Raw genomic sequence first — 71,181 nt, 5'->3', positions numbered from 1 at the left:
AAGTACTTACCAAAGTGCCTGGCACCCAGGGAGCGCTCAATAAATGCAGTGCTATAAATAAATCAATAATGAACAAATATTTATAAATAAATGTGCAGTGCTAAATAAATGCAATAAATAAATAAACTGTTGTGAGGGCCCCTCTGGGGCTTCCATCCACTGATTCCAGCTCTGCCTACAAAGGTAATTTTTGGTAAGGGTGGTTGGGATATATTCCAAGGTTTGGGGACTTTGTTTTTTATTAATAGAAGTGCAGTTCACATTTGCCCCGTAGGTGCCAGAACATACAGCGTTTTCCTTAGTCGAGGGCCGAGACAAAACTCAGCTGAGAGAGGAAGTCTGCAGGATCCCTCTTTGGGGTGGGGGGTGATGAACAGATATGGACAGAGATATGTCGTGTGTGTGTGTGTGTGTGCACGCGCGTGTGTAAAGAGGGGTCCAGAGGAGAGGGCATTCCAGGTGGAAAGAACCCCGGGAACAGAGGCCAGAGAGGCTGGCGAGCTCATGGAGCCTGGCCCGAGAGAAAGGGAAATACAGCCAGCAATGAGGTGGGCCCATGTTGGCAGGAGGAGCCTCTGGTCTGTTCCTCCGGGAGATGAAGAGCCATCGGAGAGCCGTGGGCAGAGCAGGTCTGCGGAGGCAGGGACAGGATAACTGAGAAATATCACAATATGCCAGTTGCTGAATGTGCTAACATGCTTCCGCAGGCCTCGTCTCAAATCACAGTTATGTCTTTGCGTCTCCTCTCTCCAAGTCTGGGAGCCTCCAGGGAGGAGGGGAATAGAATATTTTTTCATCTTGCTGCCCTAAAGGCACACCCAGTATTTTCAGAGGACTTGAAAGAGGTGAAGGGACTGAGCTGGGCCACCTGGCTGTAGGGAGAGGTGAGAGTGTGAGCTCCAGGTTCATGTGGTCACTATGTACTCTGGGCTAGTTGGCCCATCTGTAAGGGGGATGAGAATAGTACCTTCATAAGGTGATTGGAAGGATTGACGTGCTTAGTTCATTATAAGTACTCCATAAATGTCCTTTCTGGGACTTCCCACTCCCCTGTGGCCTTTCCCTTGGTCTCCTTATCCTAGGCTACCACCTAGTACCTGTGGGTTATCTGTCTCCCTCCCCAACCCATGTGCTCTCTCTCTCCATCCCCTGATCCCGCTTTCCTGCTTCCAGGATGTGCCTTGAATTTCTTTACTTCTGATGCTCCTTGGGAAAAGCTGATATATCACACATAGCTGATAAATGGCAGAGTTAGGTCGTGAATCCAGGTCTGACTGACTCTCAAGTTTGCAAACTTTGATATGACACTGTGCTCCTTGGGCCCAATACTTGCTCGCTGTGAGAAATCGAGTGTCTTGCCCAAGGCTCCACAGCTGTCAGTGGCAGAGCTGAGATCCAAACCCAGATCTGCTTGGCCTCAAACCTGGGGATTCTCGCTTACCCTGCACTCCCCAATCCCCATATGGAATCTTTAGTTGCCCTTTAGAATAATTGCTGTGCTTCTCCCATATGGCCATTAAGTAAAGCATTTCACTATAGCATTTTATTATCAATTGGTCTCACAGGAATTCTGTGAGGTCTTTCAGTATGAGTCACACCCAATTTGTGGATGAAGAAACTGAGACTTAGAGAGGGGTAACAACTTGTCCAAGGCCATGCAGATTTGGTATATCCAAGACTCCCCATGCTTCCAGAGTCCTAGCCCAGTGCAAACTCCATGTCTTAGCCATCTTCAGGTGTCTTGTTGCTCCTAAAGCGATGCCCTGCCCACATGATTTCAGTAAGTGTTTCCTGATGAGTTGTCCTGCCCTGTGTCAGATGCTAGCTTTTTGCAGAGCCTGAGTCTGGTTGTGCCCAGGGCACCAGAGATGGCCTTGCTGCTCAGAGGAGGGAAAGAAAAGTGACCATGTCCTGATGGAGCTTCATGACCCTCCAGGTGGTGACCACCTCAGGAACTGTAATCACCAGGGCCAGAATGGTGGGGGTGCTAATAATGTCCTTCTTTAAGACCACAACAGCTAATTAGTTTGCTTATTTTTTAAGACTTCATTTTTTTAGAGCAGTTTTAGGTTCACAGCAAAGTTGAGGGGAAGGTACAGAGATTTCCCATATACCCTCTGTCCCCACACATCCATAGCCTCCCCCGTTATCAACATCACCCACCGGAGTGGTACATTTGTTACAAATGATGAACCTGCATTGACACATCATTATCACCTAAAGTTTGTAGTTTACAGTAGGGTTCTCTCTTGTACATTCTATAGGTTTGGACATTGTATAATGACATATATCCACCATGATAGTATCATACAGGGTATTTTCACTGCCCTAAAAATCCTCTGCTCTACCTATTCATTCTTCCCTCCCCCCCAACCTTTGGCAACCACTGATCTTTATACTGTCTCCATAGTTTTGCCTTTTCCAGGATGTCACATAGTTGGAATCATGCAGTACGTAGCCTTTTCGGATTGGCTTCTTTCACTTAGTAATATGTATTTAAGTTTCCTCCATGTCTTTTCATAACTTGATAGCTCATTTCTTTTCAGTGCTGAGTAATATTCCGTTGTCTGGATGTACCACAGGTTATTTATCCATTCATCTACCAAAGAACATCTTGGTTGCTTCCAAGTTTTGGCAATTATGAATAAAGCTGCTATGAACATGTGCAGCTTTTTGTATGGACATAAGTTTTCAGCTCCTTTGGGTAAATACCAAGAAGCACGATTGCTGGATCATATGGTAAGAGTATGTTTGCTTTTGTAAGAGACTGCCAAACTGTCTTCCTAAGAGGCTGCACCATTTTGCATTCCCACCAGCAATGAGTGAGAGTTCCTGTTGCTTCACATGCTCACCAGCATTTGTTGTTGTCAGTGTTCTGGATTTTGGTCATTCTAATAGGTGTAGTGGCAGCTACTTCATTTTCACAGTAAACATAATTCCTGCTTACTATATAAAATTTGGAAAATATGAAAAGTTGTCAAGAAGAAAATAAGAATCAACTATAATCCCAATACCCAAAGGTAAATATTTGATATATATCCTTCTAGCTTTTTCTATGCCTACACACACGTACACTGTACACACACATACACACTTCTTTTTAAACTAAATGTGTGGCCCGGCCCCATGGCTTAGCGGGTTAAATGTGCGTGCTCCACTGCTGGCGGCCCGGGTTCGGATCCCGGGCGCGCACCGACGCACTGCTTCTCTGGCCGTGCTGAGGCCACGTCCCACATACAGCAACTAGGAGGATGTGTAGCTATGACATACAACTATCTACTGGGGCTTTGGGGGGAAAAATAAATAAATAAATAAATAAAATTATAAACTAAATGTGTGATCATACAGTAAGTAGAGTAGCATACCTGTAGCAGCTACTGTTGGTCGTGTACTCAATACACACACCTCCTTCTTCCCTGTTCACAGAACTTCCTTTTTGTCTTTAGGTAGTGATGGAGTTGCCTTAATCTCAGAGAAGGTTCAGCCTGTCCCGGGAGATGAATCATGACTGGTCTGGCCCACTGATGCTAATCTTATTCCTCTTCTAGATTGCATCGCTGCATTGTCCAGTTCAGTTACCATTACCCACATGTGGATTTTAAAATCTAAATTAATTAAATGAAATAAAATCTAAAATGTAGCTCCTCAGCTGCACTGGCCACACTTTAACTGCTCAAAAGCCACACATGACTGTGGCTACAGTATTGGGCAGCATAGACATAGAAGGTTTCCGTCACTGCAGGAAGTTTTATTGGGCAGCACCAGAGACGTGCATGTGGCCCACTGCTGGCCATGAAACCTGAGTGGTAGGTTTGCTGCCCCACCCTACCTGGATGGAAAGACAGCCTCATTAGGTACAAAGCCTCTGCCCCTGCCTCTTCCTGTCTGAGATGCAGTGTGAGTGTGCGTTGCCTGGAGCAGCCATCTTGCAGCAAGGTGACAAGTGCGAGGACAGGAAGACAACTTGCTGAGGATGGCGGGTGGAGTAGGATGAAAAGAGCTAAGGGCCTCTTTCTTTTTAAAAAAATCGTGGTAAAATACACATAACATAAAATTCACTATCTTAACCCTTTTAAAATATACAGTTCAGCAGTGTTAAGTACGTTCATATTGTTGTGCAGCCAATCTCCAGAGCTCTTCATCTTGTAAAACTGAAACTTTGTACCCATTAAACAACAGCTCCTCCACTCCCCCATCCCCAGTCCCTGACAACCACCATTCTACTTCATATCTCTGTGATTTTGACTACTCTAGGTACCTCATATAAGTGGATCATACAGTTCTTACCTTTTTGTGACTGGCTTACTTCACTTAGCATAATGTCCTCAAGACTCATCCATGTGGTAGCATGTGTCAGAATTTCCTCTTTTTTTTTAAGGCTGAATAATATTCCATTGTATGTTTATACTACATTTTGTTTATCCATTCATCCAATGATGGGCACCTGGGTTGCTTCCACCTTTTGGCTATTGTGAATATGCTGCTATGAACATGGGTGTGCAAATCTCTCATGGGTGTGCAAGGCAGAGTCTCTTTGGGACCCTGCTTTCAGTTCTTTTGGGTACACATCCGGAAGTGGAATTGCTGGGTCACATGTTAATTCCATTTTTAACTTTTTGAGACACCCCATACTGTTTTCCCCAGAGGCTGCACCATTTTACATTCCCACCAACAATGTACAAGGGTTCCAATTTCTTCACATCCTCACCAACACTGTTATTTTCTTTTTTGTGTGTGGTTTTGATTTGCATTTCCATAATGTTGACATTGATGTTGCATTTCTCTAGTGATGTCGAGCGTCTTTTCATATGTTTGTTGGCCATTTGTATATCTTCTTTGGAGAAATGTCTATTCAGGTCCTTTGCCCATTTTTTTTTTGTGTGTGAGGAAGATTAGCCCTGAGCTAACATCTGTCGCCAATCCTCCTCTTTTTGCTGAGGAAGATTGGCCCTGGGCTAACATTCGTGCCCATCTTCCTCTATTTTATATGTGGGACGCCTGCCACAGCATGGCTTGATAATAGGTGTGTAAGTAAGTTCACGCCCTGGATCCGAACCCGCGAACTCAGGGCTGCCAAAGTGGAGCGTGGGAACTTAATTACTATGCCACGGGGCCAGCCCCATCTTTGCCCATGTTTTAATCAGATTGTTTGTTGTTGTTGTTGAGTTGTAGGAGTTCTTTATATATTCTGGATATTAACCTCTTATTGGATATATGATTTGCAAATATTTTCTGTAGGTTGCTCTTTTCATTCTATTGATTGTGTAAGAGACTGTTTCTTGATGGTCACCACACAGTTAAAAGTCTTCCTAATGGACATAGATATTCTACTTTCCTCCTTATTATATTTTCATGAGCATTTCTCCATATCATTAGATGCTCTTCAAAAACTTAATTTTCAATGACAACATAATATTCCCTCTTACTGACATATCGTAGTGTATCTATCCTTCCCCCTAATGTTGGACATAATATTTCCCTGTTGTAAGTGAAGCTGGGATGAGCACACTTGTGTCTAAATCTTTAGGATCATCTCTCATTATTTCCTCAGAATTGATTCCTGTAAGTGGAATGGGCTGACTCAAATGGTTCTTGGTCATCATGTTAATTTTCCTTACAGTTTGTGCCAATTTCATCCCATCAGCAGTCGGATGAAAGTGCTCCTCTCTCCACTCTTGCCAACCTTGAGTATCGTGCTTTAAAAAATCTGCAGATGGGGGCTGGCCCGGTGGCACAAGTGGTTAAGTGCACATGCTCCGCTGCGGCGGCCCAGGGTTCGCCGGTTCAGATCCCGGGCATGCACAGACGCACCGCTTGTCAAGCCATGCTGTGGCGGCGTCCCATATAAAGTGGAGGAAGATGGGCACGGATGTTAGTCCAGGGCCAGTTTTCCTCAGCAAAAAGAGGAGGATTGGCAGATGTTAGCCCAGGGCCCATCTTCCTCAAAAAAAAAAAAAAAAAAAAAGTCTGCTGATGTGAAAAGTGACTGATGATGATATATGTTTTTAAATACATGTATTGTGCACTGCTGTGTGCCAGCCACTGTGCTAAGCACAGAGGATACAAATAAGTAAGACAAAACCCAGTCCTGGGACTGTCACCAGGCTTCTGTGACCTCCTCTGGCTCTGAGATTTTAATTATCATTGTTTTTTCTTCATTCTCCACCATTTGTGGTGCCTTAGGGCTGGGAAAGCATTCTCTGGGTAAATTCTCACAGCAACTCTGCAGGAGGCAAGGAGGGAAATGAGGTCCAGAAAGGTGAACTAACTTGCCCAAGGTCATGCAGTAGGTTAAGTGCCTGAGGAGGAAGCAATTAGCAGCCAACTCCTGTCTGGCTTTCTTCAGAAAACATCAAAGATGTGAACTTGGAAGGCATTAGCTTGATTCCCAGCCCTTAGAGACTCCCTCGGGTCCCAGAGTCTCATCCATACCAAACCTGGGCACTCAGCCAAGCGAGAACCATCAAGTATATCTCAGGTGCTTGGCCTCCGTCCAAGCCAGCATCTTGTTTCTTCCTGAAAGGGGCTCTGGGATGCCACCTCCTTGCATTTTAATAAATCATTCCCTTTGCAGTCTTCTTCTTCTTCTTCTTTTTTTTTTTTTTGAGGTATAGTTGACATAACATTATATTAGTTTCAGGTATACAACGTCATGATTTGATATTTGCATATATTGCAAAAGGATCATCACAATAAGTCCAGTTAACATCCATCACCATGCACAGTTACAAAAAAATTTTTTTCTTGTGATGAAAACTTTCAAGATCCACTCTCCTAGCTACTTTCAAATATGTAATACAGTATTATTAACTATAGTCACCATGCTGTACATTACTTCCCCATGACTTATTCATTTTATAACTGGAAATTTGTACCTTTTGACCCCCTTCACCCATTTCGCCCACCTCCACCCTCCACCTCAGGCAACCACCAATGTGTTCTCTACATCCGTGAGCTCGGGGGTTTTTTGTTTTGTTGTTTGTTTTTTAGATTCTACATATAAGTGAGATGATACGGTATTTATGTTTTTCTGTCTGACTTATTTCACTTACCTTTGCAGTCTTTATATATGACCCCTTTTCAGCCCCCTTCCCCAAATGGTATTAAATTTCCAAGAAGACCCAACTCTCTTAACCAGCAAGACTCCTTACATTTGCAACTATTGTTTCCCTGGAGGACACCATGGCCCTGACCCAATAAAGGAAGGAAAGAGATGCATCATTTATGGAGCACCTAGTAAGTGCCAGGCACTGTCCCACATCGTATCTCAGTTAATCCTCACAGTAAACCTGAGCAGTAGCCTGACTAGCCCCATTTTGCAGATGAGGAAACCAAGTCCCAGAGAGATAATGTGACTTGCACTGAGTCACTCAGCTATCTGGTGAGGAGTGGAGCTGGGATTCAAACCTAAGACCACCTAGATCCCACAGTCCATGCTTGTCATTTTTCATAGCCCTGAGCTGCACTGTCTAATACAGCAGCCACTAGCCACATGTGGCCATTTAAACTTAAATTAATTCAAATTGAATAAATAAAATTTAATTCCTCAGTAGCACTATCCACATTTCAAGTGCTCAGTAGCCACGTGTGGCTGGTGGCTACCATCTTGGACACCATAGATACAGAACATTTCTATCACTGTGGAAAGATCTGTTGGACAGCATGGCTCTAGAATGTCAGAAAAGAAGTGAAATTTGGAGATTTTACCCTGGCACAGGGAGCCAGGCCATCTGCCATTGGTCAACCCCGTGGGGAGTCCATCAGAAGTTATTTTCCCTGGGTGAGATCATAATAAAACCATCCACGGGTTTCAGGGCTGTGTTTTACCTTTCTCCTGGTTTGGGAAGAGACTGAAAGCTGGCCTCACTTAGTCCTGCCCACAATAGGTACCAGCAGATCCCTTTCCTCACTCCCCTCTTGCCCCCAAAACCCTGGGAATCCAGTGCCCTCCTCTGTCACAGGAGATTCAGGATGTCCCTAGCCATTAAAATGGGATGTCCTCACGGGATAAGTCAGATGGGGACTGAGGAAAATTTCATGACAGTGGGCTTCCTTCTGGCTGGGTGGTCACTGGGTGACATGCTTGCTGCTTGGGAGAGGTGTCCTTACTGAGTGACAATGAGGGCGAGGACAGATGGAGCAGCTTGGCAAAGGGGATATCTGGTTATAATGGGATATTTTTTTCCTGCCTAGCAACAGAATCCCTTTCCTATGTTTGGGGAATTCTCATTCTGTAAATGAAGGCAGAGTCTTCCTCCCACCAAAGAAGCCAAAAGGTCAGATGTTTGCATTGACAGCTTCCACTGCAGGCAGGAGATGGGCATGTGTTCAAGGCTCAACCAATCAGAGCTTGGGTTACAAAGAAGCTGGGACTGTGGGAGACCCTCATGGGGAGGATAGTGAGGTGGTGTTGAGACAGTGCCCACGGCCAGATGTCTGTGGTGAAAGCTGGGCATCCAGTGTCCTCACCAGACTGGCCCAGTGGTATATGGTCCCACATGACCTGGCCTCCCTCATTCTTGGCCCCTTCTAGAAACTTCCTGGACATTTTTAATTTCCCATTACCCTTTGAATAAATTCCGTCTCTGCTACCATCAGTCAGAGTTAGTTTCTTTTCTTTTTTTTTTTTTTGTGAGGAAGATCAGCCCTGAGCTAACATCCATGCCAATCCTCCTCTTTTTGCTGAGGAAGACCGGCCCTGAGCTAACATCCATCGCCAATCCTCCTCCTTTTTTTTCCCCAAAGCGCCAGTAGATAGTTGTATGTCATAGCTGCACATCCTTCTAGTTGCTGTATGTGGGACGCGGCCTCAGCATGGCCGGAGAAGCGTGCGTCAGTGCGCGCCCGGGATCCGAACCTGGGCTGCCAGTAGCGGAGCTCGGGCACTTAACTGCTAAGCCACAGGGCCGGCCCCAGAGTTAGTTTCTATTGCCTATGATGAACTGATACGACGGTGTTAGACCTGATGGAATGGAATTAGACGAGATCATTCTAGACTGGAGTTTGCTCTGGTAGAAGCTGGAGAGGAAGGGTCTCTGCTGTGATCCACACGATCTCTCCATATCAGGATCCCTTGTCCCAGCCCCACTGGCCTCTTTCCCCTGGTTGCATTCTCACCATCTCTCCTCTCCCAGCAAAGCTCCACAGTCAGGGGGTTGAAGCCTGCTCTGACTTGTCAGACTTCTTCCACTCCCTGAGTCTCCTCTCCAGGATTTGGGGACTCAGAAAGTCCTTTCCCTATTTTTCCACTGAAACAACTCTTTCCTGAGTGATAAATGCCTCACAGTCCAAGTTGGATAGAAAAGGGGTCACAGTGTGAAAAGGAATGGAAACATGCTGGTAATATATCAAAAAAGTATCCCACCATGCTAGGGTGACCAACCATCCCAGTTTCTCCAGACTGAGGGATTTCTTGGGACATGGGACTTTTGGTGCTAAAACTGGGAAAGTCCTGTGCAAACAAGGAGGAGTTGGTCACCCTACACTTTAGTACCACTACTACTAATCCTTTTTCTCCACACAGCTTTATACAGCTTGCTGAGGACAAAATCAAGACCAGACCCTCAGCGACAGTGCCTTATTAGAGATTTTTTTTTCTTTCTGATAGTGAAAAAATCTTAATGTTGTCCTAATTTTCATTTCATTTAATATGAGTGAGCAGAAGCATCTTTTCATATATTTAAAAGCCACATTTTCTATTCTTTTATCTGAACTATCTGTTCATATCCTTTTATCTACCTGTTTTGTTTTTGTTTTTTTAGATTATAAAGATATCCAATTAAACATGGTGGATTGATGATATGTATTTATTTTTTTCCCCTCGAACCTCACTTATATGACAATAAAGAATAAAAAATATATCAGCCCACAATGCTAATAGGACAGGAGGGAGACATTAGTGGCCAAGAGATTTTGGCAAGCTTTTCCTGACAGAGACAGAAGGGGAGGTAGTAACTGACTTAGCAGGGAGAGGAAGTTATGACCTACGTCTGCAGAGGGGAATATCGATGACTGAAAGGTAAGCCCAGAACCCTTCCATAGAAGAGATAGATGCTAAATTTGAGGAAATCTCTCAGAGAGTAGAACAAAAAGCAGAAAAGAGGGAAAATAAGAGAAAAACAACGAGAAAAGTAGGAGCTCAGTCCATGAGGTACAACTTCTGATTAAGAGAAGTTCCAGAAAGAGAGAACAGAAGGGAAAAAAAATAGAGAGGAGAAAATTTTCAAAGAAATAATACAAGAAAATTCTCCAGAATGGAGGGATACAAATCTCCAGATTGAAAGGGCCCAGCTAACACAAGTGAGGAAAAATGCTCGCTGAGGGGACTCATCATCAAATATCACAACATTCTGGATAAAGAGAACAGCCTAAAAGTGTCCAAAGATTAAAAAAGAAGAAGGAGGAGGAGGAGGAGGGGGAGGGGGAGGGGGAGGGGGGAGGAGGAGGAGGAGGGGGAGGAGAACTAGCCATATACAAAGGAACAGGATTCAGCACAGCATTAGATGTCTTAAATCTAGATACTAGAAGATGGTGATACAGTGCCTTGAAAATTCCGAGACAATAAATTTCAACCTAGATTTCTATACCTCGCTAAACTATTAGTCAAGTATGAGAACAGTATAAAGAGATATTTAGACATACAAGGACTAAACATATTTGCTTCCATGCACCGTTTCTCAGGAATCTACTGAAAGATGTGCTGCTGAGGGAGTGAATCCATAAACCAGATGACATGGAATCCAGAGAACAGGGATCCCAACGCAGGAGAAAGACATAGGCAAGTCCAAGTGTGATGGTTGTGAATTGTGCCTGGAGAGCACTGGTCCAGATTACAGCTGAGGTTTTCAGGAAGAAAAAAAAAAGTTCATGGACTATTTGTTATGGTTAAGCATCTGGAAAAATCACTGCTAAGTATTTGCCTGATTTATTGAATATAAAGAAAAAAATTAACGATAGCTACACAGAAAACTAATGAAAATGGAAAAAATTCAAGGCAATTATTAACTTCAGAAAATACCAAAAGATGTGGAAGAAATGAAACATAAACACAGTGAAACATAAACACATATTATTTGGCTCAGTAGAAAACAATATTTGTAGTCATTATAGGGTAAACACAATTCACTGACTTAACTAGACTGAATAATGGTGGATAGAGAAGTAGGGTGGGTTAACAGGGGAAGGGAAGTGAACTGAAAGCCAAAGAACGATGTAGAGTTACATATCCTATTTGGGACCAGCTAACCGCTGTCACAAAAACCCTCCCCATCTCAATCACTGAATCCAATACAAATTCATTTTCTTGTCCAACTTAGATGATTGAAGTTGGCTGGCTTCCTGGCCAGCTGTCCTCTAAGGGGTGTCTCACCCATCCAGGTTCCTCCCATTTTGCAGCTCAGCCATTGCCTACAGACTTGGAGTCCTTCACTTTAAAGTGAAGCTCTTTGGCCAGCCCTGTGGCTTAGCGGTTAAGTGCATGTGCTCTGCTGCTAGCTGCCCGGGATTCGGATCCGGATCCCAGGCGCGCACCAACGCACTGCTTCTCCGGCCATGCTGAGGCCGCATCCCACATAGAGCAACTAGAAGGATGTGCAGCTATGACATACAACTATCTACTGGGGCTTTGGGGGAATAAATAAATAAATAAATAAATAAAATTATAAAAAAATAAAAATAAAGTGAAGCTCTTTAACATCCTTCTCTGTAAAGTAAAAAAAAGTATGAACAATTGTGTGGGAGGCTTTTATGGGCCAGATCTGAGAATGGCATATATCATATTCAATTGGCCAGAACTTGGTCTGAACTGCAAGCAAGGCTGGGAAATGTAGTCTAGTTGTTCATCCAAGGACAAAAAAGTAAGTTTTGGGGAGCAAGTAGCAATATCTGCCACACTAGGGAAAAGTAGGGTGTGGGTGGGGAAGAGCATTCATTCACTACTCAACACATATTTATTGAGCACCTACTGTGGACCACGCATTGTTTTAGGCATGGCAGATACAGTGGTAATAAAGACCCTGCTCACACGGAGCTTCTGTTTAGTGAGGAACAGCAGGTATGAGTTCCTACGGGGTGGGGGGTGGGGGGGTGGGGGGGATGGAACCTGGCTTTCCAGGCCAGTGTGGCTGGAACAGAAGTTTAGCGATTTTCTAGGAAACAGTAAAGGCTTTGGATTTGATTCTAAGAGCAGTGGGACTCCATTAAAGGGTGTTAAGCAGAGTGTGACATGATCTGTTTTACCTTGTAAAATGATCACTCTAGCCGCCTTGTGGAAAACGGATTGGCAGGACAAAAGAGTAGAAGCAGAGACCAGATATTGCAGGCAATCTAGAGAGGAGGGAGCCCGGCCTGGCCTGGTATGGTGGCACTGAAGATGGAGAAAGAGGATAGACGGGAGAAACAATTGAGAGGTAGACTAAGAGACATGGCGAATTATTGGATACGCGAGTGAAGGAGAGAAAGAGACAGACATGATTCCTAAGTTTTCGGCTTGAGTGACTGGGTGGGCCCTAAATGGGAGCTGTCTCAGTAGCAGTTTGAGCCGAAAGTCAGATAATGGAGGTGGGAGCTCTTTAGGAAAGAAATCGCGTGGCGCGACCCAGGCAGTGCGTTCCATTTTACAGATGGGGAAACTGAGTCACGAGATAGCAGCGGGTGGAGTCAGGCCACGTCGCGCTCGCCTCACGCATCTTAGGTGAGGGAAAGGACCGAGGCGTGTTGGGCACCTACAAAGCGCCAGCACCGTGACCGGCCCGACCCTTCAGGCTTCCCCTGTCCGCCGCTCGTATCTCAATAAAGTTATTGAAATTGACACCGGTTGCTAAGGAAGTGGGTCGCCGAGCCGGGTTGCTAAGGAAGTGAGCGGCCGCTGTCTCTCCCCATCCGGGGCAGCGGGGAATGGCTGAGCCCGGGCTTCACCGCCCCCGCCGCCGCCGCCGCCGCCGCCGCCGCCCGCTTTCGGCTGGGGCCGCAGGTGAGTCGGGGAGGGGCCCGGGCGCCCGCGGGGCAGGGCCGATCCCTCCCGCCGCCTGGGATCTTCCCGGAGGCCCGCGCCGCCGCCGCCGCCTGGCTTCGCTGCTCCGCGAGCGGGAGCATCCTCTGCCCTGCCTCCCGGGCATCCTCCGGCTGTCCCGACGGCGTCGCCCCTCCTCCCCCGGGTGGAGATGCGCCCCGACCCCGAGACCCGGCCGCGAGGGGTCGGGGTCCACCTGAGGGGTCTGGGGCCGTGGTCAAGGACCCAGCTTTGCAGGGAGGCAGGGGAGCGAAAGCCTGGGGTCCAAACCTCGCCGCTGCCCCTGGCTCACCGTGTGACCTTGGGCAGGTCCCTTCCTCTCTCAGGCCTCATTGACCTGTTTGTCCAAGGGGGTCCTAACACTTGCTGCTCAGAGAGGTTGAGAGGATGCAGCGTGTATGTTGAAAGAGCCCTAAATGGGGAGAGGGAGAATTCTTAGGGCATCCAGCATGGGGGCCAGGAGTCCAGTTTTTTAAGTCTGAGTGTCTGAGTTTGAGGCTCTGCACTTCCATTTAGTGATCGTATATCCTTTGGGCAAGTTAATCTCTGAGGCTTCTTTTCTTTATCTGTAAAATGGATTAATGAACCGCTGTGGGAATCCAACGAGACAGGGTATGTCAGGAAGCTTGGCACATAGTGAGTGCTCAACAAGCTATTATGAGGCATGGGGGGGGGGGGCGTGGGGTGTGGGCAAGGCTTCCTGGAGGAGATGACTTGAAGACAGGTACGATTTAGGTGTGTAGAGCGCCAGCTCATATGGGTGTTCCTCCCACTGTTGGCATGCCCCCATGCCCAGTTTTACTTCTCCATTCTGCTTAGAGCAAGGGAGGCGGTGTGGACTTCTGCAAGTAGCCCTGGTGGGGAAACCCTGAGGTCAAGTCCCTGTAGATGGCTGAGGGTATGGTCTTATTTTCTGCTTGGGCCTTGTTGGCCCTTCCAGATGAAAAAAGGTATCTTTATGTCTTTTGGGAAGTGCTTGAAGTGTAACAGCTATTTATAAGCAGATGGTTAAGAAGCACTTTCCAGGTACATTATCTCATTCAGTCTTCACATAGACTTTGCCAGGTAGGTGGTGATGTTATCCCCATTTCACAGATGAGAAAACTAAGGCTCAGAAAAGTGAATGACTTGCCTAAGAATCTTATTGCTATTAAATGATGGAGCTGGACATGTTTCCACGTAAATCCTGTATTTTCTCCCCATACCCTGCCTCTGATTTCTCAACAGTAGCTGTTACAAAGCCATGAGGGTATTCTTTTGTTACTTCTAACTGCTGTGGCTAGATACTTTTCTTCCAGTGGCAAGGAAACAGATCTTACATAACGCTTCATTTAAATAGATACTGTCCAAAGTGTGGACCTCAAAAAAGAGCTGGAATGTTTAAAAGGGGGCTTCCCTGTCCCCAGTCCCCTCCTCTTTAAAGTGAAAGGGGTAGTCTAGATAATATCTGAGGGCCCTTACAGTGCTGTTGTGCACCTCCGATTGCATGTTGGTTTAAAAGCATGGAATCAGGCTGCCTGGGTTAAATCTTGCCTCTGCTTCTTCCAGGCTTCACGCCACTGAGTTATTTACTTCACCCCTTTGTGCCGCAGTTTCGTCATCTGTAAAATGGGGATAATAATAGTATCCGTCATGGATGGCTGTCGTGAGGATTTATTTGAGCCCAGCACATGTTAAGTGCCTGGCATGTTTGGTAAATGTTAGCTATTGTTATTTGGGCTTAACATAGCACGTGTACTATACTTTGTATTCTATTTATGGTTGGTGAATGAATAAATTAAAGGATGTACTGATAATACCAGGTCTGTCAACCTCACAAGGTCATTGCAAGCTTGAGACAGTAGCTGTCACAGTATTACATAAATGTCAGCATTATTACAAGATTGCCCCAGGAGCCTGCAATCCCATGCCAGAATGGGTTGCAAGGAAAGACAAAAGCTGATGGTAGGATGCCAGGTTTGGTAGCCCAACTTCCCACTCAGTAAATATTTACTAAATCTCTTTATGCCAAGCACAAATCGGGGGTGGAGGGAGAGGGAGAATGGTGAGGTGGGCCGATGTGGGGGCTGGAGGTGAGGCCTCAGATCATATAAGGGCCTTGTAGGCTAGAGTAAGGAGTTGGGATTTTATTCTAAAAGCAATGGGAAGCCAATGAAGGCTTTGAGAGGGGGAGTGACATCATCTATTTTTTGTTTTTTTGAAAAACACTTTGGCCTCTGTGTGGCTAATGAATTTTAAGGGACGTAAGAATGGCAGCCAGGAGAGGAATTAGGAGGCTTGGTGAGAGGTGATGGTGACCTTCCAGGGTGGTGGCAGTGGAGATGATAAAAGAGGGTGGATTGGGGATGTGTTTTGGAAGCAGAACCAGCAGGATGGTGGTTGGGGAGAGAGCTAAATGAATCGAGGATGACTCCTGGGTTTTTGGCCTGAACACTTAAGTAGGTGTTGGTGGTGCCATCTGCCTCTGAAATGATGAGAGGGCTTTTTGGTAAGGTGCCCTGTGAGGAAGACTTCGCTGTGGTTCACTGTGAACCCATTGGAGGAGAGGCACAAGGTATAAACATCATACCTTATAGTCTGTGGGGAGCTGACCCTCGATTGTGCTGCAGGAAGACAGCCAGGTACATCTCATTGAAGCCTCCACCTTGGACATCCGTCAGCCCTGCTTTTCTTGCCGTCTGGCCCTTTGCCAGCTTGTGGAGTGGTAGGTGTGGGCCTTGCCAGGGCAGTGCCCATCTGTCTCAGGCTGTTGGCGTTGCTCTCCTGACTCGACATCTTGGCCGTTGAAGGCTGGAAGGAGGCTGGCCAGCTCTGGGAGAGAGAATGGAATCACTCGTGAAGCTCACTCTCAGTGCCTCAAATGGCCACACTTTCCCTGCCAAGGTGGTTCTCTCCTTGGCCATCGAATGACATTTCTAAAGTTTCAGAGCTTTTGATTTGGGAATCCCTTGAAAAGCTGTCTTGTTCTGCCAGAATTCCTAGAGGATCCTTGAATGGAGTATCTCTTCTGAGCAGGGGAATTCAGGCCTTCTTTCCATATATGCTAATAACTGCACTTGTAAATTTAGGCTTTACAATGTTGTAAATTCAACATTGTAAGTAGTAAGACTGATAATCCTACCACCTCCACTTGTATAGCTTCGTTTGCAGTCTAATATGCTCTTTCCTGTGCATTCTCATTTACTGATGTTTGGTCAGTTGCCATCACGTGGAATATGCATTATCCCTAGTTTGCAGGTGAAGCATTCAGATGCTGACAGGTCATTTGTTTTTGTCAATAATATTAAGCACTTGCTATGCACTGGGTTAGGTAGATCCTTGCTGCTCCAAGTGTGTTCTGCATGACAAAGGCATCCATGTCACCTGGGAGCTTGTTAGAAATGCAGAATCTAAGGGCCAGCCCCTGTGGCCTAGTGGTTAAGTTCAGCGTGCTCTGCTTTGGCGGCCTGGGTTCTGTTCCCGGGCGTGGACCCACACCACTCGTCTGTCCATGGCCGTGCTGTGGTGGCAGCTCACATACGAAAAGAGGAAGATTGGCAACAGATGTTAGCTCAGGGGAAATCTTCCTCAGAAAAAAAAAAGTGCCAAATCTAAGCCTAGATCTCATAAAACAGTCTGTATTTTACCAAGACCCCCGGGTGTTTCCTGTGCACATGAAAGCTTGAGATGCACTCATTTGGAAATAAGTAGGAGAACTAGGACTTGTCAATGATAACGATAATGAAAGTAATAGGAATAGCTAACATTTATTGAGCCAAACACTGTTCTAAGCATTTTACACGTTATCTCATTCTTTATGGCAACCCTGTAACATCAGTACTGTTATGAATCTCACTTTCCAGAAGACAAAAGTAGAGGCACAGAAAAGTCAAATGACGTCTCCAGATCTGCTGACTCCCAGTCCATCGCTCTTTCTACCACTCACTCTACCACAAACATCTGTTTTTCAGGTGGGCAGTACATCCCTGACGTCAAAGGCCTTTCTCTTCTGTACCTGGGTAACTAATTTTAAATGCTGATGAAAAATGTGACTTCAAAGAATGTTTGAGGAAATCAGGGGAAAACCCTTGAGCTATTTTAACGTAACTATGGGTATCAATTACTTGACTGATAGGCAACAAAGAGATATCCAGTTTGTAAGATAGGCTGCCTCTGATACTTCTTAGCGTCCAACTCAGGCTGAAATAGCTGAAGCAGATAGGAACTGGGAGCTCGTATTCTGAGTCATTCAGCCTTAATCTATTTCTTGATTCTGGCGATAATATCTACAGCCATGAGAAGAGGGTGGCTCGAGTCCTGTACTACCTGCTGACTAATTGCACATGATTCAATTTTGTAGTGCCTCAGTTCTCCCTCTTTGCCCTGTGGGCTCATTATTTTCCTTTCAGCATCTCCTTATCTCCCTAGACTCTTAGAAAGATTTCTTGGGCAAGGCCTATACCATCACAGGAAATGCTGGTGTGAAAAAGCAGTGGGATCTGGGTAAAGGCATGAATTCTTATAGCAGTTCTGCCACTTGCTGTGTGACCTGCGGCAAGTAACTCAACCTCTCTGGCCCTCAGTCTCTATATATGCAAAATAAGGACCTGGAACAGTCTGTGTTCCTTTAGGCATGCCCTTTAGGCATGGGGTCTGCCTAAAGGACTGAGCTTTGAGTTGGGTGATATTTTCTTCTCCCTTGGTGACTTCATGCTGGGCTTTCTCCCAGACCTTCCGGGGTGGGGCTTTTAGAGCATGTTTCTTGGCAGTCTGAGATCCTTACAATCAGCTCATCTTATCAGCATCACACATCTGCACCGCAGCTTGGGATGTTCATGTTTAAGTCTCAGTTAATCATGGTGACACATTGTGTCTCCTCACTTTGTCACACTGATTGCAGACATTGAGCTCTTCACATGCTGGCAGATCTATCTTTAGTATGCTGATTTATTTAAATCATAGTTTGCATTAGAGAGCACCACTAATCATTGTGGTGGGTGTGGTTTTATTTTTAAAGTTTTTGGCAAGATATTTGCAGCACTTGCCTGTTTCATATTTGAACGTAGTGTATAAACGGAAGTGGGTCCAAGTGAAACACAAATGGTAATGGATTATTGGGAGTTGAGATATGACATGCTGCTACCCACTGTGGGGTCCTTCATATCACCTTCAGCGGTGGTTTCAGGATGGGCTGGCTTCTATGCTTTTGTGTGTGACATAAACAGAAACTAAAAGCTTGTAGCATTGTCTCCAGCAGCTTAGTGCATTGCAGTAATCATTACTTTATAACACATTTCAATAACCTAAGCAAAAAAATCTAGCTAGTAAATCATAAAAAATTCCATCCAGGTAAGATAAAATATCAGCTCAAGTTACTTACGATAACCACGAGAAGATAGTTCTTGGTGGAAATAGTTGCTGGTTGTGCAAGATCTGCAGTAACGAGTCAGATTCTAGCCTAAGAGATATGTAGTGTTCTTTCTGCCTTGTTTCTTCAATTGCCAGCATTTTTTTAATAGAATTTTTTTTCCTGATTATAAAAATAATAAATTTCCATTGAGGAAAATCCTGAAAAGATTAAATAAGATTCACCTTAAGTCCCACCACCCAGAAATAACCACCGTTAACCTCTTACTGTCCAAAGATAAATATATTCCTAAATATACTTTATCTCGTGAATGTGCAGTTCTTACCTGTTTTCCCTCCTGTTGTCATTGAGGCTAGTTTCAATATTTAAATGTTTATAAAGAATGCTACAGATAACATCTTGATGGTTATCTTTGTGTAAACCTTTGTCTACATTTCTGATGATTTCTTTAAACTAGATCCTTTGTTAAAAAATTTTAATTATAAAGGCAGCCTCCTTAAATATTGTTTTTAAAAACGCAGTATCTAAACAAATAATGTCTGAAAGGCAGACATTATTACAATTCAGTGGGGAGGGATTACCTGTGAAAATATTAACTCAGTTTCAGCTTACTTGACCACAAAAAGGCAGGTATATTTTTATTTATTTTATTTATTTATTTTATTTATTTTTTTGTGACGAAGATCAGCCCTGAGCTAACATCTGCCAGTCCTCCGCTTTTTGCTGAGGAAAACTGGCCGTGAGCTAACATCCATGCCGATCTTCCTCCACTTTATGTGGAACGCCGCCACAGCATGGCCTGACAAGCGGTGCATGCCCAGGCTCCGAACCCCGGCCGCCAGCAGCGGAGCACGCGCACTTAACCGCTATGCCACGGGGCCCGCCTCTGGCAGGTGTATTTTTAGATAGATGTACTCAAAGTGTATCTCTCATTTTGCATTTGGAAATGTTCACTTAACATTTCATAACCATTTTTCTGTGTTTCCGTGTTTAGTAATTATGAACTAGTAAACTATCCCTAGCATTGGGCATTTAAGTTGTACACAGCTTTTTATAATCATATATAATGCTGTGCTGGACGCCTTTGCTTCTCTCTTAGCCTCATAAGAGAACACTTTCAAATAAATGGTTTGGGAAAGTTAGAACTTTAAAAAGTTCTAAAGGAGAACGGTGTATTTTCCTCCTTAAAATTTGATTAGGATCCTCTAAAAGTATCTTTAAAAAAAAAAGGCTTTATTGAGATATAATTCACATACCATAAATAACAGTTTTTCTCAGTCTTTGCTGCTTCTCCTTGATCTGTTTTTCTTTTTGATACAGAATTCCCTATGAGTGGGACCCAGAACATGGGCTGTTAGCATTTAAACCCTTCATTCTCTGAACAGGTTGTTGGTTGGTGACATTAACCAGAAATACTGTATGTCCGTTATCAGTTTTGTGTTCTGCGTGAGCTCTGAGAGCAAGCCCATTATGGAATTGGACAGTGAACCAAGACCAGTTCTGGTGGACCTTTGGAGAGGGGTTTTTAGATTCTACTCCTTTTTTTTTTTTTCCCTCCAAAGCCCCAGTAGATAGTTGTATGTCATAGTTGCACAGCCTTCTAGTTGCTGTATGTGGGATGCGGCCTCAGCATGGCCGGAGAAGCGGTGCGTCGGTGCGCACCCGGGATCTGAACCCGGGCCGCCAGCAGCCGAGCGCACGTGCTTAACCGCTAAGCCACGGGGCCGGCCCTGGAGAGGGGTTTTTAAAAAGTATTTAACTCATGATATTACTGACATAAACCCTGTGATTTATAGGACATTCTGGTTGATCAGCTTTGGGAAGTGTTTACTATAAGAGTGGCATATGTAGGCATAGCTTCTCCAACATTCACATATATACATGCATCACCGGGGATCTTGGTAAAATGGGATCCTACTTTCGGGGATCTGGATAGGGTTATATTCTGCAGAGCGGATCCAAGTGGAACAGGACACGATTTTAGGTGACACTCAAACACAAGATCCTAAATTATGTCGAATGACATAGTAAGAGTTATCCTCCCCCCTTTTTTTTTTGTTGGTGAGGAAGATTGGCCCTGAACTAACATCTGTTGCCAATCCTCCTCTTTTTGCTTGAGGACGATTGTCGCTGAGCTAACATCTGTGCCAGTCTTCCTCTATTTTGTATGTGGGATGCCGCCACAGCATGGCTTGATGAGCAGTGTGTAGGTCTACGCCCAGGATCTGAACCTGCAAACCCTGGGCTGCTGAAGCAGAGCACGCGAACTTAACCACTACACCACTGGGCTGGCCCCAAGAGTGATTCCCTTTTAAATTCTTTTGGTTCTTCTGACTATGTCATGGAGAATATTTGTTTGGTTCTAGTCTGTTTCTTAACTGTTTCTTGCTAAGTTTGCTTCTAACCAAGAGAGATCAGGCCTTAGGCCTTAGGTAAACTACAGTATCTAGCTAAAATTTAGTAACATTGTTGTGTGTCCTCATATTTATTTTCAGTTACTTTCTATTTACAACAAATGATACTAATTTTCTATTTATGAGAGTGATATAAAGTTTCTTTTGAAAATAAATTTGTGTTAGAAGAAAGTAGGTTTAAAGAAAGACCTTAAGTAAATAATAGTATGGGTGGTGTACGTGGATATGGCAAAAATTGTGAAGAGATAATCTGATGACTGACATTTAGAACATGCTGGTGTGGAAAAAAGGCCATGAACTTTGGAGCCCGGGAGACCTGATTTCTGCTTACCTTGCTACTTATTAACTCAGTGTGCCGTGTTACTTCCCTCTCCAAGTCTCAGGGTTTTTCTCATGTACATTGGGTCAGCGCAGAAGCACCTCCTGTGAAGCAGGCACTGTGATGCTGTCCTCTGCTATTATTAGTGGTATTCTTACTATCAGTGGTATTCCCATTTTACGGATGAGGAAATAGACTCAGAGGACTGAAGGAATTTGCAGGGAGTCCCAGAGCTGGGAATGGTAGGACTGGGTTTCAATCCCAGGTGTGTCTGCCTCTCTTTTTCATTATTCCAGGCCACCTCCCCCTTTTAAATCCAGCTTTTGCTATGGCTCTCTACCCAGCTGAATGGCTGTCTGATTATAATGAAAAGTCATTGAGCACACCCATATTCACTACAGCATTATTCACAATATTCAAGAGGTGGAAGCTACCCAAATGTCCATGGATAGATCAATGGATAAAGAAAATGTGGTTTATACATACAGTGGGATGTTATTTAGCCTTAAAAAAGAGGGAGGTCTTGTCACATGCTACAGCGTGGAGAATGGTGGTCTCCAGGGGCTGGGGAGAGGGGGGGAAATGGGGAGCTGTTGTTTGATAGGTGTAGAGTTTCAGTTTGGCAAGATGAAAAAGTTCTAGAGATCTGTTACACAACAATGCAGATATAGTTAACACTATTGAACTGTACACTTAAAAATGGTTGAGGGTACATTTTATATTATGTGTTTTTTTCTTTTACCACAATTAAAAAGTTCTTAAAAGTTAAAAAGAAAGAAAGAAAGAAAGAAAGAAAGAAAGAAAAGCCATTGGTCAGAGGGCAAATTTTTTTTCATTTTTGGAGAATCTCAAGCATACGTAAAAATCGAGTACTGTAATGAACCATGAACCCACTACCCGGCTCCAGCGGTTCTCAGCACGTGGCAATTCTGTTTCACCTATAACCTCCCATCCACTCCACCCCACCCCTGATTATTTTGATCCCAGATCCCAGTATTTATCTGAAAATACTTTTGTGTGTATCTCTCTTTTTTTTTTTTTGTAAGGAAGATCAGCCCTGAGTTAACGTCCATGCCAATCCTCCTCTTTTTGCTGAGGAAGACTGGCCCCTGGGCTAACATCCATGCTGATCTTCCTCTACTTTATATGGGATGCCGCCACAGCATGGCCTGACAAGCGGTGCATCGGTGCACCCGGGGTCTGGACCCCGGGCTGCCAGCAGCGGAGTGTGCACACTTACACCATGCCATGGGGCTGGCCCAGAACCTTCTTTAAAAAATACCGTTGTCAGGGCCGGCCCCGTGGCTTAGTGGTTAAGTGCGTGCGCTCCGCTGCTGGCTGCCCGGGTTCGGATCCCGGGCGTGCACCGACGCACCGCTTCTCCGGCCATGCTGAGGCCGTGTCCCACATACAGCAACTAGAAGGATGTGCAACTATGACATACAACTATCTACCGGGGCTTTGGGGAAAAATAAATAAATAAATAAAAATTATAAAAAAAAATACCGTTGTCACACCTAAAAAAGTAACGGTAATTCCTTATCATCATCTAATATCCAGTGTTCAAATGGCCTTGATTAGCTCGTATGTTTTTTTAACAGTTGGTTTTTTTGAATCAAGATCCAGAAAAAGGTCCCCAGTCAAGGCCAAATGTTGTATTTGATTGATTAAGTCTCTTACATCAGAGTGTAAATTTTTAGCAGAGAAACAACTTCATTTTTCTCCTCGATTAGTACATGGAAGGAGAAGTTCCTGGCAGGAATGCTCTTCCTGCTTCATAGCTTTGTGGTGGTTCAGAGCGTGTGCTCTGTATATTGGGGTCGTGTGGGCCACAGGGTACCCTGTTGGTGGGGTTAAGTGGTACAGCCTAGGGAGGGGGTAGGATGCCGCCCTCTGTCTAAAGGAACATGTGTAGCATTTCACCTCTAGGAATGAGTGCTGCTAATTACTCCCACCTGTAGCTAAGGGTGTAGTGTCAGGATATTCACTGCAGCATTGTTTGCAGTAGCAAAAGACCAGAAACCATCAGAAGGTCCCTCAGCAGGGGACTAATCAAATACATTATAAGACAACCATACCGTGGCATCTAGGCAGCTATTTAAAAGGAGGAAGGGAGATTGTCTCCAAGATCTGTAAAGATGGAGAATAGTGCATAGTATACTTCCACCTGAGTTAAAAAAAAAAAAAAAAGGTGAGGGGGCAATACAGATAGATTAATGCTTGCATATTCGTCGAGTATCTCCCTAGGGGTAGGGGGAAGATTTTCTTGTTCACTGTACTCAACTTACAGCTAGAATTGTTTTAATCTATGCATATATTGATACATACCTATGTATATGCATGTGTGTGTGTGAGTTTAAAATAAATTTATATATGGGTTTTAAAATAAGACAAACCTGGTTTTGACTCCTAACCGTTCCACTTAATTGCTCTGTGACCTTGGGCAAGTTAATTTCCCTGAGCCTTCCATCCTTATTTTTAAAACGGGGCTAATACCTATTCCTCATAAGGTGATTTTGAGGATTAGAAGAGAGATACACATTAACCTCTTGATTTAATGTGAATTGTACCTATTGAATACAACAAAACCCCAGACCCACACTGATTCTAAATGAAAAGTGTCCTCTAAACTTGAATGTATTTTATGAATGTTTCACAGTTGGATACAAAAAAGGATTTCTTTCCCTCTCTTTTCTCCCTAGAGAAATACTTTCTTTGTCTGCCTGTTTGGGTCATCAAATGGCAGGGAGTGCATGGCGCCAGTCTGAATTCAGGGCAGACATTTATTTGTTCGTGTTTCTTGTCTGTGACTTTTCTAGCTTTCTTCCCAGATAAGTAGCCTGTCTTTGTAAGACACTTAAGCTGAAATCAAGGTGCTAGACGTTTTTTCCCCAAAGAAAAAATAGCTTTATTGCCATCCCCCTGCTTGATTATAAGAAACAAAATATATGCACCTATCATAAAGGCCAGAGAAAGCAAAAAAAATCACTTGCAGGCTCACCCCTAGACATCAATAGTGCTGGCATTTCCTGAGTGTTTCCCGAGCATCTTGCGCGTGGCTAAGCATTTAATATTTATTAGCTTATTTAATCCTTAGAACAGATGTTTAAGGTAGGAGTTGTTATTAACCCCATTTTAAAGAAGAAACTATGACTTACGTAACTTTCTCAAGATTTTTTAGCTAAGTGGCAGAGTAGAAATTCAAACCCTGACCTGTTGAACACAAACTCTCATGCTTTTAACTGTGACTTTACACTGTCTCTCCCACGACTTTCTCTGCACATGTGCATGTACACATGGAAACGTAAATCGCATCCTAGTAAGTCTTCTGTTTAGTAGCCTGCTCTTTTTCACTCAACAAAATATCATGAACATCTTCCCACATGTAAATACCTGGAGGTTTGTTGCCATTCTTAATGACTGCGTAATTTCCCATTCTAGAGACGGGTCGTAATCTAATCAGTCCCTTACTGATGAGTATTGAAGTGGTTAGAGATGGTGCTGTGATAAACGTACATGTGAACATGCATCCTGCACATGTATTCAGTTATTCAGTGATGTCCTTAAAGTAACTCCAAGACGTGGAGTTGCTGTTTCAAGGGAGGATTACATTTCGAGTGTTACATTTCAGCATATTGATTGCTCACCTGCTCTCAAATAATTTGTGCCCGTTTGAGATGCTGTGGCTCTCGTATGTATTATAAAGGACAGTTTGAAAGTTTTCAGACCGTTCACACAACTGTCTGGCTTACAAAAAAGATGACTTTATGTTTACGAACAGTGCCTGTAATACCAGCTATATTTTATTAGTCTGTTATTTTGACATCTTTGCTCTGAATGCCTTTTAGGGCTGAGGCTACGTGACTTGCTACATTGACATTAGGAAGTTAAAGATGCCACTGCCTGTAGAACTTATAGAAGCTCTTTTATGAAGCTTCACCATAAAGTTGAGACAAGTAATTTTACTCCTAGGGCCCTTTGTTCATCAGTTAAAACATTTTAATTACCTTATATTTGTGGTGGTCAGTAAACATGGGTAGATGAAAAGAGGAAAATGAGTTTTATAATTTCACAAAATATTACCGTTTTGTGAAATTTCCCCTAATTTTTTCTTTTTTCCCCTAATTTTATTTTTCTGATTAGGTAATGTAGTCACATGATTCAAAACTTAAGAGGGGCCGGCCCGGTGGCATAGTGGGAAGTTGGCGCACTCTGCTTCCGTGGCCTGGGGTTTGCAGGTTCAGATCCCGGGTGCGGACCTATGCACCACTTATCAAGCCGTGCTATGGCAGGCGTTCCACATATAAAGTAGAGGAAGATGGGCACAGATGTTAGCCCAGGGCCAATATGCTTCAGCAAAAAGAGGAAGATTGGCAACAGATGTTAGCTCAGGGCTAATCTTCTTCAAAAAAGAAAAAAATAATAATAAAAAAACTTGCGCTATAAAAAGGTATACAGTGAAAAGTCTCCCTTCTACTCTTGGCCCTCAGCCACCCAGCTCTTTTCCCTACAGGCACCCAGGGTTGTTATCTGGCTCTTGCATTTCCCTCCATTTTTTATTTTTTTATTTTTATTTTTATTTTTTTTGTGAGGAAGATCAGCCCTGAGCTAACATCTGTGCTAATCCTCCTCTTGTTGCTGAGGAAGACTGCCTCTGAGCTAACATCTATTGCCAATCTTCCTCCTTTTTTTCTTCCCCAAAGCCCCAGTAGATAGTTGTATGTCGTAGTTGCACATCTTTCTAGTTGCTGTATGTGGGACACGGCCTCAGCATGGCCGGAGAAGCGGTGCGTCGGTGCGTGCCCGGGATCCGAACCCGGGCAGCCAGCAGTGGAGCCACGCACTTAACCGCCAAGCCACGGGGCCAGCCCTGCAGTGCTTTTCTGATGGCCTGTGTGATCTGTGGCTCGGCCTGCCTTTCACACACTCTGAGTCCTTGAACTCCAGGCCATGCAGTTGGCAGGTGGTTGCCTAGTCTGATCTTAGAGGACATTGTGTTGGAATGTATTGATTCAAGATGTGTTAGTGTGCACTCTGTGCCCACAAATTGCTCCTCCTTGCAGGGATGTTTCTGGGGAATTGTGAAACCTTTATTTTTTTTCCCATTTGAAGATACCACATACTCATTAAAGAAAATTTGGGAAACACAGAAATGTTGAAGGAGTAGGGGAAATCACCTGTAGTCCCGTCACCCAAAGTGGACCACTATTGATGTTTTGATGTGTGTCTTATTTTTATATAATTGTGATTGCATGCATTCGATTTTGTAAAATGCTTTTTCATTTTATGATAAGCATTTTCCATGTCATTACAGAGCCGTGGTAAATGTCATTTAAAAAGATGGACCAGCATGGCAGGCCTTTCTTCCTCAGACCATGTATACATGAATTTGGTCATAGACAGAGATGCCTACAGCAGCCAGGCAGGAAGTATAAATGAACAAAGCATACTGGGTGTGAGATAGTAGAGAGTGAGGGTTGGGGAGACTTGGAGAGGCTAGGTCCACCAGAGGCAGCTCTTGCTCAGGTCCCCAATGCTGCCACTTGGGGCACAGGCCTGGAGCTGTCAGATATTCCCATTCTCCCAGAGAAGCAGAAAATCTGTTTTTTAAAATGTGAAATTGGCGGTATTTTTTTTTGAGAAATTTTAAACATTCAGGGAATAATACAGGAAACAGCCAGAATTGACAGTCATTAACATTTTCTCTTATTTGCTTCAAGCCTCATTTCTCTGTGTTTTTTTTTAAGAGAAATGATAAAATATTACAGATAAAACTGAAATATCCTTCCCATTTCTAGTCCCATTCTTTACACTTCACCCTGCCCAATTTGGGCAGCCACTATTATAAATTGTTGCATATCCTTCTATCTTATTTTTTATACAGTCAGGTGCCACTAATAGGAGATTGGGCTGGGCAGTTGTAGGAGAAATATAGTCATGTGCCATATAACGATATTTTGGTCAACAATGGACCGTATATACAACGGTGGTCCCGTGAGATTACTACCATACAGCCAGGTAGGTGTGTAGTGGGCTATACCATCTAGGTCTGTGTGAGTACACTCTGTGATATTCACACAACAATGAAATCGCCTGATGACACGTTTCTCAGAACGTGTCACTGTCCTTAAGTGACACGTGACTGTATTTAATAAATACATAAATGCGAATCCATGAGCACCATATTGTTTTATAAGTCTTTAATCGTAGTTATCATTCTGCAGCTTGCTTTTTCACTCAACCTATTTATTTATCCATGTAAATATATATAACTCTGATTCAGGGTTGGCAAACTTTTCTGTAAAAGATCAGGTAGTAAATATTTTGGGTTTTGTGGGCCATACTGTCTCTACTGCAACCACTCAACTCTGCTATTTGGTAGCTACTGCAGCCAGAGATAATATGTAAACAAAAGGGCGTGGCTGTGTTATAGTGAAACTTTATTTACAAAAACAGACTGTGGGCCAGATTTGGCCTGTAGCTGTAGTTGGCTGACCCCTGCTCTAATTTATTCCTTTTTACTACTTAATAGTATACCATCTATAATATGAATACAGTCACGCATTGCTTAACAACAGGAATATGTTCTGAGAAATGTGTCATTAGGTGATTTCGTCGTTGTGCGAACATCAAGTGTACTTACACAAACCTAGATGGTGTAGCCTACTACACACCTAGGCTATATGGTACCGATCTTATGGGACCACCGTCGTATATGCGGTCCATTGACTGAAATGTCATTATGTGGTGCATGACTGTATACCATGTTTTATCTTTCATTTCTCCTATAAATGGATATTTAGGTTGTTTCCAGTTTTTCTACTATTTTAACGATGTTGCAGGAAGCATCCTTGTCCATGTTTCCTTGTGTGCACGTGCAAAGGATTTTCACCAGGACATACATGTATATAAGAGTGGAATTGCCGAGGTTTTTTTTCCCTTAACAATAGGTGGGCAAAATAAAATGCTTTAGGTAGAATATGAGCAGTTTGTGACCTCTGTCCTAGAATCTCTATAGGAAGCCCATAGTTATTGAGAATCCAATCCACACCTAGTTCTAGAATTTGAGGTAAGACTCCACGACAACTAGCAAAGGTAAGGGTTGAAGCCAAACATGAAAGAGTTGGAGAATAGTCTGGAAGAGTGCGGCTGCCCTGAGAAACGTGCCACTGATTTCCTCAGCAGACAAAAGAGATGAAGTTGGGGAAAAACTCACTTTTTCACATGTAGTAGCCATTCACACAGTGGTCGTTAACACTGGAATGACAAGTTCTAGCAGAAAAAGTCTTCAGGATGAAGGCGATCCTTCTTTCCTAGCAGTGCTGTGAGTTCCTTTAAAGATTTATCACTGTAATTAGACCAACTAGAAGAAGAATAAGGAAGGTAATAAAGAAAGAGGATCAGGGCATCCTTCCAAGAAAACCCTCTCCTTTGAGGCGGACCCAGAGCAAGATTGTAAGCCCTCGTGGTAGGAAATTAAATTAGTCCATCTTCCTGAAATAGTATGTCAGTAATACATGACTAGCTCAGTCAAGTTTGGTGAGTTCAGAAAAGAAATGGTGTTCTGTGTTCTGTGGAGATTTAATTAAGGGGACTCAGGCTTTGGGAATTCCTTCTTTTTAAAAGATATTTCAGATTATTGTAGGTCTTTATCATTCTTTTGTTTTTATCGTTTTGGAGAGCTCAAAAAATATACTGGGCTATAACAGCTGAACATCAGCAACTGAATGTCAAGGTCAGCCTGCTGCAGGCTTTTTTTTTTCCGAACAGGCTTGGGGACACAATCTTTAATAGCTAAAAGCTGGACAGCTCTGCCTCTTCAGGGGTAGGTAATGCAGAAGAATAGGTCCTCTCCACTGACCCATTCCCCACCTACCCCCTTAGGTTTCTTACTCCAAGTCTAGGATCCTGTCTAACCGTCCCATGCACTGCAGCAGACGCCCCCCAAAGGAAGCTCGGGGGACTGGGTTTGAGCTTGGCCCCTAGACAGCTTTTGCAGGCCTCTGTTGAAATGGAGGGAGAGACAGGCAAGGGATGGGCCACAGCTGTAGCTTGGGGGCTATTCCCCTGGAAAAGAAAAGGAGACGTAGTAGACAGACCTGCCATTCTAACATCTGGTTCTTTCTTCTCATCTGGCAAAATTCCAATAGCATCTAGAAGGTGATGAATGAAGGGCTGCTGTTTACATAGTTTTCTTTAAATGGCTTGAGATTTACTTCTAACTGAACATTGATTAGGTATTTGGATCTCAATTTAATCTGATTTTTTTTTGGGGGGGGTGATGACTACAAACTGAACCAGAGAAAATGTTAGTCTAGTGATTATGTTTAATGCATAAAATTAGGGCTCACTGGTATTTTCTGGAATGACCGTTTTACAAGGGTTTGGGATGAATCTGTTAAATAATTTTAATCCTGCTTTATATTAGTTCACAAAGAACTTCCACCTTTGTCAGTGCCTCTTAGTCTCACAATCATCCATAAGGAAGGAGAATTATCCTTGTTTTACAGAAAACAGGTTCAGAAAGGGTAAGATGTCTTCGGTTCTTTATTCTAGACATTTTATTACATGTAACAACTAGAAGAAGTGTGAAAAGTAACTTTTTGTGTTTCCATGTGCTTAGCAGAAGAACAGTTCATGAGAGATCAGTGGGGGAAAATATTGACTCTCTCTATTTGTTAACCTGCAGCGTATATGCCTAGAGTGGCCCATCACTGCTTCACATTCTCCCACCCTTTCGTTGGCAGGGAGTGGGTCATTCTCACAACTAAAAAGAATGTTGTTATCACTGTTCTAAGTATCTATTAAAATAAAAATGCGTATATCCTGTGATCCAGCAATTCTACTTCTAGGAATTTATCCTTACATATATCCACACATGAAAGGACGTAGTCCTAGGTTTTTCACAGTAAAAGATCAGAAACAGCTTAAGTGCTAGAGTGGTGGTTAAATAAATTATGATGCTTCCATACAGTGAGATATTTTGCTGCTGTCATAAAGAATAAGGCAGCTCTACATTTACTGAGGGAACAAACTCCAAGATATGTTGTTTAGTGAGAAAAAGCAAGATGCAGGACACTGTGTATTACTGTATAGCATACTAGGCCGTGTAAAAAGGGAGGAGATACGTATGTGTTAATACATATTTGCTTGTTATGCATAAACTACTCAAGAAGATGAAACATCTAATAACACTTGCCTTGTGGGCAGGGAACTGGGTAACGGGAGAACAGTTGAGGGAGAGGGACCTGTCACTGAAGGGCCTTTTGAATCAAGAACGTGTGAATTACCTATTTTTAAAAACCCCCACATGGAGGTTTTCAGGAGTTTGAGGTCCTCATCTGTACCACTTTACTCTTATTGCTTGCTCCCTCCCACTTCCCAAAGGACCCATTTAATCATCTTTTCTTTTTTTGTGAGGAATATTTGCCCCAAGCTAACATCCAGTGCCAATCCTCCTCTTTTTTGCTGAGGAAGACTGGCCCTGGGCTAACATCCATGCCCATCTTCCTCTACTTTGTATGGGACTCCGCCACAGCATGGCTTGACAAGCGGTGCGCGCCTGGGATCCGAACCTGCGAACCCTGGGCCGCCGAAGCGGAGCGCAAGCACTTAATTGCTGCTCCACCGGGCCGGCCCCTAATCATCTTTTCTTCTGCTCCTTGAGTTTTCTGGCACTGAGTGAAGTTCTCTTTTTTGTTTTTACTTTAAAATTTTTTAACACCTAATTTCTTATTTGCATTAAAATTCTAAGTTCACTGATCCGATAGGTGCTTTCTATGTAATAGATTATACCACATCCTCATTTATTTGAACACATTGGCACAAACCAGTTTTTATTGATGATTTTAGAATTGAAAAATATTATCAGCACAAAAGAGGAAATTCAAACAGTACAAATAAATGAATATACAGTGAAAGTTTTTTTCTCTCTGCCTAGACCTCCGAGACCCCTGTTCCCATAGTTCCCCTGCTGAGGCTGCCACTGTTATCATTTTTACACGTATACTTCTAATAAAATTATATGCCTAAGATGCATATATCCTGCTTCTCACATACTGTGTAAATTATACTATACACACTGTTCCTCACCTACTTTTTTCACTTAACAACATATCTTGGTATAGGATTACATTTAGATTAGCACATTCTTTTAAATAACTGCATAGGATTCCACTGTATATTAAATAAATATTTGTTTAATAAGTCCCCTCTCAGTCCACGATCTGTTGCTACCACAAATAGTACCACAACAGATATCCTTGTCCATATGTCTTGGTACAAGACAATGCATCTGTAGGATAAATTCTTAAGAGAACAACTACTCAAAAGGTATGTATATTTAAAATTTTAATAGATAGTTCCAAATTGCTCTATGTAAAGATTTTAGTGGTTCAACAGGATATAAGATTATCCAGGCTTTTAAAAGGTTTCCAGCTACTTCAGCCTATAGTTTAAGATAAAATATTGGTTGAAGGGAAGACAGACTAGTTAACACTATTGGTGGATGAGAGTGTTTATTTTTCCACTGAAGCTGGTTAAAATCCCATGAGGAGATACACAGTATAGTAAAGCTATTAAATGTAGCCATCAGAAGGTTAGCAAGATGAAGGTGGCTTGGATATGTCAGCTGCTATTGAGCAGCCTCCAGTGACAACTGTACTATCCTTACTTACTTTTGCTTTTTTTCTAGGACTTTAGCATCCTGAGACATTTTGGATTCAGAGCCCTCAAGATTGACCCGGTGCTAGTTCATCATGTCAAAGTTAAAAAGCTCAGAGTCAGTCAGGGTGGTGGTTCGCTGTCGGCCCATGAATGGCAAGGAAAGGGCTGCTTCATATGACAAGGTGGTGGATGTGGATGTGAAGCTGGGGCAGGTGTCTGTGAAGAACCCCAAAGGAGTGGCCCATGAAATGCCCAAGACCTTCACCTTTGATGCAGTCTACGACTGGAATGCCAAGCAGTTTGAACTCTACGATGAGACCTTCCGACCGCTCGTGGACTCCGTCCTGCAGGGTTTCAATGGGACGATTTTTGCCTATGGACAAACCGGGACTGGGAAAACCTACACAATGGAAGGAGTCCGTGGTGACCCTGAAAAAAGAGGGGTCATCCCTAACTCATTTGATCACATCTTCACCCATATCTCTCGATCCCAGAATCAACAGTACCTGGTCAGGGCTTCTTACTTAGAGATCTACCAGGAGGAGATCCGAGATCTGCTCTCAAAGGATCAGACCAAAAGGCTGGAGCTCAAAGAGAGGCCTGACACTGGAGTGTATGTGAAAGACCTATCTTCCTTTGTCACCAAGAGTGTGAAGGAAATAGAGCACGTGATGAATGTGGGGAACCAGAACCGTTCTGTCGGTGCTACCAACATGAACGAGCACAGTTCGCGTTCTCATGCGATTTTTGTTATCACTATTGAGTGCAGCGAGGTGGGCCTCGATGGAGAAAACCATATCCGTGTAGGGAAATTGAACCTTGTAGATCTTGCTGGTAGTGAACGGCAAGCCAAGACTGGTGCGCAAGGGGAAAGATTGAAGGAAGCGACCAAGATCAACCTGTCCCTTTCAGCCTTGGGAAATGTCATCTCTGCCCTGGTGGACGGCAAAAGCACTCACATTCCGTATCGGGATTCAAAGCTTACCAGGCTCCTCCAAGATTCTCTCGGTGGCAATGCTAAAACTGTGATGGTAGCCAACGTGGGGCCTGCCTCTTACAATGTAGAAGAGACTCTGACCACTCTGAGATATGCTAACCGTGCCAAAAACATTAAGAACAAGCCAAGGGTCAATGAGGACCCTAAAGATGCCCTCCTTCGAGAATTCCAGGAAGAGATTGCTCGGCTCAAGGCCCAGCTGGAAAAACGGTCCATTGGCAGGAGGAAGAGGCGAGAGAAGCGGAGGGAAGGTGGTGGCAGCGGTGGGGGTGGGGAAGAGGAGGAGGAGGAGGGAGAAGAGGGTGAGGAGGAAGGGGATGATAAGGATGATTACTGGAGGGAACAGCAAGAAAAACTGGAAATCGAGAAGCGGGCCATTGTAGAGGACCACAGCTTGGTTGCAGAGGAGAAGATGAGGCTGCTGAAGGAGAAGGAGAAAAAGATGGAGGACCTGCGGCGGGAGAAGGATGCTGCTGAGATGCTGGGTGCCAAAATTAAGGTACTGTACCCTTCCTTAGGCCCTTCCTTTTTTCTTTCAAATCTTTTTGTTTTATCAAAGAAATTATATGAGGGATGATGTCTCTCTTGGTTTTGCGTTCCCAACCCCTCCATGATATCCAGTGCCCAATAAACATTTGTTGAATTGAACTGAATGAAGAAAAACTATTTTTTCAAATTAAAAAAAATTAAATGTTGGATTCATAGTAAGAATAATTATTACATATGTGCAAGGTATAAAAAAACAGCAATAAAACTAACATCCATATACACCCCACCCCAGTGTAAAAAGTAGAACAGCATCCATATCTTTACAAGCTCTTTGTGTCCCCCACCTCTCCCAGGGGTAACCATTATCTTGGATTTAGTGTTTATTGTTTCCTTGCTTTTCTTTGTAGTTTTCCCATATAAGTATATATCTCTAAATAAAAGATAGTTTTAGTTTCACATAATTTTTACTTTTATATGGAATCCCACTGCTGCCATTTGCTTTTATTTGCTCAATGTTATGTTAAAGAGATTTATGCATATTGATGCCTGTAGCTGTGATTCATTCATTATTACTGTTCTGAGAATTCCGTGGTATTCCATTCTCCTGATGGTGTGGGTTGTTTCCATTTTTTGCTATGAATGTTCTTGTACTTGGCTCCAGGGGAACATGTATGTGCAAGAACTTCTTGTCTGGTACCGTTAGGTCCTAGAGTATGTGCACCTTCAACTTTACTAGATAATGTCTTGTTTTCTAAGGTGGACGTGTGAATTGAAGCTTCCGAGAGTAGGGTGTGAGTTCTGGTTGCTCCTCCTCCTTACCAGCATTTGTGATTATCAGACTTTAATCTTTGTATATCTGTTGGATATAAAATGGTATCTCATTGTGGTTTTAATATGCAGTGCCCTGATTACACAAGATATAGAATAGTTCCATCACCTCCCAAATGCTCCCTTGTAGTCAACCCCTTCCTCCAACCTCCAACCCCCATGTACCGGTGGCTGAGTGGTGTTCTCGAGTGTGGAGGCTCCCCTGTGTTGAGTCTTCTTTCTGGTGGCAGTGTACAATTCCATCAGGTGCCTGGACCCTGGGTTGCCACAGGGATTTAATGGCAGAGGAGAGTGCAAAGCTAGCCGTGGAAGTCTGAGGATGACCACTGCCTGACTACAAGCCAGAATTCCTTTGAAGTGTTGGGTTCCATCTCACTGAATTTATGCGCTTTGATTTCTACTCTAAAATGTGTCTGTGTTTATTAATTTAAAAATGACAAGTGATCTCTTTCTTGCCTCCCCTTCCCCCACTATATGAAGCTGTACTTTCTTTGTCTGTGGCTTCATAGTAGTCCTTTCACAGAACTGGGCACTATTTTACTTCAGAGGCAGGGGTCCTTTCCAGGACTTTCATGACCTGATGTGAGAATGGAGTCATATACAACACAATTAGGAGGTAACTTTGTTCCAGGGAGGGGCTCACTACAGGATTCCATTATGTCACACGTCACTTCATCCCTCCTCACTCCTACGCTTGAAGTGTAACTGGGTGTGCCCATGTTTGATTTGCGTGCTATTTTGTAGGATCACATCTGTTATTCAAGCCCGGGAACACCCAGACCCTCTAAACAACCTAGGATATTTCGGCAACTCTTAGAAGCCGAGTGTGGCAAGACTCAGCATTACCTCAAGGTCACTGAATCTGCTACACATTTTGTTTATGGGAGAATGACATTACTTCTGTCTTTCTCAATCCCCCGATGCTGTAAAATCATAGGACAAAAGAATTTTAGAGCTGGAAGGGTGTGTGTGTGGGGTTAGTAATTAATCCAGGCTCTTCGTTTTGAGAGAAGAGAAACAGTTTCAAGGGCTCACTGAAAGATGGCAGCAGGGCTACAGTTAATGTTTGTACGTTTCTTAAAAGCAAGGTTGTAGGGCTGGCCCCGTGGTTTAGCGGTTAAGTGCGTGCGCTCCGCTGCTGGCGGCCCGGGTTCAGATCCCGGGCGCGCACCGACATCTTGCTTCTCCAGCCATGCTGAGGCTGCGTCCCACATGCAGCGGCTAGAAGGAAGTGCAGCTATGACATACAACTATCTACTGGAGCTTTGGGGGAAATAATAAATAAAATTAAAAAAAAAAAAAGCAAGGTTGTGGAGTTTCTGGATTCCAAGCTTTTCAAGTGCAAATCATTCCCATGGCTTCAGCCACCATCTAACTGCTGAAGGCCCTCAATCTGTATAACAAGCTCAGAGCTGTCTCCTAACATCCAAGCCCAATAGCCTCTGCCTGCTGGACACTTCCACGGAGATGCCCACAGCCACCAGAGCCTGCTCCTGCCTGCCTTTTCTCAGTCCAGCCAGACTCCTAAGAGTTATCCTTGCTAGCTGCCCCTCCCTCTCCCTTAGGGCCCAGTCAGTCATAAGGCCTCTGAATCCTGCCTCATCAGGATCTCTTGGAGCCATCCACTTTGCCCTCCTCTGCCACTACTGCCCTGGCCCGGGCCTGGACCCCCAAACAGCCTTCTGTCTGGTCTCCCTCCACCCAGCCTGCCCTTTTCCAATCCTTCTTCCTGTTGCAGGGGAGTAATGTTTCTAAAACACATCTCTGATTGTGTACCCTCATGCTCAAAGAGCCAGTCAGTGGTTCCTGTGGTTCTTGGGATCAAGTTTAGTCTCCCTTAACAGGGCTTGGAGGGTTTTTTTTTTTTTTTTTTTTTTTTTTTTTGATTTTTATTGATATTTTAATGGTTTCTAACATTGTGAAATTTTGGGTTGTACATTTTTGTTTGTCCATCACCCCATATATGACTCCCTTCACCCCTTGTGCCCACCCCCCACCCCCACTGCCCGGGTAACCACAGTCCAGTTTTCTCTGTCCATGTGTTGGTTTATATTCCACATATGAGTGAGATCATACAGTGTTTGTCTTTCTCTTTCTGGCTTATTTCACTTAACATAATACGCTCCAGGCCCATCCATGTTGTTGCAAATGGGACGATTTTGTCTTTTTTTATGGCTGAGTAGTATTCCATTGTATATATATACCACATTTTCTTAATCCAATCGTCAGTCGAGGGACACTTAGGTTGCTTCCACTTCTTGGCTATGGTGAATAATGCTGCAATGAACATAGGGGTGCATAAGCCTCTTTGGATTGTTGATTTCAGGTGCGTTGGATAGATTCCCAGTAGTGGGATGGCTGGATCATAGGGCATCTCTATTTTTAATTCTTTGAGGAATCTCCATACCGTTTTCCATAGAGGCTGCACCAATTTGCATTCCCACCAGCTGTGTATGAGGGTTCCTGTTTCTCCACATCCTCTCCAACATTTGTTGTTTTTTGTCTTGGTGATTATAGCCATTCTAACGGGCGTGAGGTGGTATCTTAGTGTTGTTTTGATTTGCATTTCCCTGATGATTAGTGATGTTGAGCATCTTTTCATGTGCCTATTGGCCATCTGTATATCTTCCTTGGAGAAGTGTCTGTTCATTTCCTCTGCCCATTTTTTGATCGGGTTGTTTGTTTTTTTGTTGTTCAATTGTGTGAGTTCTTTATATATTATGGAGATCAACCCCTTGTCAGATGTGTGTTTTGCAAATATTCTCTCCCAGCTGGTTGGTTGTTTGTTCATCTTGATTCTGATTTCATTTGTCTTATAAAAGCTCTTTAGTCTGATAAAGTCCCACTTGTTTATTTTTTCTTTAGTTTCCCTAGTCTGGGTAGGCATGTCATCCGAAAAGATTCCTTTAAACCCAATGTCAAATAGTGTGTTGCCTATATTTTCTTCTATGAGTTTTATAGTTTCAGGTCTCACCTTCAGGTCTTTGATCCATTTTGAGTTAATTTTTGTGAATGGCGATAGCACATGGTCCACTTTCATTCTTTTGCATGTGGATGTCCAGTTTTCCCAACACCATTTATTGAAGAGACTTTCCTTTCTCCATTGCATGTCCTTAGCACCTTTGTCGAAAATTAGCTGTCCGTATATGTGTGGTTTTATTTCTGGGCTTTCAATTCTGTTCCATTGATCTGTGTGTCTGTTTTTGTACCAGTACCATGCTGTTTTGATTACTATTGCTTTGTAGTATGTTTTGAAGTCAGGAATTGTGATGCCTCCTGCTTTGTTCTTTTTCTTTAGGATTTCTTTAGCTATTCGGGGTCTTTTGTTGCCCCATATAAATTTTAGTATTCTTTTTTCTATTTCTGTGAAGAATGTCATTGGGATTCTGATTGGGATTGCTTTGAATCTGTAGATTGCTTTAGGTAATATAGACATTTTAACTATGTTTATTCTTCCAATCCACGTGCATGGGATATCTTTCCATTTCTTTATGTCATCGTAGATTTCCCTCAATAATGTCTTGTAGTTCTCATTGTATAGGTCCTTCACCTCCTTGGTAAGATTTATTCCTAGGTATTTTATTCTTTTTGATGCAATTGTAAATGGTATTATCTTTTTGAGCTCTCTTTCTGTTAGTTCATTATTAGCATATAGAAATGCAACTGATTTTTGTAGATTGATTTTGTACCCTGCAACTTTGCTGTAGTTGTTGATTGTTTCTAACAGTTTTCCAACAGATTCTTTAGGGTTTTCTATATATACAATCATGTCATCTGCAAATAGTGAGAGTTTCACTTCTTCGTTACCTATTTGGATTCCTTTTATTCCTTTTTCTTGCCTAATTGCTCTGGCCAAAACCTCCAGTACTATGTTGAACAGGAGTGGTGAGAGTGGGCAAACAGGGCTTGGAGGTTTTTGAACTGACCCCTGATTGTTTTGCCAACTTCGTGTATCACCACTCTCTACCCTACCCTCTCACAAAAAATTTCTTTTCTTAGCTAATTCCTGTTTTTACTTCAGTACTCTGTGTTGATGTCCCTTGAGACAGGAAACTTTCCCTGACTCCCTTCAAAAGCCTAAATTCTCCCTCCAGTGTGCCTCTCCCATTATTTCTGTCTCTTCCTCATGATGGCTTCTGACTCCATATGGTAAGAGGCTGCTTACTTGTCTGTGGCCCTCAGTGGACTCTCAGCTTGGTGACCCAGTACAAGCACATAGGAGGTGCTTAATATATTCCAGGTGGGGTTAATACTTTATGTAAATGAACCAAAAAAATATTTTTTTAAAGAAAGCTGAAATTCATGTATGTCTGGAGAAGCTGTATCTCCAGTGTTTCCAAGGTGAAGCCTGCATGGAGCCATCTTAGCCCCAGCCCAGTGATGAGAAGAGCACAGCTGAGCACCATATATTTTTCTCCAGAGTTCACCCGCTTTGGCTCCATCCTGAGCTCTTGATCTTTTGCGGGCCTCTCTATGAGGAGATACGTTCTGAGGGAGACCATTCACGAGATGGATTCTACTTGTTTCTCACTCAGGCCATGGAGAGTAAGCTGCTTGTTGGAGGAAAAAATATAGTAGATCATACAAATGAACAGCAGAAAATCCTGGAGCAGAAGCGGCAGGAAATTGCAGAGCAGGTAACTTTTCATTCCTTTTTGGGGAGAATGGGGTGGGGCAAGGTGCATTAGTGCTACGGAGCAAATATCTCTTGTATTAGACTCTTCAAAGGGAATGGAAATGAGATGTGTTGGCCCTTTCCTAGTGGGAGACTCAGATCTGGAGCAGCCAGCCCTGTGTTCTTGTACAGACATTGTCTCTAGGCAAGCTGATGAATTCTGTGATGTTGCTCAGAAACGTCGGGAAAGAGAAATCCAGCAACAGATGGAAAGTCGAGATGAGGAGACCTTGGAACTGAAAGAGACATACAGCTCGTTGCAGCAAGAGGTGGACATCAAGACCAAAAAACTCAAAAAGGTATAAAAGGAACGAGGCCGGGCAGAGGCGTCTTGAGACCTGGGGGAAAGGGAGAACTCTGTTGTCTGGAGGGCCGTCCTCCTCACCTGCCTCTCCCCTCTGTTCCAGCTCTTCTCCAAGCTCCAGGCGGTGAAGGCAGAGATCCACGACCTCCAGGAGGAGCACATCAAGGAGCGTCAGGAGCTGGAGCAGACCCAGAATGAGCTCACCAGGGAGCTGAAACTCAAGTAAGTTCTGTGCCTTCCATGGCACCCCCAGCCGCTTGCCAGGTCATTGTCCGTTAAGTGAGAAACCAGTCCCTGAGGACAGGGCCCCTGCCTTCTTCTCTCCAGCTCATCTCCTGCCACCTTGTCTGTCTTCTGTTTATTCCTGAGAAAGTCACCCTCTGTCTCTGGGTCCCCTCTGTTACCTGAATGACTTCACCAGATGATTTCTCGAGTTTCCTTCCACCCTCCCTTGAATGTTTTAAAGGCTCTGGCCTCACCTCTATCAATTGATAAGAGGGAATCTTTCATTAACTAGAATTTTCTGAATGGTATAATGAACACCCAAATACCCTCATCCAGATTCTTTTGTCATCTATCTTTCATAAAAACATTTTAAAGCAAATCTTACCTCATCTTATCTCACTCCTACATACGTACATAACCACAATGCTATTTTTAAGAAAGCTTTATTGAGATATAATTCATGTATCATACAATTCACCTATTTAAAGTATGCAAGTCAATTTTTTTAAAAAAATAGGGCCGGCCCTGTGGCTTAGCAGTTAAGTGCAGGCGCTCCACTACTGGTGGCCCGGGTTCGGATCCCAGGTGCGCACCGATGCACTGCTTCTCCGGCCATGCTGAAGCCGCGTCCCACATACAGCAACTAGAAGGATGTGCAGCTATGACACACAACTATCTACTGGGGCTTTGGGGGAAAAATAAATAAATAAAATTATTTAAAAAAATATATTTACAGGGTTGTAAAACCATCCCCACAATCTAATTTTAGAACATTTTTGTCCCCCTCCCCCAAAAGAAACGTGTACCAGTTAGCAGTCACTCCTCATTACTCCCTCCCACAGCCTTAAGAAACTACTAATCTGCTTTCTATCTGTATAAATTTGTCAATTCTGGACATTTCATATAAATAGAATCATACAATGTGTTGTCTTTTGTGACTGGTTTCTTTCACTTAACATGATGTTTTTAAGGCTCATCCTTGTTGATCCTTGTTGATCATCCATGTTGAAGTAGCATGTCAGTACTTCATTCTTTTTTATGGCCGAATAATATTGTATTTATGGATATACCACATTTTATTTATCCATTTATCAGTTAATGGACATTTGGGTTGTTTCCAGTCTTTCGCTATTATGAATAATGCTGCTATGAACATTCACGTACAAGTTTTTTATGGACATGTTTTCATTTCTCCGGGATATGTACCTAGGAGTGGAATTGCTAAGTCATATGGTACCTCTATGTTTAGCTTTTTGAGAAACTGCCGAACTGTTTTCCAAAATGGCTGCATTATTTTACATTTCCACCACGAATTTCTCCACATCCTTGATGACATGTGTTATTGTAATACATTTTATTATAGTCATCCTACTGGGTGTGAAGTAGTATCTCATTGTGTTTTTGATTTGCATTTCCCTAATGACTAATGATGTTGAGCATCTTTTCATGTGTTTATTGGCCATTAGTATATATTCTTTGGAGAAATGTGTGTTCAGATCCTTTGCCCATTTTAAAATTGGGTTATTTTTTGGGCCGGCCCCGTGGCTTAGCGGTTAAGTGCGCGCGCTCTGCTGCTGGTGGCCCGGGTTCGGATCCCGGGCACGCACCGACACACCGCTTCTCCGGCCATGCTGAGGCCGCGTCCCACATACAGCAACTAGAAGGATGTGAAACTATGACATACAACTATCTACTGGGGCTTTGGGGGAAAAATAAATTAAAAAATAAATAAATAAATAAAATAAAATTGGGTTATTTTTAACCCAATTTTAACTTTTTATTATTATTAATAAAATAAATAAAGAACTCTTTATATATTTTGGATACAAGTCTCTTATCAGATATATGATTTGCAAATATTTTCTCCCATTCTTGTCTTTTTACTTTCTTGATGGTGTTTTGTTTACAGCACAAAAGATTTTAATTTTGATGTAGCCCAATTAATCTATATTTTCTTTTATTGCTTGAACTTTTGCTGTTGTATGTAAATTTGTCTGTTCTGGACATTGCATATAAATTTATAAATGGAGTAATGTGGCCTTTTGTGACTGGCTTCTTTCACTTAGTATAGTGTTTTCAAGGGTCATCCATGTTGTAGCATGTATCAATAGTTCATTCTTTTTTATTGTCAAATAATATTATATTGTATGAATATACCAGATTTTATTTATCCATTCATCAGTTGATGGATATTTGGGTTGTTTCTACTTTTTAGCTATTATGAATAATGCTGCTGTGAATATTTGTGTACAAGTTTTGCTGCGGACTTATGTTTTCAGTTCTCTTAGGTCATCTAAGAGTCTTACAGTTTTAGGTCTTACATTTAGGACTATAATCCATTTTGAGTTAGTTTTTGCGTATGGTCTGAGGTAGGGTTTCAAGTACGTTCTTCTGCGTGTGGATATCCAGTTGTCCCAGCACCGTTTGTTGAAAAGGCACTGTCTCTCATTGTCTTTGCATGCTTGTCGCATATCAGTTGACCATAGATGTAAGGGTTTATTTCTGAACTGTCAGTGCTGTTCCATTGATCTGTATGTCTGTCCTCATGCCAATACCACCCTTTCTTGATTACTTAGCTTTGTAGTAAGTTTTGAAATGAGGAAGTGTGAGTACTCTAATTTTGTTGTTCTTTTTCAAGATTGTTTTTGGCTATTCAGGGTCCCCTGCATTTCCATATATATTTTAAGATCATCTTGTCAATTTCTGCAAAAAAGCCAGCTGGGATTTTGATAGGGACTGTGTTGAATCTGTAGATTGATTTGAAGAGTATTGTCATCTTAACAATATTAAGTGTTCTGATCCATGAACATGGATATCTTTTCATTTATTTAGATCCTCTTTAATTTCTGTCAAGAATGTTTTGTAGTTTTCAGTGCACAAGTCTTTGCACTTCTTTTGTTAAATTTATACCTCAGTATTTTTTTTAAGCCATTGTATATGGAATTGTTTTCTTAATTTTATTTTCAAAATGTTTATTGCTAGTGTATAGAAATACAATTGACTTTTATATACACAATGATATCTTTCCACCTAACAAAATTGATAGTAAGTTTCTTAGAATTATCTCGTACCCTGTCCATACTTAGATTTTCTTGATTTGTTCATGTTAAAATCTACATAAGAACCACATATTGCATTTGGTTATTACGTCTCTTAAGCTTATTTTAATCTGGAGTACTCCCCTTTCCTTTTAAAAACTTTTTTCATGGTTGACTTGTTGAAAAAGGTGGGTCAGATAGCCTGTAGAAATATCCCACATTCTGGATTTGTCTGCTTCTCCATGGTGTCATTTAGCTTGTGTCTCTATCTTCCTTATTTCCATTTAACTGAAAGCATGCTCTGAAGCACTGGTTCTCAACCTTGGCCACATGCTGAAATCATCTTTAAAATCATCGTTTTTAAAAATAGTGATGCTTGGGCCCCACCTGAGAGATTCTGATTTAATTGGTCTAGGGCAGATTTGGTACCTTAAACTTTCATTTATTTATTCCCCCAAAGCCCCAGTAGGTAGTTGTATGTCATAGCTGCACATCCTTCTAGTTGCTGTATGTGGGACGCGGCCTCAGCATGGCTGGAGAAGCGGTGCGTCGGTGCGCGCCCAGGATCCGAACCTGGGCCGCCAGTAGCGGAGCGCGCGCACTTAACCGCTAAGCCACGGGGCCGGCCCGGATTTGGTACCTTAAACTTGAGCAGGCACCATATCACCTGAAGGGCTTGTTAAACACAGGTTGCTGGGCCCTGCACCTAGAGAGTCTGATTCAGTATGGCTGGGTTGGGGCCTGAGAATTTGCATTTCTAACAACTTCCAGTTGTTGCTCCTGCTGGTTTGGTGAACATACTTTGAGAACCATTGGTCTCTCTTGAGGTCTGGGCAGGATATGTTTCAAAACTCTCTAAGTGATATTAATTTGCAGCCTGGCTTGAGAATCGCTGAGCTAATGGTTTCAACCAACAATGATCTTTGGATCCCCATTATTTCATTACGGGTTGCAGAATGGTGTTTTTCTATATCAGTCCTTCCACAGAATTAGCTAGAATTTTTCTTTAAAGAAGAACTTTTCAGAGGAATTCTTTTAATGACCGAGTTTTAAATTCAAAAAGGAGCCCTTAAAATTAAATATGTGTCAGTCCTCTTTCTAGGTAACTATACCTAGAAAAAAGATAAGAACAAAAATATCAATAATAGCTATCTCTGGATTGTGAAATTGGGTGTAATTGTATTTTTCACATTTCCTAATGTATAAATAGGATCTTTAAAATCAGAAAAAAAACAAATATATGTTATGAAAAATAATTTCTTATATGTCAAATAAAGAGAAAATTTCATTTCTCAAAAATATTTTTTCCCTAACGTAACCATTTTCATTGTTATATCTTCTGTTTCTATCTTTTGAATAAATAGTGAGTCAACCTGTTTCTCACAGTCAGTACCCTACACCTCTGTGGTGTTTGTTGTGTGTCTCTCCCACACCCCTTTTTCATTGTTCTGTCGTGAGGTTATGTAAGAGTGAATGCAGAGATGTGGCAGGAGACAGTCGTCACCATGGAGAGACACAACCCAGTGGGTCCCAGTTTCACTGTTTGCTGTGTTCCCTGGGTGCTTCTCAGGCAGAGGCTTTCCTCAGGAATGGTCTTCATTCTTAGTGGTCTAAGGGACTGAAATCCATTTAGTCCTGCTCTTGTCCTGGTGATTAGCAAGTGAAGTTTTCCAGCTTGGGCAACAATCCACGAGATTGGAGGCAGGCAGTTTAATTTCTGATCTGTTTTCAGCATTTTGGAAGTTAATGAGCTGGGTTAGCAGTACCAGTGGCCCTCCAAAAGATATTTCAGTTAGCACGCATTCACTCCAGTCAAGCCCAGGCATTACCTCCCTCTTCGGTCCTTTCACCTCCTCAAGCTGCTGCTCCTTGGGCAGAAGTGACCTCTCATATTCCTAGAGCAGACCACTATCAGTGCCTGTCATACCTAAGAGTGCTGCACTGTTACCTGTCTGTCTCAGGCAGGGACTAATGTCATTTGTGTCTGTATCCCAGCTCTTTGTATGATGGTAGTCTCATGGTACCTGCTCAGTAAATGTGTGCTGAATGACTTGACTCTTATCTAATTACTCAGTAGGTGGGACCAGATAGCCAACACTCCATCTGTATTCTTTCTCCATCTGTATTCACATGTATGTGTGCTCTTACAGGCATCTTATTATAGAAAACTTTATCCCTCTGGAAGAAAAAAGTAAAATTATGAATAGATCCTTCTTTGATGAAGAGGAAGATCATTGGAAATTACATCCTATAACCAGACTGGAGTAAGTCACTATTGACTTTAAGTAGACTTTAAGGTGGGGAAGAGGGGAAGAATGTTGATAAGCTGGACTTGGCCAGAGGGGTATGGTGAGAACACAGTTTGATTCATTTAAGCTAGGAACCAATTACCTCTTTGACTTTGTGACTGCCATAGGTCCATGAAGTAAAAGTTTGATGATGAGTATGGTATTAGGAATTGGAAGACTTTATCACAGTGAACCAAGGACCTTTTCCAAGTTCCTACATTTCAGCTTCCCCTGCTGTCAAGTGAAGCGTACTAGGCCAATTGAGGGGCAGCACATAGGTGTTATCTTGTGTGTCAGTCTGACACAGTGTTGAGAAGGATTCTCAGTCTAAGTCTGCGTCTTGCTAGAAAAATGGCAGATAATCTGCCAAGGATGCAGGGGTAGCGAGTGTTGACAGCTGTGCTTCATGCCAGCCATCTAAGAACTGGATGATGACTCTGATCCCTTCCAGCTTAAAAGATGCATGATGCTCACGTTTGAATCAGAAAGCAACTCAAGCAGAAAATATAAGCAGCTCCTGCTCCATTTACATGTCAGTTCTCAGTCCAAGGAGTTACTTGCTTCAGGTTCTATTTAAGTGGGCTCAGAGTCTTCTGAGTGCTGGTTCCACAGGACCAAAATCCTGGCACTGTGGAACACACTCCAGCCAGGGCTTTAACCACTGCAGTCCATTTCCAGGAATCAGCAGATGATGAAGCGGCCAGTCTCAGCTGTGGGATATAAGAGACCATTGAGCCAACACGCAAGAATGTCAATGATGATTCGTCCAGAGGCCCGATATAGGGTGAGAAGATTGTTCTTACGTTTTTCTCCTCGCTCTTTTAGAGTAATTTAGGCTTATGTAAACCCTTAGGCACCGTTCTGCAAAGTCACAAGAGTTTGTATCCTGACTCTTTCCAGAGGCACCTGAGGACATTTATATAATTATAACAATTATAATAAATCATAAATGAATATAAATATATAGCTAATGAAAAGAACAATAAAAAGTAATAATAAATAGAAAGGTAAAATAGAAGGAGATTTAGGAAATCAGGACTAGGGAAGGAGGAGAGTACAAACATACTGTCCATAGTGGCCAATAAACATTAACAATAAGCTTCAAAATGGCTCTGTGGGAGACTGGAAAGAATGTAGATGTCTAGTGACAGGAGATGGAGATGTGTTAAAGAATTACGGTACTTCCATTTACCATAGTGTGGGGCAGTCACATAGATATTTAAAGTGACATAATTGAAGACTATTTAATGACCCAAACATATTTTACAATAATAATACTGTATGAGCTTCTAATTATAAGCACTCGCTGTGTGCCAGACACTATATTCAGCACTGTATTGTTTTCTCTAATTGAAACCTCCCACCTACTCTGTGCAGTAGGGCCTGTGGCTTAGTAGGTAGCTGGTAAGTGGATGAACCGGTAGACACAGTGTATTGTTAAGTTATAAAGCACTTGATACTGGAAGTGTATATATTAATTTAAAAATATGGTGCAAAATATATCAAAATTTGAACTGGTCATCTCTGGCTAATGGAAGTGCACTCAATTTAAATTTTCTTCTTTTTGCTTATCTGTATTTTATAACTGTCAGTGGGGACCCTGTATTATTTTTTATAGTGAAAGATTTTCATTTAAAAAATTTAATATGTTTCTGAGTCTCCCTTGGCAGCCAGAGCAAAACAGATGAGGATTAGTTAGCTCCTCAGGTGCTGGCATTGAGTTATTTAAAATAAAACAAAAGCAAAAAAGATGTATTAGGTGGGGTTTTATATAATGGAAGATGAGTGATGTGGCAGAATCCTCAGAAGCGTTTTTCTAGCAGTTTCAGAGAGTATGTATCTTGCTGGTTATTTTACATCTTAAGCCAAAAACATGACTTTAAAGCCTACAAATCAAATATGTGGATTTCCAGGAGCTAACCTGATCCAAAGGTAGAATTTAAAGCTGCAGCTCTCAGATGTTTTTCTCAGTGGACCCACTCCATTAAGAGAAATTTTAAGCGGTATCTCAATATATAAAGCCACTCTCTCTCCCCACCTTCTGGGGAGTGGCCCCCCTGTCACCTCTGGAGCCCCGGGACTTGAACTCCGCTGAGTGGGAGGAGCTAGAGGAGAAGATGTGTAACTGTGGGTGCTCTTCCCTCTACACACTTGTCTCGGTATCTGGGAGCTAGGAAGAGGCCCACCACAGGCTATCAACTGAGGGAATCCATCCACAAGGCCAGTTGTGAGGCGGGGCCGGAATGATTTTAAAGCGTGGTTACAAGTGCATACACTGCCACACACACGCACGTACATACATAACACCATATACCTCCACATACACACACCACCCCTGCTTCCTCCCCTTGTCGACCAAAATGTTCATCAAAGCTGCTGGAGGTGGTGAGATTGTTGATGATTACTGCTTTCTTCTTTATGCCTTTTTGTATTTTCACATTGTCTGCAATAAATGGGTTTTACTTAATTTATTATTTTTTTCCCTGATTATTCCCCTTAGGGTATAATACATGTTCATTGTTAAAAAAATTTAAAGAAAGGAAAATAGAGAAAAGCCTAGAGAAGGAAATAAAAATCCTTTGTGATCCCACTAGGAGAAGTTATAAAATGGCATCACTTTTTCTAGGCAGGCTCTTGCTAGGCTCTGAAGGGCAAGCAATTTGCAGTTCTTTTCCTGGAGGGGGTCTAGATTGCTTGTGCTCTCTGTGTCTGATTGGGGGCCAGCCTAGCTGATTATGGCTGGTGCTTCTGCAGGCAGAAAACATTGTGCTGTTAGAGCTGGACATGCCCAGCCGGACCACCAGAGACTACGAGGGCCCTGCCATTGCCCCCAAAGTCCAGGCTGCATTGGATGCAGCTCTGCAGGATGAAGATGAGATACAGGTGGATGCATCATCCTTTGAAAGCACTGCAAATAAGAAATCCAAGGCCAGGTGAGTGGCTTTTGACGACCTGTGTTTGAACAGAGCATGTTTGAACAGGACAAATGAAGGTAGAGGATGGTGAGAGTGCTTGTTTATCAGGGAATGCTTTACAGAACACACCAGGAAATACTGCTCCATTACTCCTATGTTTATTCGTTTATTCTACAAATATTTATGGTTCAGGCGTTAGGCAAGGTGTACTGAATACCACAGGGCCCAATGTGCCCCGTTCCCACTGTAAGGAGCATGTGTTCTAATGAGGTAGAGGACAGTTCTTTGGTCTACACCAGGTACCTGGCAGTTCTGAGTGCTTTAAAAAAAAATTCTCTTAGTGATTTCCTGCAAAAACTTATGAGGTAAATATTATCATCAATCCCATTTTATAGAGGAGAAAACTGAGACTTAGAGAATTTAAGAAAGTAGCCAAGGTCAAGGAAGTATGTGGCAGAGCCGGGGTTCAAACCCAGGTCTATCTAAATCTACAACCCAGGCTCTGAGCCTCAGTGCTAGATCTACCACACCCATTTAAATAACCAAGTTCTTGGGCCGGCCCCGTGGCTTAGCGGTTAAGTGCGCGCGCTCCGCTACTGGCGGCCCGGGTTCGGATCCCGGGCGCGCACCGATGCACCGCTTCTCTGGCCATGCTTGGCCGCGTCCCACATGCAGCAACTGGAAGGATGTGCAGCTATGACATACAACTATCTACGGAGGCCTTGAGGGGGGGTGGAAAGAATGAAAAAAAAAAAATAACCAAGTTCTTTTTTCTTTTTTTTTTGGTGAGGAAGATTGGCCCTGAGCTAGCATCTGTTGCCAACCTTCCTCTGTTTTATATGTGGGTTGCGCCACAGCATGGCGCCGACGAGTGGTGTAGGTCTGTGCCTGGGATCCAAACCTGTGGACCCGGGCTGCTGAAGCAGAGCGCACTGAACTTAACCACTACACCACTGGGCCGGCCCCAATAACCAAGTTCTTAATTTGCTGCTAAATTAGAAATTCCATCTTATTAAATTCTGGATTAGAAGTTTAAGGAAAACAACTGGGTGAAAAACCAAAAATGGAAGAAATTCTACCTAATATTTTTTGCAAATTTGGAGAAGATGGGCCAGATTTGATTTAAATGGAAGAACAACTGCTGCGCATCAAGAGTCCCTTCCCCGAGGTTCACACCTTGTTTGGCAGGTCGTGTTGGTCATGCACAGAGGGTCAGGCGCTACCAGTCTCGTGGTTTTACAGTTGAAAGTATACTTACTTTCAGGCCATTGAGGAATAGCCGCCTTGAAATGTTAATGACACTTGGTGGGAAAGGAGTCTGATCTGTGTCAGAGACAGAGATGGGATGTAATGTAAACATGTGCTTGACTTTTGCAGGCCTAAAAGCGGAAGGAAGTCAGGATCCTCCTCCTCTTCCTCAGGAACCCCTGCATCTCAGCTTTATCCACAGTCTCGGGGGCTGGTTCCGAAGTAAAGCCAGTTCCTCCTCTCCCAGGGTGTAAGCAGCATTTGACTTCTGAGAGAAGAGACGAGCAAAAATCTGCAGAGAGAACTGGAGCCCAAACTCAGAACCATTCCCCTGGGGAGAAGCAGTGGCCTCTTTGCAGATTAACCAACTTAATCTGGTTGAAACGTATTGGTCGTAATCTGGCACTCAGCTCCTCTGGAAAACATCCTTTAATTAGCATCTCAGAAATGCATGGCTAAGGTAAAGTGCGATAGTTGAAGTGGAAAGCAAGAGAATGACCAGTGACCTTGCTTCCCTTCTCCCTTGCCTTCTTCTCCTCTCTCTTCCCTTGCCCGCCCTCCCTCTCCCCTCTCCTTTTCTAGTCTGTTCTTTACACTGGGCTCCCTCCTTGCTGAACAATAGGGCAGAATCAGCAGTCACCTTAGCAGGCCCAAGACTGTGGGGCCTCTAGGATAAAATGACAGTGAGGTTGAAAAGTGAAAGCCCTAGAACTTGAATAGGTGCTTGCTCTTGTAGGTAGGAGTGAGAAATCTCATTTGAATCCAAGCCGCCAATGGGCACAATTCATGCACCTCGGTAAGAGGTGGATCTGTGGTTAGGATCTGCTGAATGAGGAAATGTTTTCCAAGGAAGCTACCAATTTCTGCTCCTGAAGGATTTAATGTCAGAAGCAATAGAAATAACATTCCCTTTGCCTCCTTGGAGATTTTAGGGAAACAGCTTCTTTAAAACTTCAAAACCATGACCATCCTGTCAAAGACGTAAATCTGTAAGCTGATGCCATGTCCATACACCATGTCACTTTACGCTTCATTTGTCACCATCTTTTCCCATGCACGCATACTCTGAGCGTCCCTGCCTAGGTCCATCCTCTGTCTCCAGAGCGTGCCTTGCAGTGGGCCTGTTTTGTGAGAGAAGGGAGGCTGGTTCTGCCTTCTCTGATGGGACTAGAGTTAGGGGAATGAGACATATAGTGGCACTTTTGAGTTCCCCATTTTGTTCCGTATTTGCATAGAGAGCATAAGGGTGACGGGGCAGTTGCAGAGACAGAGACATGAGGCTCGGTGCAGTGGGAAGGGAAGACATAATAGATGGAAGCAAAGGAATCCTGCCTGCCTTTACTCCTAGAACTGTGGCTCCCCTCAGGCAGAGCCTAAGGTGATGGCAGGAGTGGCTGTGCGATGAATAGGCTCAGAGGAGAGAGTTAGGAATTCCCATTCACATATACTAGTTCGGTTTGTAAGTTTTAGTTCTTTGTGTTATTGAAATTCAAAGCTTATTTTATGTTGGTCATTAGGTGAATGTTACTCATTTTTCCTCTAAGAGAAGCTCATAAGTGTGTGTGAGTGTGCAAGCACAATGGTGCCTGTGTTCTTTGAGTGTGTCCATGTGTGTCTGTAAGAGAGAGATAGAGACCAAGAACTTGCCCAATTTTAGAAATACACTAATGTGCAGTTGTTGCCTTTGTCTGCATTAAAGGCCCATTGAATGACTAATCCAGGCTGGAAGCGCTTCCACGTGGTGTCTGAGTCCATGAGCCAAGCCTGAGGGGACAGTATGAGTCCCCAGGTCTGCCACACTGGTGCACCTTGCTGGCACGGTGCCTCAGGAAGATGGCGACTCAAGTGGGCCTTGAGTTATATTTTAACTCAGCTGCTCAGTTCCCAGGGCACATTTCTGGATCAGAACTCGTGGGAAAGAAGAGGTACCAAGTGCAATGTCTTAGCATTCTACAAATGGAGATCTGTCATATGGCAGCTTTTCTCCTTTTTAGTTACCATTCTTTCTGAACCCAGGGCCCCTTTCAGCAATTCCCAGAGCATAATGGCGCCTTCCCTCATCTTTCTCGGGATCAAACCCTGCTTCTGTCTTATTTACTAAGAATTTACCTGTTTGAATAGGAACTGAGGTGGATAGCCTAAGCTGCCGGTTGCACCTCTCTCACACCACATTTCCTCAAACCGAGTCTGAATTCTGTAGGCAGAAAATATTCATGTAGCACGTCTGAGAATTGAACACTGCAGATAACACTATCCCTTACTACCAATGTTTCGAGGTGGCTATTCTGACCAAGGGTGGTTGAGTGACCACAGAAAGCAAGCAAAAGAAGAAAGCCAAATAGACAGACAGGATTATTAAAACAAGCTTGCCTTGTGCTCAGCTGTGTTCATCTGGTGGTTTGTGAAACAAAAGAGAAGAACACTTGTGTGGAGGTGAAGCTGTCCCTTCCCGAGCAGTCTCCGGTGCTTTTCTTCTCTCAAAGTGCATCCGATAGATATTTGAGTAGAGCAGACAGTAGAATGTCTTATTGCTACCAGAAAGCTGTTGCTTTAGGCCCTGAATTGAGCCGAATGTGTAGAGGACCTACTAAGCCCACTGAGGGACCAGGTTTTCATGTCTGTAGTCATGCTAGCATGTTCCAGGCCATCTGAGGGCCTTCATGCCAGCAGCAGCAAGTGAAGTCTGGAAGCCAGTCTTACAGCATCTGAGAAGATCATCTGGGAGAAGGAGTTTGAGACTGTGTGTGCAACCTTCATCAGGCCCCTTTTTGCTCTGATCAGTGGGAATGTATCTGGCTTCATATTTTAAAGTCACATATCTCCCTGACCCCTGGATTCAGAACCCAAGGCCACAAATCATAGGCATGAAGCACTTTCTTAAGATTCTGACCTAGTGTTGGATTGTTCCCCGTCTAATGCCTGCGTGCTGCTTGAATTGTACCACCCACATCTCCGTGACTAAGGGCATCAGAGAGTTCTGCAGCTCAGGCGTGGGCCACTCTCTGCTTTTCCTGTCTGACTCTTTTATAAGTCCTCTCTCGCTGAATGTAGAATTGTTGCCAAGTTTCTGAGAAGTGTCGATGCCCTGTTAACATGGGATATCAGTTCTGTCTCACATTTCCCACTGAGGTCGAGGCTCACTGCAAACAACACCCTGGGCCATCTCAACACCATCTGTGGACAAAATGGGGCTATTAATATACTCTAAAAGCCATACTCAAAATGCTCAGAGGGAACTGGATAAGAACAGTGGGCCTGGCTATTATCTATAGCGCAAGGTTTTGTCTTGCTCTGTTGGGAAATCTGCCACCTTTCTCCCCACCCTTGTTTCTTGAATGAAATGCTTTTGAGGTTATTTGTGAAAGGAGTGATCCTAGGGCAGGCAGGGGGCAGTGGGCTTTGTGGCTCCTTGGAGTTACTATTGATCTTGACCTTCTCTTTGGCTACCTTTAGACAAAGAATATGCCAATACTTGGGACTCTTTAAGTTTTACAATTGATATTTATTTGTATCATCTCTTTGTCTAGGAATGTAAAAGTGATTCTAAACTAAGATGTGTAATAAAAATCAATCAGATTTATTGTACCTACAAAAAGGTGTCATAAATGACTAATGTTTTTGAAAATGACATGCCCATGGCTGAGACACTGCCACTCTCTCTAAACATTTTAATTTTTCTAGTGGAAGTGGGAGTGGAAAATGAAGATTGAACTGGAATGCTGGCATTTAAGCAATATAGCAACGAGGTAAAGGGACATAAAATGAAGAAAAAGTGACCAGTAAGTGCTTCCCATGTTTTTCCATGGACGTTCCTGGGACAGGCGTGGGCAACAGGCATGAAATTTCTTTTAACTTTTGGGTTTTATTTTTTAAATTTCTTTTAATTTATTACATATCATACTTTAAAATACATGTCTTTTTGTTTGTTTGGTTTTTATTTTTTATTTATTTATTTTTTATTTTTTGTGAGGAAGATCAGCCCTGAGCTAACATCCGTGCTAATCCTCCTCTTTTTGCTGAGGAAGACCGGCTCTGAGCTAACATCTATTGCCAATCCGCCTCCTTTTTTTTTCCCCTCAAAGCCCCAGTAGATAGTTGTATGTCATAGTTGCACATCCTTCTAGTTGCTGTATGTGGGACGCGGCCTCAGCATGGCCGGAGAAGCAGTGCGTCGGTGCGCGTCTGGGATCTGAACCCAGGTTGCCAGTAGCAGAGCGCACGCACTTAACTGCCAAGCCACGGGGCTGGCCCCTGGTTTTTATTTTTGGTGAGGAAGATTGTTGCTGAGCTAACATCTGTGCCAGTCTTCATCTGTTTTGTATGTGGGACGCCACCACAGCATGGCTTGATGAGCAGTGTGTAGATCTGCACCCAGGATCCGAACCTGCGAACCCTGGGCTGCTGAAGTGGAGCAGGCAAACTTTTTTTTTGTGTGTGTGTGTGAGGAAGACTAGCCCTGAGCTAACATCCAATGCCAGTCCTCCTCTTTTTGCTGAGGAAGATTGGCCCTGGGCTAACATCTGTGCCCATCTTCCTCTACTTTATATGAGACGCCGCCACAGCATGGCTTGACAAGCGGTGCGTCGGTGCGCGCCTGGGATCTGAACCTGCAAACCCTGGGCTGCAGAAGCGGAGCGCGTGCACTTAACTGCTGTGCCACCAGGCTGGCCCCAAAGCGGGTACACTTAACTACTATGCCACGGGGCTGGCCCCAACATATGTCTTTTTTAAACACAAAAATACTTTATATTATTTACCATCAGAAAAAAAAAGAAATACCAGAAATGGGCCACATGTTGGTCTTGTGATTTCTCTCATGCTCAGACCTGCTGGAGTGAAACCCTGGGGCGTTGTGCACCCTCGTTGAGAGGCACAGACCAAGTAGAAGAAGCACAGACCCTGGACTCTGAGCTGGGTTTGAATTCTGGTTGTGCCTCTGCTTACTAGCTGTGTGACTATGAGGAATTTAATTTACCTCTCTGAACCTTAGGGTCCTTGTCTGTAAAATGGGGTGATAGTCCCCACCTTGCAGGCCACTATGAGGATTAGCAATACATTTAAAGTGACAAGCACATGGACTAGAGCAGACATTTAAAAATGTGGTTATTGCTGTGACATGGCCCTGTGTTCAGAACACACCATGAACAGTTTGTATCCCAAGAAACTAGAAGTTAGTACTGAGCATACCATGTTTAGAAAATCCTAGGCCTCTATAGAAAAGCTGCTAACCATTTAACAAATACATGTTGAGTACCTACTCTGTGTCACGCTGTCCTGGGCACTGGATATATAGATGTGAGCAGCACTGTCATGGTCCCTGCCCGCCTGGAGCTTGTATTTAATGGGGAGGGAGGCGGGGTAAGTGTTAACCAAATGCACACAAATGTATAATTACAAATTATGACAAATGCCGTGAAGTAATATCATAGGATATTATAAAATGATAACAGGCGCCTAATTTGGATTGGGTGGGTATGGAAGGGAAGGGCTTTCTGAAGAAATGGTATTTACAGTGAAATCTAGAGGACAAGGAGTTAGCTGGGCAGGAGAGGAGGGAAGGGAATTTGTGAAAGAGGGAACAGCATTTGCAAAGGCCTTGTATAACAGAAATAGTATTTCACAAGAAGGGATCTGCAGTCCTTTTTTACCCTCACTAGGGGGAAGCATGGAGAACTATTGTAGAAAAGATTACAGTTTAGGACTTTAAAAAAAATATCAACAAGAAATTTAAAGAGCACAGAGAAGACAGTGGCCTATATAGGCAATGATGCTTAATTGTGTTTCTTCATAAGATGACCTCAAACTATGTGTAATGTCCCTATACCCCCCTTTCTTTCTAAAAGTTAAAAACCATAGCTTGGCTTAGCCTAAATAATTATCAGTTTAGAATAGATCAAAATCCATTAGCCAGAAAGCAAGAGTTCAAAATGTGATTTGAAGAATTATGTGTGTGTTCTTAAAATGACAGAATTCCAGGTGGGTCAGGGGCTATATCAGGGGAGGTACAGGGCAGGGCAGCTGGGCAACCTGGAAATTCCTGCTGACTCACCAAGATGTTTTCTCATCTTCTAGATTGTTTAAAAAAAAAAAAAATCAAGCAACTACTCAAACCTTGTGTGATAGTTGGTCTTTGTCCTTGAGGAGCTTCCACAGTTGCTGGAATTTCCTGAGTGCTAGGTGATGGGAGTACCTTTGGTATTCCTAACAAGCCCCTTTCAACCATAGCTGAGCTTATGCTAATAAAGTGACTCTAGGGGGCCCTTAGCTTCAGGAGGGGGGCTGGTTGTCAGAGGAACCAATCATGTGATTAGAGGGTTGGAACTTTCAGCCCCACCCCCTGACCTCCAGGGAAGGGAGAGGGACTGGAGACGAGTCAATCACCAACGGACAATGATTTAATCAATTGTGCCTACCTAATGGAACCTCAGTTAAAAACCCCTAAATGATGGGGGTTCAGAGAGTGTCCAGGTTGGTGAACACATTGAGCTGCTGAGGCGGTGGCATGCCCAAAGTGGGCAAGGAGGCTCTGTGCCCCTCCCCCTGTACCTTGCGCTATGCATTTCTTCCGTTTGGCTGTTCCTGAGTTGCATCCTTTATAATAAACTGGTAATAGTAACTAAAGTGCTTTCCTGAGTTCTGTGAGCCATTCATTCTAGCAATTATGGAACCTGAGGAGATGGTTGTGGGAACCCCCAATTTATAGCCAGTTGGTCAGAAGTACAAATGGCAACCTAGGACTTTGGACTGGGGTCTGAAGTGGGTGCAGTCTTGTGGGATTGAGCCGTTAACTGTGGAATCTGTGCTAACTCCCAGCAGTTAGTGTCAGAATTGAGTTGACTTGTGGGACACCCAGTTGGTGTCTGGAGAATCGGAGAGTTTGTTGGATGGAAGAAAAACCCCATACATTTTGTTGTCAGAAGTGTTGTGAATAAAAACAGTTGACCTTGGAAACTGCATTTTGAACTTCACACTGATACTTTGTCTTGGAGTGCGTGATTTTGGCAGGCCCTCTTGTACTAGAGTTGCCATCTGATTGAAGTTTACCCCGAGAGTCTGGTCTCTAAGGACCATGCGGTGGTCACATCTGCCAACTGGGTTGTCAGTGGCATTTGTAAGGGCGTAACTGTAGCTCTCGCAGCTGCTTCTGTTTCATCCTCTGTTTCTATCACCAATCTTGTGGTTAACCGTCCCGGGTGTTTCAGTTAGGAGAGCCAACTGGGGTCTTGCTTTTGGGGTGGGGGAAGGGGCAGATGAGAGGTCACTCCCCCACATCTCTGGGTATGGTGCAGCCCATAGGAACTTGTTGAATGCCTATTGTGTGCCAGGTGTCTTGCTCTGCACTGGAGACAAGAGAGGGGTTAAAATGGACTCCACCCCTTCTGAGGAGAGGAGACAGACTCACCCAAGTACTGTAATTCAGAGCGATTAGGACCTACTAGATGGCCCGCCTCCTGTCCTCATACCACTCTTCCAGTGCTCCGAGGCTGGAGCCACACAGGCCTCCTTTTGGTTCCTGGGTTATGCCAACCACTTTCATGCCTTGGCACCTTCACATGTGCTGTGCGTACTTTCTGGAGACTTCTTCCCACTCTTTGCTTGGCTAACTCCTACTCATCCATCAGGTACCAGTTGAATGTCACCTCTTCCAAGAAGCCTTCCCCAACCATCCATTCTGTTTTTTTCCCATTCTCCACCTGGCTGTATGGTGTCTCTCACCTTACCTTGTTTCCTTCTAGCCCTCTTCCCAACTTGCAGTTCTGTGTTTCTTTGCTTTGGTCTCCCGCACCAGACAGTAAGTTCCCTAAGGACATGTCCTATTGTCTTCTCGAGGTTTGACACTTATATGAGTTGGATGGTTGGATAAGTGCTGACACCTACAGCTCAGAACAGGGTGTGTTCTGTCAGAGGAAGGAGTGATGTGCCAGGAGAGGTAGAGAAAGGCTTTGCAAAGAAGGCAACATGTGAGCTGTGGTCTGTAAGAATGGGTAGGGTTTCACCCACCTGGGAAGGAGGGAAGAGCATGCCAGACAAAGGGAACAACATGAACGAGTGCATGGTGATTGGGGAACCCGAGAGGCCAGCACTGATGGGAGTGGAGAATGAGAACTGGGCTGACAAAGGTCTCAACTCCATGGCACATCCTGTAGATAGAGGGAGAGCCCTTGAAGGCTTTTTGTGTGGTATGGGAGTGAAGCACGGCCCTATTGACATTCAAGTGTTTTCTCCTTAAGCCAGCCTCACATGCTATTATTTCTCTTTGAGGTAACAGAAAGCAATTTCACTAAGTGCTGCTTTAAGTTTGCCTGCTGTTCACACAGATTTTCTGGGCTCAGCTGGCAAATTCCATTCTGCAAGGAGCTTTCCCTGGCACAGCTACCCAAGGAATTCCAAGGAGCATTTAAACTTGACTTCAAGGTCATTGTTCCCTAGGAATGGGGCTGAGGCATTTTTCAGGGCAGTGTGCAAGAAGGTGGTCCATTTCCTACATTTGAGAACAGAGAAATTAAACTTCTCTCATTGGTTTTGAAATTTATCTTCCTTGTCCAGTCAACAAAAGATTTACATATGCTGTTCAAGACTCTGTGCCAAGTGTCATGGGCTACAGCTCAGGACCCTGCCCTTCGGGAGCTCCCAGTCTGGTCAGGAATTACTGCCATTGACAAAAAAGTATAATTCAAGGTGATCAGTGGCACAGAAATGGCACTGACGGGGTGCAGAGGAGGTTGCAGGTTTCAGTAAGGAGCATGTTAAATGCAGTGATCAGTCTCTTTGCTGGATTATCCTTGGGGCAGCGAGAGGAGCCAGGGCATTGGCATCAGATGCATTTATTCATTTTTTTGACTGTCTACTATGTTCTGGGCATTGTTCTAGTCCTAGGGATCCAGGATGAAGCTCCTGCCACCAGAGATGTCACGTTCTAGTGGTGGAGACAGATGGTTAAGAAGGATGTGCTGTGTCAGGTGGTCAGAGGTGCTCTGAAGGAAAACAGGGCAGGTCAGGGGTTAGAGAGTGGCGAGCTAGGGGAGGGGTGGCTGAGTGAGACTGGGAGGTCAGGGAAGGCTTCGCTGCAACGATGGCATGTTACGTTCGAGCAGCGTCCTGAGTGAAATTAGGGAGCAAGTGTGTGGGTATCTGGTACCTGGAGGAAGAATATTCCAGGGAAAAGGCCTGGAGGTGGGAGTGCATTTGGGGACAGCCATAAGGCAAGTGTGGCTACTGGGCAGTGAGGTTGGAAAGGGGGCCAGGGGCCGCTCCGAATCATAAGTGAATTTTATTTTTAGACCATTGGAGGCTTTTAAGCAAAAGAGAGAATTTTGACAGGAATGTTTTCAAAGGATCCCTCGGGCTGCTCTGTGGAGAACAGAGCATAGGGAACAAGGGGAGAGGTGAGGAGACTGTTGAGAAGGGGTGTGGTAGTTCGGGTGAGAGGTGGTGGCTTGGACCTGGTGGTGGGAGAGGAGAGAAGTGGTAACATGCCTTAGGGTGTCTGTTGATTGATGATAATTGGATATGAGAGGTGAGAGAAAATGGTTCCAAGGTTTTTGATCTGAAGCCTATGGAAATTCCATCTCACCACTTCCTTCTATGTGCCCTCCCCCTTTTAAGACGAAAAGCTTTATTAAGATTTAAAGTATAATTCATCTACCATACAATTCACCCATTTAAGGTGTATAATTCATTGGTTTTTAGTACATTCACAGAGTTGTGCAACCATCACCATCATCAATTTTAAAACATTTCATCACCCCAAAAAGTACCCATTAGCAGCCACTCCCCATTTCCTCCCAACCGCACAGCCCTAGGCAACCACTGATCTACTTTCTGTCTCTTCTGTCTATGTCTGGCTCTTGAAGGGTCTCAGAACCTCAGTTTCCTCATCTGTAACTTCACAAGGTGGTTGTGAAGTTTCAAAGAGAACAAGAAAAGAAAACACGAGAGCATACCTAACGGGCCTTGGCCTTAGTGCGTGCTCTCCCACTGCTCTGACTCTTGGTTCACCGTCTTACCTAGGTCACGTGGGCAGTGGCGAAGAGCGTGGGCGCTGGACCCAGACTGCTGGATGTAAATTCTGAGTTCACCCTTTACTAGCTTTTTGATTACGGCAAAGTTTCTTAACCTCTCTGGGCCTCAGAGTCCTCCACTGTCAATAAGGGATCATAGCAAGTACTTCCTAGGTTGCTGTGAGTCAAACGTGTGAAGTGCTGGGAACAGTGCCTGGTATGGAGCAAGCGCTCAGCGAATGGTTGGTAAATGTTGCAGCGTTGTCATTATTAGTCAATGCAGGAGTCCTGCAGGCAGGTGGTGGCTCCCAACTTCAAGGCCAGGAATGGGTATTTCTGAATCTGGGTGGTTGCAGAGGTAATGGAGAAAAAGGAACCACGGATCTATTTCTAGTCTTGTCCTCTTGTTGGATCTGTACTTTTGGAAAAGTCACTTATTCCCTCGAAGCCTCAAGTTGCTCATCTGTAAAGTAGGGGTAAAATCATCAGGGTGCTCTGTGGAGGATTCAGTGACCTATTCAGTACCTGTTTGCCATACTATTTTGAACACAACAGGAGAAAAACCCTGCCCTCCTAGAGCTTGTGTGGAGCTGGTGGAGAGAGACAGAAGGTAAATAAAAATCAAAAGGATCATAATAATCATAATAAATAAAAAATACATATGTAAGAAAGTGTATGTGTACAGCACCAGGTGCCTGGCATGTGACGAGCCCTCCATAAATGGTGGATTATTACATGAAAGCACTTTGTGGAGCTGGACAGCACAGCATAGAAGTAGGTCTCTAGGTGACCGTGTGAGCATGCTACCTTCATTTAAGCCTAACCTCATCTCTGCTCAATTAAATTTCACGCGGTCCCCAAGGCCCCTTTCACACTGCCTGGTTGAAATCTTTGTCTCATGGTGTAGAGCTTTCTTTTCTCCCTTCAGCCAGCATTTACTGAACGCCACTGCGGCCAGGCGTTCTGCTGGATGCTGGGGCTATTAAGCTGAAAAACTCAGGAGGGGTGTGGTCAGGAGCATGAAAGGAGGGAGCCCAGGGCCCTGGGAACCTCAAGGCCAGGCAGATGGGAGCCAGACTGTGAAGGAGCCTGGCTGCCTTGGTTTTATTCTGCCAGGGGAGACCCTGAGGGCTTCTGAGCTGAGTGATAAAGTTAGCAGATAAACTAAGACTTCACAACATTCTTGTTTAAATCCTACATGGTAAGAGTAAACATTTCCATGATGGTCAAATGTATAATCTATATTTAAGTACTACAAACAAACCAAAGAACTACAAGATGGAGATGTAAGGACAAGCAGAGGAGCAAAGACCTCAGGGCAAATAATGTCTCAAGGTGAAGACAGGATGCTACTAGATCAGAGGAAATGTGGCACAATGGAGCGGGGAGGTGTTGGAGCTGGATAAACCTGGGTCAGCACTTGTTACCTGCAGCAAGCTACTGCACCTTGGCGAGAGGGTTAATACCGACCCCGCTGCTTTCAGAGTTGCTGATAGGATTAAAGAAAACATCCATCAAGTGCCTGGCACTTAATAGGCAACAATAAGAGGCATATATTATTAAATATTAATAGCAATATTAACTATTAGTAACAGTGCAGCATTATGGAAAGAACTCTTGTGTCAGCCAGACCTGTGTTCAAATCTTGATACATCCAGTGCAAGTTGCTTAAACTGTCTCCTTCCTGTAAAGTGAAGGAATAATACCTTCCTTGCAGGGTTGTGGTAGGGAAAGAATGTGATAATATAAAGTTTCTAGGCTGTATAATAAGTGTTCAGTTAAGTGCTATTTTTAAATCAAAATACGGTGAGTTTTATTGAATATTCTGATTATAAAAATTATATATTCTGATGATAGAACATTCAAGCGATACAGAAACATTTAAAGAAGTAATTACAGCGGCCAGCCCGGTGGCGCAAGTGGTTAAGTGCGCGCGCTCCGCTGCCGCGGCCCGGGGTTTGCTGGTTCGGATCCCGGGCGCGCACCGATGCACCGCTTGTCAAGCCATGCTGTGGCGGCGTCCCATATAAAGTAGAGGAAGATGGGCACGGATGTTAGCCCAGGGCCAGTCTTCTTCATCAAAAAGAGAAGGATTGGCAGATGTTAGCACAAGGCTGATCTTCCTCACGAAAAAAAAAAAAAAGAAGTAATTACAAATAACTGGAAATTCCATTACCTGTAGTTGATGACCAATCTTTTAGATATCTCTTTCTGCCAGCTCTTTTAATTGACTTTCATGATATGCTGGATTCTTAGTCACACCTGTCCTGTTTTCACTCAATTAATATGATGTGGACAAGTGCCCAGTTAATAAATAAAGATTTATATTATTATTTTTAATGGCTTCCTAGTAATCTATTGTATGGAATACCAGAATTTATTTAACACTATTGATAGTCACTGAAGTCATTTCCAGATTTTTACTGTTTTATACAATACTGTATTAAGCAACCTTGTGCATAGATGATTGTACTTGTACATAGATTCACTTGCTTAATTTCCTCGCTGGGCTCCATCTCTGTAAATGAATTACTAGATCAAAAGGCTTTCCCATTATAAATTTGTTACATATTGCTAAACTGCCTCCCAAAATGACTGTATGAATTTGCATTCCCACCAACAGTGCATAGGTTGTGCCTGTTTTCCCATATCCTTGTGAATACTGGGTTCTGCCAATCCTTTTTTTTTGTTTGTTTTTTGCTGAGGAAGATTCGCCCTTAGCTAACATTTGTGCCAGTCTTCCTTTATTTTGTATGTGGATCACCACCACAGCATGGCTGCCAATGAGTAGTGTAGGTCTGCGCCCAGGAACTGAACCCGGACCACCAAAGCAGAGTGCGCCGAACTTACCACTAGGCCATGGGGCTGGCCCCCCTCTGCCGATCTTTTTAACCTTTGCCAGGCTGATCTATTGAAAAATGGTACCTCAATTTTGTTTTTATCTGTAGTTCCAGGATTAGTAATGAGGTTGAAAATCTTTTCAAGTATTTATTTCCATTTGTGTTTCTTCTTTTGTTAATTGCCTGTTTAGGCCATTCTTATTTGACCATTTTCCTATTGAGGTGTTTCCTATTGACTTTTAAGAAATCTGTTTATTAGGAATCTTAACTCTTCATGATGTGTGTGACAAATATTTCCCCTCCACTTCATTGTTTGTCTTTAACCTTGTGTGTGGTATTTTGTTGCCACATATGAATTTTTAATTTTATGTAGTCAAATCTATTGATTTTACTTGATGAATTTTTTTTAACTTTTATAATATGCTTAGAAAGACTTCCAGTTCCAGGATTATAAAAATATTGTTTTTTCTTCCAATACTTTTATTGTTCCTTTTATCACATATAAATCTTTGATCTGGGTGGAATTGAGATTAAGGAGGGAGGTGGAGTCTCCAAATGGTTACCCAGTGGTCCTGTTCTGTTTATTGACTTCCCTCTTTTCTCCACCAATTTGAAATGTTACCTTTATCATGCACTACAATTCCTCATACACTCAGCTCTATTTCTGTACTCTGGTTTAATAGGTCTGTGCTCCTTTGTCAAAACTGCACTGTTTTAGTTGGTCTAGCTACCTAATGCATTTTAATATCTGGTAGAACAAGTCCCAATTCATTAATCTTCTTCAAACTTTTCTTGGCAGCAGGGCCGAGTGGTTAAATTCACAGAGCTTGAGTCCATTCAACCAGCCCGAGATTTAATTCCAGGTCAGCCACTCACTAGCTGTGTAATCTTGGGCAAGTTATTTTTTTCTCTCTGAAATCTGCTTCCTCATCTGTATAATGTTGATAATAATGGTATCTACCTTATCGTGTTTTGTGAAGACGAGATGAAATGATGTACAGCAAGTCCTTGGGACAGGGTCTGTATATGGTAAGTGTCAGCAATGTTAGGTCTTCTTATGAAAACGATGCATCTATTTTTCCAATTGAATTTTAGGGTCATTTTGACAATAAAGTCTCACTGGGATCTTGACTGGGTTCACATTTACTGGATAGGCTAATTTGGGACAATGTCCACGTTATAGGGTCTTCCAGTCTAAGGCAAGCTGTGATCTTTATTGGTCCAAGACTTTATGCTCCTTGGTAGAGTTTATAGTTTTCTTCATATAAGAAGTGCACATTTTGGGCCGGCCCCGTGGCTTAGCGGTTAAGTGCGCGAGCTCCGCTGCTGGCGGCCTGGATTCGGATTCTGGGCGCGCACCCACGCACCGCTCCTCCAGCCATGCTGAGGCCGCGTCCCACATACAGCAACTAGAAGGATGTGCAACTATGACATACAACTATCTACTGGGGCTTAGGGGGAAAAAATAAATAAATAAAATTATTAAAAAAAAAAAAAAAAAGAAGTGCACATTTTATGTTAACTTTATTTCCAGATGGTGTAAGTTGTTTTGTTATTGTTCTTGTGAAGGGGATCCTTTATCCCCCATTATTTTCAAGTGGGATTATTATTAGTACATAAGAAAGTTATTCATTTTTGAAAATTGAGATATAATTGATATAACATTATATTAGTTTCAGGTATACAACATGATTCGGTATTTGTGTATATTGTGAAATGTTCACCACAATAAGTCTTGTGATGAGAACTTTTAAGATCTACTACTCTCTTAGCAACTTTCAAATATACACTACAGTATTATTAAGTATAATCGACATGCTGTACATTACATCTCCAGGACTTATTTTATAACTGGAAGTTTGTACCTTTTGACTACCTTTACCCAGTTTGCCCGCCCCTGACCCCTCACTTCTGGCAACCACCAATCTGTTCTCTGTATCTAGTTATTCATTTTTTAATGTTTATTTTGTACCCAAAGTAGCTATAATTTTTAAGTTGGGAAATAATTTCTCCCCTACCTAGTGTCAGCTTTGAGACATCCCCTTCTCTAAGCTCCAAGAGGACCCCAAGCTTCTATTGCTACAGAACCTATCACATTGCTTACCATCACTTGAAATCCATCTATATAGTGCAGGAACTGTGTCTAATTGGGCTGTTAGTCCCCAGGGCTCAGCAGAGGGCTTGCCTCCCAGCAGGAATTGATCAATGGCAATGAAAGATGCTGTGTTACTCTTCTCTGGGATAGCACAGCCTCTCTTCTAGGACAGAGGGCAGGGCAATAAAACAGGCCCGCAGTCTCTGACCTCATCTGGCTGACAGTCTAATTTGAGAAGTCATCATCAATGTCAAGAGTTAATTATATTTTTCCTCATTACACTTTGAAGGAAACAATGAGTGCTATGGGAATGTAAAGGACTCAATGAGTATAGGACAGCAGGGAAAGCCTTGCTAAAGAAGTATTCAGGGAGGCGTCCAGGATGACTCTGCACCCCCATTTTGCTCCCCCTCAACCGCAGACCAGTGTTAGCACCCAATCCTGCTTGAATGAATTCATTCAGCAAGCGAAGAGTACCTTCTCTGTGTGAGGCCCTATGCTGTTGGATCTGGGGCCATAGGGTTGGGTAAGAGCTGGTATCTGAGCTCAAATCAAAGCTCTGTCGATTCCTGGTTGTTACAGGAGGCAATCAAAACTCCTTAGTGTGGGCTCTACCTCCCAATCCTCCCACCTGCTCCTCCCACTAGGCCCCAGCCCACCTTTCTAACCTTGTCTCCTGCTCCTGCCCTACTGGACTGCTGGCCCCTCCCCCACTGAACACACTTGCACTTTCAGACACACACACACTCACACACATGGAGGCTGCCGCCCCCCTCCCCATCATACTCACTGTTGCTTCTACTCAGAATTCCCCTGAGCCACTCCTCTTCCTCTGGGCCTTCAAGAACCAGCTAAAGTATCACCCTCTGTGAAGTCTGCCCTCCTCGAGTTTGTTACTGCTTCTTTGTCTAAAATTGATGATAGGTCTTAATAAAGTGTACAGTTATTTTTGTCCGTGTCTATGATCCCAGTAGACCAGGGGGCCCTCAGAGTCAGTGACCTTGACTTTGTCTCTTTGCTAGGAACTAACACACAATGGGTCACTTAGAAATTACAATTAAAATGGGGCCAGAGAAATGCAACTTATATAATTAAAAGGGTAGGGTGCAGAAGGAAGATGAAAGGGTAAGGATTACTTAGCTTAGAGCAGTGGTTCTGAACCTGGAGTTCCAGGAAGGCAGGAGAGCAGGTGGCAAAGAGTGCGAGCTGTGTGCAAAGATGGGTTCCATGGGTTTGAATCCTGGCTCTGGCATATATTAGCTCCATGAGCTGGGACAAGAGGTTTTAGTTCTCTGAGCCTTAGAGAAAAAGGGGAGTACTACTGTTACTACTCTAGCTGTAAATTGGCTTCAGGGGGGCTGGGCACACCCTGAAATGTTATAAAGAATTTTGTATAAATAAGTGTAAGTATAAAGTTCTTCTGGGAAGAGGGTCCCTTGCTTTTTAGCAGATTTCACGAAATGTAAGAACCACCCAGAAGGGAGGCACTATGTCTTATATTAGTTATCTATTGCTGTGTAATAAATTACCTCAAAACTTGAGTGACTTAAAACAATAAACATTTATTATCTCACGCAGTTCCTGTGGTTTAGGAATCCAGGAGCAGCGTATTTGAGTGATTCTGGCTCTGGGTCTTTCATGAGGTTGCAGTCAAGATGTTGGCCAGGGCTGAAGTCATTTGAAGGCTTGTTTGGGGCTACTGCCATGTAGACCTCTCCACAGGGCTGTGTGAGTGTCCTCATGACATGGTGGCTGGCTTCCCCCAGAGGATGTGATCCAAGAGAACAAGGCAGAAACTGCAATCTCTCTTATGACCTAGCTCCAGAAGCCACACACTGTCACTTCTAAAATTTCCTATTGGTTCCATAGTTCAGCCTATTCAAAGTGGGAGGGGACTAAAAAGGATGTGAATGTCAGGGTCACGACTCATTGGGGTCGTTTTAGAGGCTGACTACCACAGTGCTTTAGAAGGAATTTGGAATGAGGAATTTTGGGTTTAAATCTTGAGTCCAGCAACAACAAATTGTGTGATCTTGGGAAAGTTCCTTCGCTTTACTGGCCCTGCCAAGTCTTCTCACTCACCTCGCATGGTGGTTGTGATATTCAAGAGTTAAGGCCTGAGAAGCCATTTATCTAAGCCTTCAAGTTCACATTCAGATACTAGCAATCATGAAAGAGGAGGAGGAAGAAAAGCCATTTGGGGCAGGGAGTAAGTTAATGTTTTCATTATAAAACACTGAAAATGAAGAAATAACCCATCTATCAATCTCATCACATTAGCACCACCACTCTTAGAATTTGGTGTTAAAATGCACTTTAAAGTTCCTTTTCCTTCTTTGCAGAGAAAGAATAGAGGAAATGACTTAAATTGAGACCAGAAAGATTTATGGTAGATATGAGTACATGTCTCTGGCATTAAGAGATTAAAAATTGAGATGGGCTCCTTTGTGAGGTCCTGAAATCTCCACCTGAAAACCTTAAAGAATCAGGCAGGGGGCTGTTATTTTCCACAATTTTGGTAAAATCTAGCTCAGGTCATCCTTTGAGGCCATTTTAGGGGAGATCCCACAAGTCTTTTTAAGTAAAATGAAAGGAATTGTTATTAAATTATTTATAATAATAATTATTAAAGATGTTCTCACACTGTTGAGCACTAAAAATTTTATTTTTTCCATCATACTCATGAGTATGAGTAGCACATACTCATTCCAGAAGATTTGGAAAATACAGATAAATGTACAGATGCCAAAAACATTACATCTGCCACCTTAATGTAAATGCTGTTTTGTGGTTGAAATGAAAAAGAATTTTTTTCAATTAAAAAAATATAGTATTTTGTAAAAAAAAAGAAAAAGAAAACCAAAAAATCTACCATAGTCTTAAACTCAGAAGTAACCATTAATTACATTTTTGTAGAGTAAAATGGAATTTAAATACTTTTTTCAGCCTCACGGGAGACTGAAAAACAAGAGTGGATTTAAATGATGGTGAATGGCAAGTAAGCTGAGTTAGGGCTGCCCATCGTGTGGGCAGATTCTGTGCCTAACGATAACAGTGAGGTCATGAAGTCTCTGTCCCTGAGCGTCTTTACAACTTGCATAGATATGTTGGGGTGAAATCCTGCCTCAATCTTTCTTGATTCTGCCTGGGCAGGTTCCAAATACTGTTTAGGGCTCATTCAATGGGAAAATAAGTCCTAAGGAATTTTGTCCAATAAAGTTATTGAGTAAGGTCATTCATTCAACAGATTGAGTGCCTACCATGTGCCAGGACTGTGCCAGATGTTGGGAGTGTGATGATGAACCCAAGAAGATGCTAGCAAGAGCACAGACATTAAACCAAAAATCATACAAAGAAATGAAATGTGGGTGGGACCAGGAGAGGTACGCATTTGTTTATCATCTGCTACTGGAAGTTTAGCAAATGTGATCTCATTTAATCATCTGGGATCTGGGGGAGGTAATTTGACCTCTTTGAACTCCAACTTCACTTGAAAATGGAGACCGAGTTATTGGGAGAGAACATTCGTTAGAGTGGCTAACTGTTCCAGAGCTTGCTTCACTGAAGTATAAAAAATGAGGCACTTTTTACACTTCAGACTCTAAACCTTGGAGGCAAAAAGAGCTGGCATTTAGTGAGTCTGCTGTGTGCAAGGTGCTTTACAAAGATCCCATTTAATCCCAATTCCACCCTTTGAGTTTATGTACCCAGTTGTCCAAATGATGGCATTGAGTCAATGAGAGGTTTCAGAACTTGAGCAAGACCACACAGCTGGAGAAGGACTGCAAGAAGATTCACACCTCGGCCTGCCAAAGTCCAAAGCCAGTGGCAATACATTATCTCATAGTGAGGTTCAGGGGGTTTATGTATCTTTTTGGGAATTCCTGGTCTGCTGGTGGTGTGTTTGTTATTCAGATTCCTGGTTTGTTATGTGCTTTGCTCATAACTGTGCAGTTCGAAAACAGTGACTCATCCCCAAACAGGGCAGGGTTGAATATCAGTCCTGTTTATCTTACACTGCCCTGTGGCACCTGTGTTGACTTCAAAGCTACTTTGTAATAAAAGCACTGAGATAAAAACAGAAAAACACAAAAAATGTATAGGTTTGTTTTTTGGTGCTTCTGAGAAGAGAATAAACTCATGAGTCTCATTAACTTAAAAAAAAATCACAGCTACTTAAGGTTTATTGACTAAAGCCAATTTTCCAACACGTATCTTGTACAGTACTCTGAACATACTCTTTTCACACTTAACTATGATGTTGTCATTAGTTTCTCTTTGATTCTGCAAGGGCAGAGACCATGAGATAGTCACATCTGGATTCCCCCATGACCCAACTGTGAGAGCCAGGCAATATTGGCTGAAAGAATTAAATAAACGCATTTCCACAGTGCCTGTATTAGCCTTCTTTTGCTACTGTAAGAAGTTACCACAGATTTAGTGGCTTAAAACAACATCCATTTATATCACATACTTTCCGTGGGCCAGAAGTCTGGACACAGTGTGGCTCAGTTGGTTCTCCCATAAGGCTAAAATCAAGGTGTTGGCAGGACTGCATTCCTTTCTGCAGACTGGGTAGCAGGGTGGAGAACCTATTTCCAAGCTCATTCAAGTTCTGAGAATTCACTTCCATAAGGCTGTAGGACTGAAGTCCAGTTACTTGCTGGCAGGGCTTGTTCTCAGCTTCTAGAGGCTGCCTACGTTCCCTGGCTCATGGCCCCTTTCAAAGCCAGCAACAGTGGGTTGAGTTCCTCTCACGCTTTGAATCTGATTCTTCTGCCTCATCTCTCCAAAGCCTCTCTTACACCTTCCTCTTCTGCTTTTAAGGGTCCGTGTGATTAGAGTCACACGTCACTTAAGGACAGGGATACGTTCTGAGAGATGTGTTGTCAGGCAATTTCATCCTTGTGCGAACATCATGGAATGTACTTACACAAACCTAGATGGTATAAGCTACTACATACACTTAGCCTATATGGTACTAATCTTATAAGACCACTGTCGTATATGTGGCCTGTCATTATGTGGTGCATGAGTTTACTGGGCCCATCCAGATAATCCAGGGTAATCTATTTTACGGTCCTTAATTCCATCTGCAAAGTCCGTTTTGCCAAGAAATGTAACATATTCACAGGTTCCAGGGACTAGAGCATAGACATTTTTTTTTGTTTTGGGGGGGGAACATTATTCTTCCTACCACAGTGCCTGTATGAAACATGTAAATTTTAGAGTGAGTCTTCTCTAGTTACTTCTTGGAGGTTACCGGGGGGTGAAGCTACTCAAGAATAAAACATTTGAAACGAGCCAAATGACTTGTCAAAGGTTACTGTGTCAGCTGTAGATTAACAACAACAAAAAAACCCTTTTGTAAAAAATCAGGTCAAACAATTTTTGGGTGGTGGAGGGGGGGGCTGTTCTTTCTTTCCCCCTTGGGGTGAAGTTAGAAGGGTCTTCCCTTCTAACATGCCTATTTCACCTTGCACATTATATTCACTTTGGAGGATTTTGTTTATTGGACTAGAAAGTCTTCTTTGTGATGAGCATTAGAAGCAGGAGCAGTGAACTCCATGGTGTTAGGGTTGGGCAGCCACAGTATCGGTCTTCTCTAAGCACTGGCTCTCCCATGTGCTAACACCAGGCAGTGGAGGGTATGTTTCCTCACCCAGGGAAACCTTTCAAATGTGGCCATTGACCCTGCCTCCCTAATTTTTAAGAGCTGGCCATTAATCCAGTTTAGGATTGATTCTGGGAATGTTTCTGGACATTGATTCAACTAATAGACTATGTGTTGGGTACTCTGAACCTCATTTCATTTCATGCTCTACAACCAAGGCTCAGAGAGGCTAAGTACCATGCCCATTATCTCTCAGCTGGTACCAATTATTAAACACTTGCTCTATGCCAGGAGCCAAATTGTGTGGACCTAATGTCAAGATCCCCTTCACACCCTCGTCCAATCTGCCAGGTGTTTTATGTTAATTTTAATGCTGTTAGGTATTAGACATGTTGCAGATTAGAAAATTGAGGCTCAGAGAGGTTGAGCCCCTAGTTTTAGGTTGACAGCCAGGGAGTGGCTCAGCCAGGATTCCGGTCTAGGTCCGTCTGGCTCCCGGACCTGTGTTCTCTCCAGGGTACTGCCTCTAAAAAGGCCTCAGGTGCATTCTGGTTAGTACGGCCCCAAAGCCCAAGTTCTTTACACTACCGGTCATCATATCACCAAGTGGTAAGAACGCTCTAGGCTGCAGGTGCAATCTTCTGCAAACGCATAGCGGCATGAAAGCACAGGAGGAAATGGGGAACTGTCTAGGTCTATCCATCGCAGAATAACCGTTTTACTGGTATGAGTGTCTTTTTGTCTCATTATTATGCGGCAGTGAGTCACTTAGGGGAGGACCAAAAGGGAAAGTCCTGTCTCTTGTCACCTACGAGAAGTGTCGGTGAGAAGAACCGCTTAGGCGGGGAGAGGCAGAAGGTGGGCACTGAGAGTCGAGCTACCAATTCTCGATCCCCACCCTTATCCGCCCGGCAGCCCCGAGGCGAGAAGCGGCAAAAGGGTTAAATGTGGCTGGGGGAGCCCAGCCACCGCCCCTTCCCAGCAACGCCTCCCAGAATGCCTCAGGCCCCCAGCCAGTTCCCGCACCTCGCGATACTCCGCCCAGTCCCTTCCCCGAACGGCTGCTAGTCTCCCTTCCTTAACCGAGCACTGCGCGAGGCGGAGGAAGGGAGGGGAGCGCGGCAAGACGGGCCGCAGGGCACGCCGGGAAGTGTGGTCCAAGCGTTTCACACAGCCATATTCTTCCGGAGCGGGGGAGGCCAGGGAGGCAACCGGGACTACGATTCCCAGCCGCCCTTTCGGTTTGTTTTTGTTCAAAAAAAAAAAAACCCCACACTCCCCCTCCTCACTCTTCACACACACTCACACACACCCACGGCAGACACGCACACACCCGGGCGCCGAAGGGAAAGCCGCGTCTCGCCTTCCCGCCCCGCCGCCAGTCCTGTCTCGGCCCCTCAGCAGAGCGGGAAAGCGGAGGCCGGAGCCGTGACCTCTGACCCCGTGGTTATGCGGAGCCGCCGCATTCCTTAGCGATCGCGGGGCTGCTGCCGCTGCCGCCGCCGCCGTGGGCGACTGACGCAGCGCGGGCGCGTGGAGCCGCCGCCACCCCTCCCCCACCGCCGCCCTCGCGCCGGGTCTCGCGCCAGCCGGTGCCCGCGCGCCCACCCCTTCTCCCCGGCCGCACCCGAGTCCTCGCGCGCCGCCGCCACGCGCCCCCCCGCGCGGCCGCCGCCGCCGCCGCCGCCGCCCCAGCCCCGCGCCGCCGCCCCAGCCCGCCCCGCCCGGAGGTCCCGCGTGGAGCCGCCGCCGCCGCCAGGGAGGAGGAGGATGAAGGACAAACAGAAGAGGAAGAAGGAGCGCACGTGGGCCGAGGCCGCGCGCCTGGTGAGGCGGGCCGCCGAGGGGGGCTCGGTTGGGGGGCGTGAGG

At 43.7% G+C, this 71,181-nt stretch overlaps 2 protein-coding genes across 5 annotated transcripts in view; both read left to right on the top strand.

Annotated features, from left to right (window-relative positions):
• Positions 1 to 12,905: 12,905 nt before the first annotated feature.
• On the top strand, positions 12,906 to 52,797 carry KIF3B (kinesin family member 3B). Its single transcript, XM_058562953.1, has 9 exons — positions 12,906 to 12,970; positions 31,783 to 33,250; positions 38,604 to 38,705; positions 38,920 to 39,042; positions 39,151 to 39,269; positions 44,461 to 44,574; positions 45,277 to 45,382; positions 47,353 to 47,531; positions 48,891 to 52,797. Exons 2-9 carry the CDS (start codon positions 31,847 to 31,849, stop codon positions 48,985 to 48,987), a joined length of 2,244 nt encoding a protein of 747 aa, XP_058418936.1. The 5' UTR covers positions 12,906 to 12,970; positions 31,783 to 31,846; the 3' UTR covers positions 48,988 to 52,797.
• Positions 52,798 to 70,561: 17,764 nt separating this feature from the next.
• The window catches only part of ASXL1 (ASXL transcriptional regulator 1), a 70,049-nt gene continuing 69,429 nt past the window's right edge, over positions 70,562 to 71,181 (top strand). For 2 of the 4 annotated variants that reach the window (XM_058562949.1, XM_058562947.1), the window contains exon 1: positions 70,606 to 71,138. In XM_058562949.1, the coding sequence (XP_058418932.1) occupies positions 71,082 to 71,138 (57 nt within the window). In that variant the 5' untranslated portion in view covers positions 70,606 to 71,081. Of the gene's footprint in view, positions 71,139 to 71,181 lie in introns of all 4 variants that reach the window. The other 2 variants (XM_058562951.1, XM_058562952.1) reach the window with 2 other exon arrangements.

The sequence above is a fragment of the Diceros bicornis genome, chromosome 19, assembly GCF_020826845.1.
Source record: "Diceros bicornis minor isolate mBicDic1 chromosome 19, mDicBic1.mat.cur, whole genome shotgun sequence".
Lineage (NCBI taxonomy): Eukaryota > Metazoa > Chordata > Mammalia > Perissodactyla > Rhinocerotidae > Diceros > Diceros bicornis.
Note: the sequence above shows the minus strand (reverse complement) of the source record. Positions and strands in the feature narration are given on the sequence as shown.

Coding starts and splice junctions, on each gene's coding strand:
- KIF3B (XM_058562953.1), top strand. CDS start 31,847: ATGTCAAAGTTAAAAAGCTCAGAGTCAGTCAGGGTGGTGGTTCGCTGT. Junction 44,575..45,276: donor CATCCTATAACCAGACTGGA/GTAAGTCACTAT, acceptor GTCCATTTCCAG/GAATCAGCAGATGATGAAGC. Junction 47,532..48,890: donor AATAAGAAATCCAAGGCCAG/GTGAGTGGCTTT, acceptor TGACTTTTGCAG/GCCTAAAAGCGGAAGGAAGT.